Source organism: Rosa chinensis, chromosome 1, assembly GCF_002994745.2.
Source record: "Rosa chinensis cultivar Old Blush chromosome 1, RchiOBHm-V2, whole genome shotgun sequence".
NCBI lineage: Eukaryota > Viridiplantae > Streptophyta > Magnoliopsida > Rosales > Rosaceae > Rosa > Rosa chinensis.
Genome location: NC_037088.1, coordinates 50,970,576 through 51,022,962, shown reverse-complemented (window position 1 = coordinate 51,022,962; position 52,387 = coordinate 50,970,576). Strand labels below are relative to the sequence as shown.

At 38.4% G+C, this 52,387-nt stretch overlaps 5 protein-coding genes and 1 long non-coding RNA gene across 9 annotated transcripts in view; 1 reads left to right on the top strand and 5 right to left on the bottom strand.

Annotated features, from left to right (window-relative positions):
* Positions 1-20,316: 20,316 nt before the first annotated feature.
* Positions 20,317-22,427, bottom strand: LOC112182101 (hydroquinone glucosyltransferase). The gene has a single exon (XM_024320541.2). The coding sequence runs from the start codon at positions 21,826-21,828 to the stop codon at positions 20,404-20,406; it is 1,425 nt and encodes a 474-aa protein (XP_024176309.1). The 5' UTR covers positions 21,829-22,427; the 3' UTR covers positions 20,317-20,403.
* An 8,105-nt stretch (positions 22,428-30,532) lies between these two features.
* On the top strand, positions 30,533-32,171 carry LOC112181926. Its single transcript, XR_002929198.2, has 2 exons — positions 30,533-30,762; positions 31,876-32,171. It is a non-coding gene; the product is annotated as an uncharacterized LOC112181926 (long non-coding RNA).
* Positions 32,172-32,347: 176 nt separating this feature from the next.
* LOC112181925 (protein trichome birefringence-like 25) lies at positions 32,348-35,444 on the bottom strand. Its single transcript, XM_024320338.2, has 3 exons — positions 34,957-35,444; positions 34,190-34,467; positions 32,348-33,387 (listed from the first exon to the last, which is right to left on the bottom strand). Exons 1-3 carry the CDS (start codon positions 35,258-35,260, stop codon positions 32,602-32,604), a joined length of 1,368 nt encoding a protein of 455 aa, XP_024176106.1. The 5' UTR covers positions 35,261-35,444; the 3' UTR covers positions 32,348-32,601.
* A 1,747-nt stretch (positions 35,445-37,191) lies between these two features.
* Positions 37,192-42,344, bottom strand: LOC112181924 (protein ENHANCED DISEASE RESISTANCE 4). Its single transcript, XM_024320336.2, has 5 exons — positions 41,475-42,344; positions 38,675-40,985; positions 38,459-38,519; positions 38,136-38,359; positions 37,192-37,613 (listed from the first exon to the last, which is right to left on the bottom strand). Exons 1-5 carry the CDS (start codon positions 41,590-41,592, stop codon positions 37,559-37,561), a joined length of 2,769 nt encoding a protein of 922 aa, XP_024176104.1. The 5' UTR covers positions 41,593-42,344; the 3' UTR covers positions 37,192-37,558.
* Positions 42,345-47,581: 5,237 nt separating this feature from the next.
* Positions 47,582-48,090, bottom strand: LOC112175985. Its single transcript, XM_024313801.2, has one exon. The coding sequence runs from the start codon at positions 48,007-48,009 to the stop codon at positions 47,599-47,601; it is 411 nt and encodes a 136-aa protein (XP_024169569.1). The 5' UTR covers positions 48,010-48,090; the 3' UTR covers positions 47,582-47,598.
* Positions 48,091-51,322: 3,232 nt separating this feature from the next.
* LOC112181918 (jasmonoyl--L-amino acid synthetase JAR6) overlaps positions 51,323-52,387 on the bottom strand; it is a 4,732-nt gene continuing 3,667 nt past the window's right edge. For all 4 annotated transcript variants that reach the window (XM_024320331.2, XM_040517113.1, XM_024320333.2 and 1 more), the window contains one exon: positions 51,323-52,027. In XM_024320331.2, coding sequence (XP_024176099.1) covers positions 51,483-52,027 — 545 coding nt within the window. In that variant the 3' untranslated portion in view covers positions 51,323-51,482. The remainder of the gene's footprint in view (positions 52,028-52,387) is intronic.

Sequence of the window (52,387 nt, the reverse complement as noted above, 5' to 3'; positions counted from 1 at the left end):
ATAATAGGCATTTTAAAGCGGAATGAATGTCATGTCAGCAACTTAAACGAAATTTTGGACGGAGAGTAACGAAATGGACCTATGGGTCCAAAATTGAGAGTATAAAGACTAAACGTGTGAAATTAGAAGGTCAGGGACTGAAGTTTTTTTAAGGCTAAAGTTCAAGGACTAAACAGTATTTAATCCTTCATAAATCTAGACTCTCTATTTAATCTAATGGTTTTGACAATTGACACTGTAACGTCCCGAACCAGAATTTACTGATTTACTAATCATTAGGACGGTAAACGACATTTACTTTCACTTTTATTGTCATTTTAGCACTTTTAGTGGCCCTAAAAGTTGACTTTTTGTTCGGGTCAAAATTTGAGAAAATGTTCTTCATGGAAGTTGTAGAGGACGTTAAACCGAGCGCGTGGATATGTGGTACGTAAAAATCGGAGTTCGTATGCGAAAGTTATAAGCGAAATACTAAAGTTACTGTTCATGTGGTAAGTTTCTATAAATAGCCAAGTTACTGTGGTAAGTTTCCATTTTTGGAAACCTACCGGGCTTTCTCTCTCCTCTCCCCCGATCCTTTCTCCTCTTCGGCCGATTGCTTCTTCCTCCGATTTCTTCCTCCTCCGGCCACCCCACAATGGAATCCGGACATCAGCTGGCTCGCCTCTTCACCCTGGTCACGTCTGTGGTGGTGTTTTGCAGCGATTTGGTCGGAAGAACTCGATTTTGAGCTGTGAAGGTTATTGTAGCAGTTTGGAGTTTTCATCGATTTCCGGCGATTCTTGCTGTCTCCGGCCACCAAACCGGCGTCGAAGGTTTGGTTTTTGTCAATGTTCATTTCCCCTAAGGTCTTTCATTTCAATTTGCAGTGTGGAGGTCGAATTAACGATTTGCAATTTCTAGGGTTCTTGGTTTTTCTGGAAAAATTTCAGCGGCCAAATTGGAGCCCTTCAAGGTAAAATTGGAACTTGTTGTAGTTGTGAAAAATGTTGGGTCTGTTGTGTAGGTGGTGCTGCCAAAATTTGGTGGCCATCGGAGGTGGTGGCCGCTGGCGCGTGGGGCCCACTCGCTGCCACTGTTGGTGGTGCGTGGAGGTGTGTAGGGCAGTGTTTTAATTCCAGTTTTTAGCCCAATAAATTGTATAAATGTTGTAGTGCTTGTATGTGAAGTTTGGTGAATTTTGGAGGAGTTTGGAATTATTTGTGAATTTTCGAAGTTTGAAGTTTGTGATTGAATTGTTGGAAATCCGGCCGTCGGATATCCCTCGTTTTCGTTGTGGAATATGTTAATTGAGGAATTGGTGTTGTGGGAGAGATTTGGGTTGAATTTGAGAAGTATTGGAGATAGGGATTTTCAGGTTTCGTTTAGGTTTGTAATTATTTTATCGGATTGCCGTTTACGGAAATATAATTGTGTACAGGGCAATGCCGCGAGCTACAGTTAAATGAAGGAACTCGTTTGCGTGGTCGCCCAATAGAACTGTGAGTGGACTTTTATTTTAAATAATGATGCATGCGTTTATTTTCTTGAATTAATGCTTTATTTAATTAACATATTACTTTCCGAGCATATGAATTTGATTTCGATTTATCTCGTGAATTTGCTTTCAATATTGATTTTCATGAAGTATTTATGATTTATACCGGTTTTGAATTTCGGATATTAATTTGTTATGCTCGGATTCGAATTTATAATTGATGTTGAATTTCGACGAATTATTTTTTCGAGGTGATTTCCGGAATTAATTACATTTCTATTCGATGTTTTGAGATTTCTGGAAAGGTTTTCGAAATGGGATTTCGATGAAGTTATTTCTTATTTATCTATCGACTTTTGGTTTTGGCATTGGGAATGCCTTGATGATGATCTAATTATTCTTTTAGCGTGTGGGACACGCTGTCGATTTATGTGACTTTCTACGAGAATTTTTTGGTACGATTAGGAATTGTACCCGTGTTTTTGTTTTATTCGCGGGACTTATGGGGAAACCTTACTGATTTTCGATTTTCGTATGATTTTAAGTATGATTTTAACCCACCATACCTGGGTCATCATATTTATTGCTAGCTAGCCTATTAGTACTCCTCCCTGCTTACTATGTGTTCGTGGGTGAGTAAGAGCAAAGCATGGGATGCTCGAGAGTGTGGGACACTCCGACCCGAGCCTGGGAGGCTCCCTTCTTTCGTATGGTGAAACTTCTTCCCCATATTTTGTCGTTGCTTGACTAGCGGGGCTAGTCCGATTTTCACTATAGCCAGCGGGGCTGGTCTTATCTTCTTGAGAAACGAGATTTCGGTTTTACGATATAGTTTTCGAGTGTGGTGACTAGCGAGGCTAGTCGATTTATCGTTTTGAAATTCTTGGATTTAAAGCTAAATGTGTTTTTCTAATTGTTGCATGCATCGGTTTTTAATGAAATAAATGTGGGAAAGTATGAAATCCTTTTTCTTTTAAATTGTTTCTTTTTGTCCACTCACGTTAACGTTTTTCGTCTACTTTCCCCTGGGCCTTTCGGTTTCTAATGCCCAGTTTGCAGGCGAATTAGTGGAGGTCGGGCGTACATGACATGTGAGGCATAATTGTCACTACTTCCGCAGTGTAGGATCCCTTGATCCTTTACTCTTCTTTTTATATCCCTGTGTATAGTAGTATTGCTCTGATAACCTTTGGGATTAGTATTGTTGAGTTTTGTGTTTTGTGTTATGTGAAAGTAGAGTTGTTGGTAATTAGGAGCAGGGTGGCTCCAGGAGTATAAGGTTGGTTTGCTTGAAGTGTTTTTGTGTGTTTTACAGGGTTTTGGGTAGTCCATTTTAGAGGTGATTCTGCCGAATTTTTGGTAGAGTTATCCCTAAGGTGGGCCCCACAGGGCCACCTTGGATTTCAGGGTGAAATTCGGGGCGGGTCTTGTCAGACACATTACTATTTCAGCAATTTTTTATTTTTCATCTAAACTCTAGTTAACTTGCCGTTAACTATAGAAAAAAAATAATGAGCAGTGCTACAAACACCAAAAACTTGTACCAAAAATCAATACCAAATGACATGGCATCTGAGTTGGCGTCTTACGTGTCACAATATTCAATTTAATAATTTTCAGCAAATTTCATTGATGTTATCTAGAAAACTAATAATCAGCAAAAAAGAAGAACGTGATTCACCAAACAACCAAATCTGCTACCGCCCTTCCTCAAACAAAACAACCACATCTGTAGAATTAAAATTGCAAAGAAACCTAGAGAATAGCGCAAAGTAATTACATCAAATCTGGGAGACTGTATATATAATAGTACAACTATTTCTTTCTCCGTCTAACAATATGAGAATTCATATTAAATTCATTTGAAACCCATTAAAGATGGATCTGGCCATCAATTGAAAATCACCATTTCTCATTTACTTCATCACTTCATATCTCTATTTCCAGCAGGATGAAACCCACCACCACTAGCAGTATATAATAGATCATTATTCAATTGCCAATGAACTAACGAATTAAGCCATACACAACTTTGTATTCTATTTACTTTGATCTGTTTTGGTTGATGGTCTTTTCCTACATTTGCATGTTAAAGTCTCCATGATTCAATGGGTTGGTTTAGGGTTCTTCATTCCTTTTGTTGTTGTTTATCATATACATTTTTTTTTCTAATTAAACAACAATAACTTTTAATTATTGATCTTTCCATTTTGAAGAATAAAAATAAAATATAAGAATACATGCTAAAAATAGTTTGATGATATGGCACCTGCCACATCATTTGGTATTGATATTTGGTATAATTATTTGGAATCTCAAGCATTTTTGAAAAAAAAATTGGGGATTTCTCATCGTCAATGTTTCACACCCTCCTCGTGTGAATTAAATTCTAATCTAGACTCTCTGTTTAATCTAGTGGTCTTTACAATTGACACATCACTCTTCCACCAATTTTTAATTTTTCATCTAAACTCTAGTTAACTTGCTGTTAACTATAGAAAAAAAAAATTAGGAATTTCACATAGTCAGTGTTTCTCCTCTGCGTCAAGTTCCTTCTTTCTATTTCTCTTTGCTTTCATGGCTATGCACTAACCATGGAATGACTTTTCGCAATTGTTGTTGTTGTTTTTTTTTTTTTCCAACATTGAGAGCCCAAGTAGGGTGTGAAATAATATTTCAAATTAACTGCCTCTACAAAACAGTAAAACACACAGGTACTCTGTTGGTATTTTAAAAGATTTTAAAATCTTTAATTTAATTTAATTTGATTTTGTAACTTTTGCTTTTAATCCTATAATTATTTGGGGGTTATAGGAGTTTCATTTTGGGATTTAATTTTCTGATTTTATGGTGTGTTTTATGATGGAGGTTATGTGAGATAATTGGAGCCTATAAAAGGCAACAATGTTCCCCAAGTTGTTAACAACAAAAGGGTTATCTCTACTCCTCATTTGCATACTACCACTTTGATTACTACCCTCCATATTTTACTATTATTTTGGGCAACAGTTCTGTGATTTGGAGATTCTATCCGACTGTGAACGTGCTCATAGCGGACCTTTGGTAGCTTGTATTAGGGTCGTATCTTGAAGTCTTGTAGACCGCCAGCACCTGCATGTAGGGAGGCTACAAAGGCTTTAGGACAGCGTCTTTTGACGTGCTTCACCATGCTTGTTTTCTCACTTTGGTTTCACTATATATATATATATATATATTAGCCTATCTATTTTTATCTTAACTTTTCTTTCTTTTATTTTACCAAATTCATTTTCTATTTTAATCAAATTTTTTTTTGAAAGGGGTTTGGAACCCAGCCTGGCTGGGAGGCTCAGCCCCATGCCAGGTTCCACTTATTATATTAATAGGAAAATTTTGCAACCGGGGGGGGGGGGGGGGGGGGGGCATAAAACCTGAACCTCGTGCTACATCAGAATAATGACAATAATCCTCATAGAGTACATCCTGAATAATAGCAGGAGTCTCATCTAACCATACATCATCAAGTAAACCAACACTAGCAAGGTGTGCTAAGCGATCTGCTACACCATTTACTTCTCTATATATGTGTCGAATCCTGATAGACTGAAAAACCGTCATGTTTACAATCTTCCAAGACACGACCCACCTCAGACAAATCCTCCTCATCCCTACTCAGGGCAGTAATCAATAGGATAGAGTCACTTTCAATATCAACATCCGTCCAACCTTGGTGGATACCAAGTAAAAGACTTGCTCTACACGCTTCAAACTCCATATGCAAAGCAGAGTGAGCATGTAAAAGAGGCCTAGCTAAAGCTGCGGCTCCCACACCTGCATCATTTCTAACGACTATCCCAATACCTCCACAATTATTCGCAATACGAAATGCCCCATCAACATTAATTTTGAGCCTCCCACTTGGAGGGCATTCCCATTTTGTCTTCAGAAGCTTCTACTTCACACTAGGCTTGTAATGATATTTTTGGAAAACTTCCAAATATTGCCCAACCCACTGAGCCAAGTAAGCTGGATTAAGCACAGACCCTTTCCATAAGACCTTATTTCTTTCAGCTCAGACTGCCCATAAAGAAGTGCAAACAAGCCTTGCTCCTCAGTAGACAACATATCAATCATAGACCACATCCATTCACATAAATTTGGAGTAGGATGATTATGGGGAGCTAGCTTCAGTGGGCCCGCCAACCAAAAAGATTCAATGGCAGTACATTCTTTGAAAATATGTAGACTAGTTTCTGCCTCTAAATTACAAAATAGATAATTATAGTCTACAATATATACCTTGCGACGAAGTAGAGCAGTACGAGTTGGCAGAATGTCACACAACAACCGCCAGACAAAAACCTTGACTTTAGCCGGTACATGCATCTTCCAGACTGCAGCCCAATACCTACCCAACTGCCCACCAGTCGCAATGCTAGAAGAAGAGGCAGTTGACGAAGCTTCTCTAGCTTCCCTCCAGGCAAAGTACCCACTTTTAACATTGTAACAGCCCTTTTTGTCAAAATGCCAAACCAAGCGATCTTCTGTATGTCTCAAACTCAAAGGTATACTAGCAATAACATCTACCTCATGAGGTGTAAAACGTTCCTGCAGCAAATCCAGCTGCCAGGCTTTATCATCTGGATCGATCAAATCCGCAACCTTCAAATCTTCGAGTCCCTCCATTGGCAAAGAGAACGGTTTGAAATTATAAGGCACCGGAAGCCATTTATCATCCCAAACAAAAATATCATGCCCACTACCAACTTGGAACCTCATGCCTGTACACAAAATTCGCCTACCAGCCAATATACTTCTCCAAGTGTATGACGCCCCAGCCTCTAACCTTGCATCCATAAACCCTGTATTGGGGAAATATTTAGCTTTTAATAGCCGTGAGAGCAGAGTCTGGTCTTTTGATGATGCGCCAACCCTGTTTAGCTAATAAGGCTAAATTAAAATCATGCATATCCCTAAACCCTAACCCACCCTCCCTCTTTGAAACACAAAGTTTATCCCAAGATAACCAATGGATCTTCCCTTTACCCTCCACATCCCCCCACCAAAACTGAGCCATCAATCTATGCATCTCATTGCATAAATATTTCGGTAACTCGAAACAATTCATTACATAGGACGGGATAGCCTGTACCATAGCTTTGATCAAGATTTCCTTCCCTGCTACACTGAGAAATTTATCTCTCCATCCATGTGTCCGTTTAAGCATTATTTCTGTCAAGTACCCAAATGCCTCCTCTTTCGAATAACTTAACTAAACCGGTAACCCCAAATACTTATCATGTTTATCCACTCTTTGTACCCCTAACAAATCCGCCAACCTTAATCAATTTTACAAAGGAAAAAACACAAATTTTTACAACAATCTAAAGCCTCTGTATGTTAAGTTTCTTTTAACCGACTTTAATCAACTATCTACTTCACTTTAGACATTTTAAAATTGCTGTTACAATTTTACACTTAATTGGTTGTTTTGCTTTCTACAATCAAATTGACAATTCTTTAAGAATATAGTAATTATTGTGTCTGTTGCTTTCTGTTTGAGCCCAAGAGTATTTTTGGCAAGATCCCTTAGGGGATTAAGCATAGCGGGCCGATACCTGCGGCCCCAAAAAAAAAAAGCCTACTTAGATTTGGGTTACAGCTTCACCCATTCCGAGATCCATAAGGAAAACGAGCCCTTATTGGAATCAAGTAGTGGAGATTGAATAGGAAACTTCAATCAATAATCCTTCTATGGCAAGGAACAGTCGAAACCCTAAAGTATAAGTATCAGGTTTCAAGGACGAAAAAGGGACAACTCTTCAATCAATCAATCTCAACGATTATCAAAGCCTCTCCGGAGCAAACCTACCTGCAACCTAGCTGCGAATCAGCGAAGCAAGGGTAACGCCCTTGCAACCCAGTGAAGCTAAAGTCACACTTTAGCAAACCCTGTGCTTTCTCCCAACTTCCCAGTGATTGCTCTGCTTAGTCTACAAAACTAAGTATTGATTCGGTGAACGCAAGAGATCACAACCAAAGCCCTTATCCGTAAGGCAAGAAGTCCTTTTTCGAAAGGCAGAGAAAAGAACCTTGTGACGAGGTTGGTGCTCTCCTCGTCCACAACGCTCGAGAAGAAGTCAGGTCAAGGAATTCTCCGACGACTGCGCCCCACGGTGCTGACACGCCTGCACACACGCTCAAAAGAGACTGTTTGCAACCAGACTGGTTTTGGAGCTAAACACTTTCTATTATATATATGCAATCATTTACTATCATCTTTTATTGTTATCATTGTTATTGTTAGCTTGAATACATATATTTTCTATTAAATGTTTGGTACTTGATTCAAATTAGGAAATCTCAAATAGACTTGTATTTCAATTTTCAGAAATATTTGCATCTCTTTGATTGTTGGAATTAGAATGGATACTATAGAAACCAATAGTGTGAAACCTGGAAAATTTGATGACCAAAACGTTAGGAGATGGCAAAAACAAATGAGGTATTGGCTAACCGTCTTAGGGCTAGTTTCCGCCTTAGAAGATACAACTAGTGAGACTCCTTCAAAGAAAACCACACTTACAATTTCCACTCCCACTAGTGAAACACAAAACTCAAAATCCACCACTCTTAAGACGACAAAAGATGAAATACAATATCATTGTCACAATAGGATTCTTAGCGCCCTTTCTAATATAATGATCTCTACGATGTCTATCATGATACCACTAATGCAAAGAGCCTTTGGGAAGAGTTAGAAGCTGAGTATGGGTTAGATGATGTAGGCATAGATCGTTTTATTGTGTCAACCTTTAACAGCTACAAAATGGTTGAGGAGAAAACTGTGAGTGCAAATCCATGAGTTTAAACACCTCTTAAGAAAAGTAGAGTCAAAGGGAACCAAGTTTATCGAAGAATGCAAAGTGTCTTGCCTCATGGATAAACTACCCCCTAGTTGGTCAAACTTTGGCAAGAGTCTTAGGCACAAAAAAGGAGAGTTGACCTTAACCAAAGTGTTCAACAACCTTAGGGTAGAAGAGAAGCATAGGTTAGAGGAGCAGATTGAAGAAGGAAAATCTAAGGTGAATCTAGTGGAGAATTCAAAGAATAGGAATAGGTTCCAACGTAGAAAGAATTCCTTCAAGAGAACCAATAGAAACAATTCCTTCCACCAAAACCAAAATTCTTTTCGTCGCGACTTCAACCATAGGTTCCATTCCCACCCAAATAGGTCCCATAACAATTCCAATGACAAGAGAGAGCAAGCATGCTTTGTCTGTGGGAGGACCAATCACTTAGCAAGGGATTGCCATTTTAAGAAGACAGAAGTCTACAAGCCTAAACCCAAATGGAACAAAGGGCAAAAGGGTCTAAAAGCTTAAATAAAATATGCTTGTAGATCAAGATGATCAAAATGATCATATTTTGAGGTATAGTTCTAAGCCCTTTATTAATTTTACACACTCTAATAGTGATTGGTGGGTAGATTTTGGAGCAAATGTACAAGTGTGTTTTGACAAAAGGTTTTTTTAAAAAAAATTATCAGGACTCAAGTGGAGAAAGTGTAACCTTAGGAAATGACATTGTCGCACCAGTGCATGGAGTAGGAGACATAGAGTTGAAAATGACATCTGGGAAGACCTTAATTCTCAAGGGGGTGTGACGTGTTCCAGAAGTGAGGAGAAATCTTATTAGTGCATCATTTTAATGAAACAAGGTTTCAAAATTGTAATGGAATCCGACAGGATTGTTATTACAAAGAATAATGTTTTTATTGGAAAAGGGTACGTTTGTGAAGGTTTAATTAATTTGAATGTAGCACATGAAATGAATAAAATTTCTCCTCAAATTTTTAGTGTTGAATCTTGTGATTTGTGGCATGGAAGGTTAGGACATATGAGTTTGAACAAAGTCAAAAGATTGATGGACTTAGAGTTAATACCAAAGTCTAGTGTAGATTTTAGGCAAAAATGTGAAGTGTGTGTTCAAGCCAAACGACCCAAGTTATCCTATAACAAGCTTGTAGAAAGAGACACACAAGTTTTAGAACTCATACATAGTGATGTATGTGACTCAAATAGAACCCCTACCAGAGGTGGAAACAAATACTTTGTGACATTTATTGATGACTTCTCTAAATATTGTTATATCTTTCTTATCAAAACAAAAATGAGGTGTTTGATAAGTTCAAGGTATATTAGAGTGAAGTCGAAAACCAATTAGAGAAAAAGATCAAAAGACTTAGGTTTGATAGAGGTGGAGAGTATACCTCTAATGATTTTAATACCTTTTGAGAGGAACATGGAATCATACATGAAGTAACCGCTCCCCACTCACCCCAATCCAATGGTGTAGCAGAGAGGAAGAATAGGACATTAATGGATATGGTTAACTCCATGCTTCTTAGTAGTGGACTACCTGAAAATTTGTGGGGGGAAGCATTGATGACTGCTTGCATCATACTAAATAGAGTGACCTTGAAGTATGATGAGAAAACACCTTATGAATTATGGAAAGGAAGGTTACCTAATCTCAAAATCCTTAGAGTGTGGGGGTGTTTAACAAAAGTACTTATACCATATCCTAAGAGAAAGAAAATAGGTCCCAAGACCGTAGACACCATCTTTCTAGGTTATGCCAAAAATAGCAACGCCAATAGGTTCTTAATATTCAACTTTGATGTTAAGGAAGTTGCAAACAACACTGTCATAGAATCTAGAAGATGCTACTTTCTTTGAAGATATCTTTCCTTTCAAAATCCGAATTCCAAAGGAAGTACAAATTAAAGACAAACCTTCTAGCTCAACTACAATTGAAAATGCAGAACCTTTAGATCCTAGAAGGAGTAAAAGGGCTAGAGTAGAAAAGAAATTTGGAGATGATTTCTACACCTTTTCAATAGAAGTCAAATAAGATGAGATATAGAGAATGAATTTTCTGATATCTATTCTTCTCACATATGGAGGTATATAAAGAGGGATACAATAATACAATTGACTTACGTCCCTATTCTCCACCACACACAGACAGGTAAGTACTAACTGCAATACAATTACAATATATTCAATTCCTAATATCGTGCCATGACTCACGCTAACACTCCCCCTCAAGTTGGCGCATACACATCAACCATGCCCAACTTGCTTAGTGAGTCATAAAACGCCTTCCTGGAAACTCCCTTGGTAAGTATATCTGCAAGTTGCTCTTCAGTTGGAACGAAAGGAAAACTAATAATTTTGGCATCTATTTATAAAGTGAGGATCAGCCTCCACATACTTAGTACGATCATGCTGTACTGGATTCTGTGATATGTCAATAGCTGCCTTATTGTCACAATACAACTGCATGGTATTTTGAGTTTGAAACCCAGATCACGTAATAGATTTATCAACCACAGCAATTCACATACTCCGTGAGCCATACCTCTATACTCGGCCTCAGCACTAGAACGTGCCACAACCTTCTGTTTCTTACTCTTCCATGTAACCAGATTACCTCCCATAAAGGTAAAGTAACCTGATGTCGACCTCCTGTCTGTAATATTTCTAGCTCAATCGGCATCTGTGAAGCCACAAACCTCAAGAATGTTGTTGTATTTAGAAAACAGTACTCCCCTTCCTGGAGCAGACTTTAGGTACTTCAAAATTCTCATAACAGCATCCATGTGACTCTCACTTTGGTTATGCATGAAATGACTCACCACACTCACTACATATGCAGCATCTAGTCTAGTATGAGCCAAATAAATCAAGCTCCCAACCAACCTCTGATAGCGAGCTCGATTTGTAGGTACCTGATCTAGATACTCAGCTAAACAATGGTTCTGCTCAATAGGAGTATCAACAGGTCTGCAATCCAACAAACCTATCTCTGTCAGCAAGTCAAGAACGTACTTCCTCTGGCACATATAGATTCCTTCTCTCCCCCTGGCTACCTCAATTCCTAAGAAGTACTTAAGTTCACCCAAGTCCTTCATCTCAAATTCAGAGGCTAGCTGTCTTTGCAGTCTATCCATCTCAACAGTATCATTGCCAGTGATTACCATATCATCCACATAAATAATTAGAGCTGTTACCTTCCCTTGTTGATGCTTGAGGAACAAGGTATGGTCTGAGTTGCTCTGTCTGTAACCAACCTTCCACATGAACTGTGAAAATCTCTCAAACCAAGCACGAGGTGACTGTTTGAGACCATACAGAGACTTTCTCAATTTGCATACAAAATTACCAGGAGAAGCAACTACATACCCAGGTGGAAGGCTCATATACACTTCCTCAGCTAACTCTCCATGAAGAAATGCATTCTTGACATCAAACTGTCGGAGTGACCAGTTTAAACTAGTAGCGAACGAGTGTAGAACCCAAAAAGTGTTCATCTTGGCAACAGGAGCAAATGTTTCATCGTAGTCTATACCATACGTCTGAGTAAACCCCTTTGCTACAAGGCGTGCTTTGTATTGATTCACTGATCCATCTGCATTATGCTTCACGGTAAACACCCAACGACAACCTACAACCTTCTTGCCTTGTGGTGGAGGCATAAGATGCCAAGTATTGTTCTTCTGCAACGCCTCCATCTCTTCCTCCACTTTGGATCCCCCAACGCATCTGCACTTTGTTAGGTACTGATACAGCAGATATTTGATTCACAAATGATTCATATGACTTAGACAAGCTCCTAGTGGACATATAGTTGGCTACTGGGTATTTTGATTTGGCAGTAAGAGTAGGTTCATATCTTTTAACAGATTGACCTCAAGTGGTCCTATTTGGTAACACATATTGCCAAATATTAGACTCACTACTACTAGTACCAGTGGATGGACATACCTCAAATGAGTGATCTTTAGTACCATGAAGCTGTGGTTGAGGGGTAGAAGCGATGGCAGGAGGGGTAGTTGTATCTTCAACCTCATGTTCAGTGATTGAAACTGGTATCTGGATGTCTGGAGCTTCTGCCGCTGGAAGAGACGAGCTAATGGTCTCAACTGGATTCGTCAAAATACTCCTTGCCTGTGTGACTTCCACTCCTCCCTCTGATTCCTCCCCCTCTCCATGATACAGCTCTTCAGAATATGAATTCTCCCCCTGAAGAGCTGTATTCAAAGAGGAAAAAAAACTCATGTCCTCAAAGAAAGTAACATCTATAGTGACATAGTACTTTCTGGTAGGTGGATGATAACATTTTTACCCTTTCTGATAGCCTCCGTAACCAACAAATACACACTTAAGTGCTCGGGCATCCAACTTAGACCTTTGGTTCTTAGGGACATGGACAAAAGCAACACAACCAAAGACATGAGCTGGAAGATTATGAAATGAAGGTAAGGAGACATGAGATGCAAGAACCTCAAATGGAATTTTTCCCTGAAGGACACTGGATGGAAGGCGATTGATAAGATGGGAGGAAGCATGTACAACATCGCCCCAAAGATACTTAGGCATATGAGCACTAAAGAGAAGGGCACGAGCCATATCAAGTAAATGACGGTTTTTCCTTTCAGACACTCCATTTTGTTCTGGTGTTTGTGGACATGTAGTTTGGTGAACAATCCCATGGGTTTTGAAAAACTTGGAAAACATGATTAACATATTCTCCCCCATTGTCAGAACGAAGGACTTTAATGGTGCTATGGTATTGTGTTTGAACAAGAGTGCGAAAGGTTTGAAAAGCTGGAAATACTTCATCTTTGGTTTTAAGAAGAGCAACCCATGACAATCTCGTACAATCATCAATAAACAACACAAAGTATCTCATACCCGATACAGTGGGTTCTCTAGAAGGTCCCCAAACATTAGAATGAATCAACTCAAAAGGAGTAACACTTTTATTAGAAATACTAGGAGAATAAGTAGCACGATGACTCTTTGCCAAAACACATGTTTCACAATGTAAAATAGACTCATCCACACCAATGAATAAAGTAGGCATGGTTTTTCTCATAAGACTAAAAGAGGGATGCCCTAAATGGCGATGCCAAAACCAAATTTCACTTAGCTTATCAGAACTCGAAGTCAAATCGGCGCGGAACTGTGCTCCTGGTTTCTCTCTTGCGTATGTCTGATCCAGATGGAACAACCTGCCCCTTAAATACCCTCGACCAATTATCTCCCTGGTGAGAAGATCCTGAAAAATCACATACATAGGATAAAAGGTTACGGAGCATTTAGACTCAGTATTCAACTGGGGAATAGATATCAAATGGTGAGACAAGTCGGGCACATATAACACATTATGAAGTTCTAAGGTGGGAGTAATATGAACTGACCCTAACCCTAACACAGGAAAGGCCTCACCATTGGCATTGGTTACATAAGACACTGGTGGGGAAGACAATTCAGTAAAATGTGATTTGTCATAAGTCATATGATCAGAGGCACCAGAATCAATAATCCATGTATCAGAACCAACAAAGTTAGAAACCTTTAAAGCCATACCAATTTTACCTCGACCAGCTATAGAGGCTATAGGAGTAGCTCCACCTGCTGTATGATGATCTTGGCCAGCCACTCCATAGAAATCTGGTTCTTGGACTAACTGAACAGTAGCTGCTTTCGCCTTAGGACGATAACCTTGCTTTTTAGGTTTAAGGTGTGGGTTCAACTTCCAACAAGTCTCCCGAACATGTCCAAGGTCGTTGCAATAAGAACATTGAGGACGAGGGCGGTTGGTGAAGCCTTGTGGGAAACCTTGCTGATGAAGTGGGGCTGAACTCTGCTGCCGAAGGAAAGGTGCCGATTACTTGGCCTGAATGGCTAGGCTACATACTTCAACTTGTGCATGTTTGACACTTTCCTGCTGAGACTCATCATTACTGATGTATGTAAAATCTGTGTTCAAACTAGGAGGGTCTGTCATTCTAAGCAATTCTCCCTTGGCACTGCTATGCTTCTCATCAGGTCCTCTCACGAACACATGAACCCTTTCTAGCTCCTTCTCCTTCTGGTACCACACAAGATCTTCCTAATTCTTGATCTTGCAATGACGCTTCTGATCAATTTCAGCCCATACATTCTTCAGCTTGGTGAAATACACAGCTACTGGTTGCCCATTCTGTTGCATACTAGCAGCTTTACACATCAATTCATAAACCTGTATAAAATCATACTCGTTGGTATACAAATCCCCCAACATTTTCCATATTGTTTCAGCAGTCTCACACTCTTCCACCAACTGTAGCACATCTTCAGTCATGGCTTTGAATAAGAGAGCCATCATAGATCCATCATTGGTTATTCCAATCACATGCCCCATCTTGTGTATGCCCCGAAGATGGACATACATAATCTTCTTCCATATGCAAAAATTGGTACCGTTGAGTTTTGGACCCCCAAAAGAACCACCATCTGTACTTCGAACAGAAACATCAATCTTTTAGACCTCATTGATCTTAGAACTTTGACCTTCACTATCATCACCACCCATTGCAACAATATAGTAGCAGAATCACACACAAATATGCAGCGGAAAACAGACAGAAGACTTAAAAAGAATAATAATAGAGCGTGCAGATTTTTCTCTTCTTTTTTTTTTTTTGGAACCTGTTGCACGGGTCGAGTTGACTTGTTGCATGGGTCGCCTTGTAGCTTGGGTAGGGTCGCATTGACTACAGAAAACCGACGCCGATTTGGATAGAGAAAGTTAACGCCGGTCTGGTAATCAAGGGGGAAGAACGATTTTGGGTTGGTGACCAAGAATGACCCCAGGCTGGATCAAGAGAGGATGACTCCGATCTGGGTTGATGAGAGATAGCGGCGGCGGTCTCGAGCTAAAGACAAAGCCGATTGGGCAAGATGAGTGATGACGGTCTTGAGTTGAAGACGAGCGACTGGACTAGAGGAGCAACGAAGGATACGACGGATCTGATGCCGGGTCTGGGCGACGGGGAATGGACCACAATCTGGTCTGATGTCGGATCTGTTGCAGAGAAAAGGTGATTGAGTATGAACAAGGAAGACGACGGCGGTCTAGTCTGGAGACGAAGTCGGTCTGATCGATGGAGGTGGCTGGTCTGATGACGTTGAAGTCCAAGAAGAAGACGATCTGGTCGTTCTTCGATGAGAGATAACGACGGGAGAGTAACGCCATTTAAGGAAAAACAATAACCCTAACAATGAGGTTTTTGAATTAATTCCTCGAACTAAGAAAATTAGAAGTAGAAAATAAGAGACTAAGTCATCTCGGATCTTTGCTCTGATACCAAGTCAAATAAGACGAGATATAGAGAATGAATTTTCTGATATCTATTCTTCTCACATATGGAGGTATATAAAGAGGGATATAATAATACAATTGACTTACATCTCTATTCTCCACCACACACAGAACAGGTAAGTACTAACTACAATACAATTACAATATATTCAATTCCTAATATCGTGCCATGACTCACGCTAACAAGAAGAACCCACAACTTATCAGGAAGCCACTTCATCTATAGATGCACCTTTTTAGAAAGAGGCAATAAGTGATGAGTTTCAATCTATTATCCAAAACAACACTTGGATGTTAACAAATTTGCCTCCTAGAAGCAAAGCAATAGGTTGCAAATGGGTGTTTAAAAAGAAATTAAAACCTGATGGAAGTATAGACAAATACAAGGCTATGCTAGTGGCTAAGGGGTTTACACAAAAGAAGGACTTAGATTACTTTGACACTTATTCACCTGTCACTAGGAATACCACCATTAGGACTTTAATAGCCTTAACATCCGAACCTAATCTAGTCGTTCACCAAATGGACGTGAAGACCACATCTTTGAATGGAGATTTAGATGAAGAGATTTACATGTAGCAACCTGAGGGATTTATAGTTAAAGGCCAAGAGCACAAGGTGTGTAGGTTAGTTAAGTCTTTATATGGCCTTAAGCAAGCTCCTAAACAATGGCATAATAAGTTTGACAAAGTGATCCTAGATTATGATTTTAAGATCAATAGTCATGACAAATGTTTATACTCCAAAGTAGAAAATGGGGAACACGTGATTTTATTTTTATATGTTGATGATATATTGATCTTTGGGACAAATTTGGAGATTGTTAATAATGTAAAATCATATCTATCCAGGAACTTTGACATGAAAGACATGGGAAAAGCCCATGTGATTTTAGGAATGAAAATTGAGAGAACCTCTGAAGGTATATTTTTGAGTCAATCTGGCAACATTGAAAAGATGTTGAAGAAGTTCAATTATTTTGAGGTCAAACCCGTGTCGACACCTTATGACTGAAACGTCCACTTGAAGAAAAATCAAGGAGAACCTTTTTCACAATTGAAGTATTCTCAAATGATAGGTTCTTTACTTTACATTGCCAATAAGACTAGGCTAGATATTGCTTATGTAGTTGGGAGACTAAGTAAATATACACATAACCCTAGTAAGGAGCATTGTAATGCTTTGGAGAGAGTCTTTAAATACCTTAGAGGTACACTTAATTACTCATTGTGCTATAAGGGATTCCCTAATGTGGTAGAGGGTTATAGTGATGCAAATTGGATAACAGATAATGAGGATGTGAAGTCTACTAGTGGTTACATATTCTTATTAGGGGGAGGAGCAATTTCTTGGGGATCAAATAAGCAAACCATAATCACTAGAAGCACCACACAATCAGAACTTGTAGCTCTAGATGTCACTTGTACTGAGGCTGAGTGGATTAAGAGTTTGTTGACAGAAATACCTTTAGTGGAAAAACCCTTATCTGCTATACATGTACATTGTGATTGTAATGCAGTGATAGACTTGCTAAAGCAATCTCAGACGAACCAGAAGATGAACAAACATATACATGTGAGATATAAATCTATGAAGGGCCTAATTAGAAAGAGAATTGTCACTTTAGACTTTGTAAAGTCAAAGAATAATATTGCAGAACATTTGACTAAGGGTCTTTCTAGGAGCAGAGTCCTAGAATTGTCAAGGGGGATGGGCTTAAGCCCACAAGGGAGTCAACTAGAGAGGTAACCCAACTTCTATGATTGGAGATCCCATGAAGGAAGTTCAATGGGTAGAAACAATGCATACTGTGTGACTCATTAAGCACTATTTTATATGATGGAGATATCTATCCTAAATGAGATATTGAGATATTCTCCACTCATCCCTATGACATGAGTGCTATATAATGTGACGTTAGGAAATGACTCAAAGTATCCCTGAATGAGTTTCGAGGCGGGCAATCTCCCGCGGGGTGCAGGTCACATGCTCCCTTGGAGAGCTCACCTAGTAAGAGTTGTCATGAGGCCACGACCGTGAGAATTGGGCTGTTCTCTAAAAACTCTCATGAGAATCAAGATTGAGTGCATGGCCATAAATAGCGGTACCCCGCATCCAAGTCTTAACCAATACTATGTGTGTAATATGTTGAAGTTTGATCAAAGGGGCTCAGTTCAAGACTGTGTCACTCAGGTTTCCTCATATAGTCATATGGAAACTATTATCACTAAGTGTAGGTTCAAGCCCGGAAGACACCTACACCTACTGCATATACTATTATGTTGCCCCTATGCATATATATATATATATATATATATATATATATATATTATTTTCTTTGCTTTTAAAGATTTTAAAACCTTTTGTGGGGGATTTTTGGTATTTTAAAAGATTTTAAAATCTTTAATTTAATTTAATTTGATTTTTAATTTTCAATTTGTAACTTATGCTTTTAATCTTATAATTACTTGGGGGTTATAGGAGTTTCATTTTGGGATTTAATTTTCTGATTTTATGGTGTGCGTTATGATGGAGGTTACATGAGATAATTGGAGCCTAAAAAAGGCAACAATGTTCCCCAAGTTGTTAACAACAAATTGGTTATCTCTACTCCTCATTTGCATACTGCCACTTCGATTACTACCTTTCATATTTTACTATTATTTTGGGCAACAGTTCTGTGACTTGGAGATTCTATCTGACTGTGAACGTGCTCATAGCGGACCTTTGGTTGCCTGTATTGGGGTCGTATCTTGGAGTCTTATAGACCGTCAGAACCTGTACGTAGGGAGGCTACAAAGGCTTTAGGGCAGCGTCTTTTGACGTGCTTCACTATACCAGGCTTGTTTTCTCACTTTGGTTTCACTATATAAATATATATATATATATATTATCTATTAGCCTATCTATTTTTATCTGAACTTTTCTCTCTTTTATTTTACCAAATTCATTTTCTATTTTAATCAATTTTACAAAGGAAAAAACACAAATTTTTACAACATACTCATGATCTCAGATTTCAACTCCAACGAAGTATAATTCATCACAAGGACGAAGAGATCCCATGGCCAAACAATTTAAGGTAGAATATTAAATAGAGAGGATGAAGCAAGCAGATTCCAAATAAATAAAGGACTGAAGTCATTGACCAAAACGCATAGCCAATGTAGCAATAACAAAAAATCTTGCAAGACCAAACATGACTAAAAGCAAACAAAAGGATGAGATCGACACGAAAAGAACAATGTAACATTAGTTTGTTTATTAGTGTGGTTTTAAAAAACTTAAGGAACTCCATATTTTTTGTTCAGAAAAAAGAAGAAGGAACTCCAGATTACATTAATTTATTTTCAAATTTGATTGGTTATTTTAATTAATGAATATGTGATTGATGATGGGGCTGGAAAGAATCGGACTGCAAAAAATTTACTGAAGTCATTCTTTGGTTAGTGCGCAGCCATGAACGCAATAAGAAATAAAAAGAAAGTAAAACGAAAGAACCTGAAGCAGAGGAGAAACACTGATGATGAGAAATTTCCAATTATTCTTTTCTAAACATTACAACAAATTAACAAGGATTTAGATGAAAAACAAAAAATTAGTGAAAGAGTGATGTGTCTGTTGTTAAGACAATTAAATTAGATAGAGTCCAGATTTTATGAAATTAAAGTAAATTCATACTCTCCTCATAGCCAAATCCAACACGATGCTGAATCTTTTTTTGCATCTTGTGGTTATAAGAGCATCTTTAGCAATGCTAGCCATTTTTGAGTCAAATTTTAGCTAAAATAACTTTTTATTTTTGAGTCAAATTTTAGCTAAAATAACTAAAAAGTTATTTTAGCTAGCAACTTTAGAATTACGTCTACATCAATGCTCTCTATTTTAGCTAGTTTTGAATTTATATTATTTTTTAAATTAAGATTAAATAGTTTAAATGTATTTATAAATTACATAAAATAACTTAAAATGAATATTTTAAATTATAAAGAGCCTCGTCTCGCTCTCTATATTTAGAAGCGAGATAACTAAAAGTTATAATAGAGAGCCACTTAAGAGTCTGGTGCAGCTGCTAAAATAGATAAAAAGCTAAACATGCTCTCCAAAATAGCTAAGGAGTAAAAATAGAGAGTCTGCTAATTAAAGATGCTCTAAGTCATCAAAGTAGACATCATGCCTTCTCTGTTTTATGTGATTCTAAAATGGTATGTATGCAAATAGCTTCACTAGATCAGCAAACTGAAGATACAAAGGGACAGTCTAGGCACCTTTGTACATCTAGTTTTTGCATTTAGTCTGGTCTTGTCAACTTAATTCTCAGTGGATCTAGTTGTACACCAATTGAGGTCTCTAGGCAACTAGGTTTATTAATTAAGAGTTAGGTTGGGAGGGCAGGATCTTTCTAGCGCCTCCGGCGTAGTACCAAAGGGAGATTCCTGCTATGTCTACGTATTGATTGTATAATGAGTGGGTCTATTTCTATGTACCATTGTGGGTACTACCACTATCTATTTATCTGTCTATAAATGGCAGCGGAATGATATGTAACAGCCTATTCTGGCTTTTGATGAATACATATTCGCCCTACTGGCTCGATTATCAAAAATAAAATAAAAAATGAACAGATAAGGAATGACAAGATATTGGCTAATTGGTTGAAGTACTTGTGTAGAATATATTCAACATCTCATAGAGAGAGAAACAACAGGAAACTGATCATAACCCTAATTCTATTTATGCTTCTTCAACTTCATCGCCAACTCAGACAATGCCTTTCTGGAAGAACCCTCTACACTCAATGCCTTATTAGCAGCTTCCTTCCATCCATTCATCCTCTGTCGAACCCTAAATCCTTCTTCCCCTTCCATTAGTTCCTTCACAACTCTACCGATCTCATCACATCCCACTATGCCATTTTCATTCGCTTTAGGTCTCAGAGCCACCTTCCAAGCTTCGCACAACACATTTGCATTCATCTTTTGCTCTGCATATAAAGGCCAAGCAATGAGAGGGACACCGTTGACAATGCTCTCGAGGATTGAATTCCATCCACAGTGACTCAAGAACCCACCTATCGAACCATGGCTAAGTACCTCACTTTGTGGCGCCCATGATGGCACCAAAAGACCTCGACCTAATTTGGTCCTCTCCCTAAACCCCTTTGGTAAAAACCCTAGAGGATCTGTTTGGCTTTGGACACTGAAAAACGATGCATCAGAAGCTTTGTTATCTGGACTTCTCACAACCCACAAAAACTTTGTTCCACTCATTTCAAGCCCTAATGCTAGTTCATTAAGCTGTTCAAACGAGAGAGTTCCACCACTCCCAAATGACACAAACAGAACAGAACCCCTTGGTTGTTCATCCAACCATTTCAAACACTCATGCCCATCAGGCCCATAAGATGGACCGGTCTGGACAATCGGCCCAATTGGATAAATTGGTGGCCCACGAAGCCCAATTTCATCTTGCAAGGCTTTTATAGCATCTGGCTCCAGTTCCATGAAGCTATTCACTAGAACACCCTTAGCTAAATCAAACCTTTTGCCATATTGAAGAAACCATTTGTATGCTTCACTCTTTCTGTCTTGAAATGGTTCTGGAAATTCAGCTCCGGAAATTGGAATGCACCCTGGTAATTTCACAGGCTCAGCTAAGTCTTTGTATTCACAAGCAACCATTTTGTCAAGCTTAGGCAAATGAAGCAACAAAATCAAACCAATAGCCATGGTGGACCAGAACAAATATGATGGGACATTGAAATCCTTGGCAACATAAAATGCATCAGTACCAAACATATCAACCACTAACCCAACTAGACTGGAACTTGCAGCCAAGGATTTGAAAACGTTGCGTATTTCGGAAAGGGAGCGAGTGACAGAAAGGGTTATTTTAGTTTGGGTTTTGGTTTCTGGGGGGAGGTCATGGAAATCAATAGGAAGGAGAAAGAAGTAGTTTATGGAATTTGGGAGGGTTTGGAGGAGGGTTTTCTCCGGTTTTGGGGGAGGTCCAATGGTGGGAATAATGAGAGTGATGGTGAAGTTATGGTGGTGGACTAGAAGCTTTGCAAGCTCTACAAGTGGGATAAGGTGACCCATGCCTGGACTGGGTATCATAACTATGTGGGGTGATGATGCTTTGTGGTTGTTTTCCATTGTGGCAAGTTTTGAAAATGGTTATGAAAAAAGATGGAGGAGTTGAAAGAATTATATATGAAAGTAGTCTATGAAGTAAGTTGGTTCGAGAGAACTTGTAGCAATTTCTGGAATTACAATGTCCCAAGGATTCCAGAAACATTGACAACTGTGCTATCGGTGGAGTGTATACGTTGCTAAAGGAACATACAAGAGTACAAGACTTTAATTTCTGGGAGGTTTCTGGATTGTCTAGAGTCTAGACTGTAGGGCCTCAAGGCTACACATGTATAACTGTATAAATGTACTCGTGCCTATCATCAGTCTAGAGCCTGCTCAAGGTCTCTGGATTGATGGGTACATTCTTTTCCTTTTCCCCAAACAATTATATGGTTCTGTTGTTTGATCACCTGATGAAAAGCTAACACATGGTTGCCTACATAGTACCCGAGTCTATCATCAGTCTAGAGTCTACACTCTAGAGCCTCAAGGCTACACATGTATAGCAGTATAAATGTACTCGTGTCTATCATCAGTCTAGAGCCTGCTCATGGTTTCTGGATTGATCGGTACATTCTTTTCCTTTTTCCCCAAACAATTATATATAGGTTCTGTTGTTTGATCATTTGATGAAAAGCTAACATATGGTTGCCTACATAGTTTCGTGTCTTCATTTTGTCCTTATTTCTTTCTCATGAACAATTTGTTAGCAACACCTTTCAATAAAATTAAATAAATAGAGAAAGATTTATCGGTAAAAATTTTCCGTAAAAAATTAAAATGAAAAGAAACACACATTTATCTATAAATAAATCATCAATAAAAGTTTATTATAAAAAATAAAAGGGAGCTTCTATTCATACCTTCAAAATTGTTATTTAGACCTCCTCACTTAATAGACCTCCAATTTACTTTTACAAATAATCAATTTGTTATCTACCCCTCACTAATTTTCCTATAATGCCAATCGTCCAATAAAATCAATAAAAGACCTTTTTTCTTTTTTTAGATTCTATTATTTGAAAAAAAAGATGGAGGTCAAAATAACAATTTTAGAGGTATGAATAGAAGCTCCCTTTCAACAATCAATAGTTGGATCTCCTTCAATTTTTGAAGATTTGGAATTGCAACAATTTTTTATTTTTTATGGAAGTTCATCCTCCATATACGAGTAATAGAGGTGCTAGCATTTTTTCAATGAATTGTCGTCTCTTGGTTAGCGTAGGCAACAATATCATGTTTGCTCATCATCTCGTATAAACATGTTTTCCAAGTATTATTTTCATTCCATTTAAGTGTCATTGTCCGTAAACTGATTATCTCCTACTTGTTTCCATAGCATCTTGAAATGAACATGCATGATCTTTTTGTTTTAGATATGTATGAAATTACAATAATCAACCATGAGTTTAGTGCATTCTCCATAGATTTATATCAAATGGTCGAATTTTTCATCATATCTATAGAATAGTTTCACATAAAATTGCTCTGCATTGACGATGTGCAGGAAGATCTTGTGGACAACTACCCATTGTTGCGTTTGTCATATAAACGTGTTGGAGTAGTGCTTTTTGTCACCGCTCGTTCACATGTTTGATTGCATTTAGAATGAGTAGGGCTTCATCAACTGAGGTGTCTTTGTATTTCCCATTTTCTCTCTTTTTTATTATTATTTTTTTTTTATATCTCAGTGATAGATCTTATAATTAAATTGTCAGCTATGTGAGCAAGGAAGTCTATCACTTTACGTAGACAAAGTAATTCATAAAATTTTGACTTCAACGTTAAATAACATTTGGCGATATATATTTTAGGGTTTACATTGGAGGAGAAAATTTTTCCCAAGTTGAAAACTATTACTGTTCGTAGGGATAAGAAGAGCTTTTTTTTTTCTTTTTCTTATTTGTGTCTTTATTGGTAATTTGACATGAGTTGACAAAGTCAACTATTACTTGGAAAAAGTGAGAGGTCTAAATACCAATTTTAGAAGTATGAATAGAAGCTCCCAAAATAAAAATAAAAAACAAGACTAAAAAACTAAAACTAACCTCATACTTGTGCAATGCACATGTTATTGGTGAAAGACTGAAAAGAGAAATAACGTGAAGTTTCTTCTTATTTATTGGTTTTTGCTTTTTTTTTTTACCATAATAATATTTTCAAATGATTCTTTCATGAGTTTTTATAGTTATTTCATAATTTGGTGAAGTTTTTGGCACAAAATTTTAAATTTTTAGTTGCTTGGAATAAGCTTGCGGTCAAGTCTATAATGGATCCCCAAAAGAATAATATTGTATCTCAAAAATTTTGAACATGTCTTCTCGCCTCCTCTCTTTGGCAGTGGGTCTTCTTGCCCCAACCCTTCCATCTTCTCCTGATAACTACGGTGGACTCTGTGATGGCGGCTTCGACTAGTCTCAATCATTTGGGTGGCCTTGGTTACCCTTTCTTCCTCAATCTCTTCCGATGGTTTCTAGGCGTTTGGTTGCAGGGCAGTAAGATTGGGACTTTCAAGTTAGCCTCTTGCCATCTCTGATGGTGGTGGATTTTGTGCAGTGGCAGAAGGACATGGTAGGCTATATGGGCTCAAGCCTAGGCAACATTTTGGGCTAAAAACCCTTAAGTGTGTGTGTGTGTGTGTGTATATATATATATATACACCTCCAGCCATACCAGCCCAAAGAAAAAAAAAATTATATGTAGAAGTCCCGTGTATTCCCAGCTCCCACAGCAGCTCACAGTCACAGCCTCACACAGTCACACTACTCTAGTGTTTCGATGGAGGTTATGGACTTATCAATTGAAACAAGGTATGAAGCTCTATCGATCTCCTATGTTCTTCACTTATCACTTCTTCTTCCTGCTCTGTTTTTCCCAATGGGGTTTCCTCAAAGAAATCCCAAATCTCCTTTTGCTGAATGTCGATTCTGTTTGCTACCACTGGTTGTGAGTTGGGCTTTCCTTTTCTGTATGAGTTGAGGTTTGGAGGGGGGGGAGAGAGAGAGAGAGAGAGAGAGAGAGAGAGATTCCATGTTAGCTGAGGATCTTGATTCTTGATCATGGATTCATGGTCGGTGAGTTGGTCACTCGGTGGATAGCCGCCTCATAGGCTAATCCGCTAATAGGCTATGATGAATTGATGATTCATGAATGTATTTTTAGTTAGAATTACCGACTGATGTAGTGATGTCTTTGTTGATCATGGTCTGATGGTCGGTCGATAGGTGAGGCTATGAATCTATGATGATTCATGATTGTATAAATTACTGGCTAAAAAAAAAAAAATTATTGTGCCCTTCTAATTAGCCTAGACAGGAATTGGATCCTGGTTCCGCCACTGATTTTGTAGGTTCCGATCCATGTTTGTCATCTTCCTTTCTTGGGGGCAAGGGGCAGTTTGGATAGTGGTATGTTGATAGGGTCGTTGTCTTTGGTGAAGGCGGCATGGATCAAGGCATGTGGGTCTAGTGACATGATGTTGCGTCCGAGACCGCTTTGTTAGGGTTGGCGGTGTAAATTGTGGTAGAGAATTCTCAAGTGTTGATCGTGGTATAGACTCTGGTACGGTTCTCGACTTCGAGATGGTGATGGTGCGGAGAATCAACATGGTGGCTAATGACAGTTTTCGCGGCAAAGTAGCTGAAGGTACGACCAACAGAGACGGCGGCTGCGTCTTAGTTGTAGGAGTTGTAGCTCATACGGGGTTTTAACACGATGCTTGTGTTTTTGGGCTGGCAGGGTTTTCTTATGGGTTTAGGGCTTTGTGCTAGGCTTTGGCCCTGTATTTTTTTTATTTTTTTTTCTTGATTGACACGGGATGCCCCTCTGCATAGGGAGGTCTTGGGGAGCATGAATAGATTGGGATTAGGGTTTGAATTGCCCGGAGCCAACCTTAGTAGCGTCAGGTTACTAATTTCAGAGCTTTCTATTTAGGGTAGCTTTATTTAGGTAGCTTTAGAGTTATCTAGACAATGATAAAATTATGTCATGCCATCTTAGGGGTAGTCATTGTGTACGGTTACATACTTTTACGTTTAATGGATTGTCACCCAATTTTCCATCAAAAAAAAAATTTCACTGAAGAGAAACAAATCATTTGCCGACACTGTTTAGTGGCGAGCAAATGTCACAAACAGTTTCCAAAATTCGGGTCATTCGACACTTTAGTTTCCAACATTTTAAAACGATCACATTGATACATCAAAATTAATCCCTGACATATTTTTAGTACCCTCCGAAAATAACACTGTTAACTCCTCTTTTTTGTCAAGATATTTTCGCCTTGCCCTCTTTCTCTCCCCCGGTCACAAAACTCATTAATCGAGAAAATTAGTCACTCAGTACTAATTAAAAGTAAGAAAAAAACAAAGCATAAGTTGACAGGACCCGCCTCGGATTTCACCCTGAAATCCAAAGCGACCCTGCGGGGCTCACCTTAGAAGAAATTCTACCAAAAATTTGGTGGAATTTCCCCTAAAATGGGCAACCCAAACCTATAGAAAACATTTACACTCCTCAAACAATTCATCCTTATGCTCCTGGAGCCACCCTGCTCCCTAAATCAACATCAGTCTCCAATTCGCAAAACACACATCTCAACTCTAAAAGCATAAATCTCATAGGAAATCAGAGCAATTCTAACAGAAAGGTATAAGAGGAAAACCTAATTCAACGACAGATGCGGAAGCCATGCTGTTGACTATGCCTCAACTCCGTGTACGCCCGACCTCAACCAATTCGCCTGCAAACTGGGCATTTGAAACCGAAGGGCCCAGGGGAAAGTACATAAAATACGTTAGCGTGAGTGGACCAAGTGGATTTTATACTTTCCCACATTTATTTCCTTAAAAACCCTCGATGCATGTAATGATTTAGAAAACAAATCACGAGAAGCTCCACTCAAGAAAAACCGACTAGACCGAGAGGAAAGATCGAAACTCAGATACTCAACAGGATAAGACCAGCCCCGCAGGTTACACGGAAATCAGACTAGGCCCCGCTAGTCGAGAAATGATAGGATATGGGGAAGAGATATCACCATGCGGGCAATGGAGCCTCCAGGCTCTACCTACCCTCGACTGCCACTCACACATAGATTGTGCGAGGAGGAGAACTAATAACCTCAACTTCCACTCACACATAGATTGTGCGAGGAGGAGACCAAATAACCTCGACTGCCACCCACGTGAGGAGGAGAATAAATCACCTCTACTGCCACTCACCAACACAAAGTAGGTGAGGAGGAGAACAAGCTACCTCAACTGCCACTCACAAACACAAAGTCAGTGAGGAGGAGACCTAACAACATAACCCGCGTATGGTGAGGAAACATCATCGAAAACCAGTAAATCCATGTAGCTTCCCCACATTTCTCACGAGATAGAAACCATGTATTCAACGACGTGACCCCGCACGCCAAGATTACTCTCAATCTCAAAATGGATAAGTGAGAAATGGAAATAAATCGACGGCGTGTCCCACACGCCCAGATATTCTCAAATCCGTAACCAAAACCGGAAATTAGTATAGGTAAATCCCATTTCCAAAAATCTCTCAAAATCTCCAAAAAGCCAACCAAATCCAAAATCCTTAATTAGGCATTCCCGATGCCAAAATTGAAAGTCAATAAACAATTGAGAATATCCAACTCCATTGAAACTCATCTTAAAATCTTCCAGGAGCTTAACTCGGTGATTAGGGATATGCTTAATTCCAGAAATTTATCTCGGAAATAAGGAATTCATCAAATAATATAATAAAACATAACCAACCTTTGAAGCTCATTATTGAAAGCAAATCCATGATATAATTCGAAATCAATTTCCGAAAATTAATTCATTTCCTCAAAAAGTAATATGAATAATCACTAGAGCATTATTTAAGAAAATAAATGCATGCATCGCTATTTAAAACAAAAGTCCACTCACAGTACTATTCCGACGATCACGCATTCGTGTTCCGTCATCGAGCAATAGCTCGGTACATCGTCCTGTACACAATTATATTCCGTAAACGGCAATCCGATAAAATAATTACGAACTTAAACGAAATCCGAAAATCCCTATCTCCAATACTTCTCAAATTCAACCCAAATCTCTTCCACAATTCTAATTCCTCAATTTACATATTCCATAATGAAAACGAGGGAAATCCGACGGCCGGATTTCCCATAATTCCACCACAAAACTCCAAACTTCGAAAATTCACAAACAATTCCAAACTCCTCCAAAATTCACCAAACTTCATATATAAGCTCTATGATAATTATAGAATTTAACTAGCTAAAAATTGAAATTTATAAACTACCCTAGCCGCCGCTACCGCCGCCCACAGTGGCGGCGCCGCCGCCACCATCTCCGATGGCCACCAAAATTTGGCAGTAGCACCTTCTCAACACACTGATTCAACTTCTCAACTACAACATTCCCAAATAACAATTAAAAATGGCCGAAATCGATTCAATGAACAAAAACCCAGAAATCCTCAAGAACCCTAGAATTTCAATTCGTCGATTCAGCATCTACATAACAAATCGTGATATAAGGCCATAGGGGAAATGATCAGTGATGAAAACCGAACCTTCGACGGCGAGATGGGGACCGGAGGTGGCCGGAATCGCCGGAAATCGGCAAAAGCTTCAAACTGCAGCCGGAGGAGTTTTTCCTTCGATCCGTGGTTTTCCGGCCAAATCGTGGAAAACCAAGGTTGCTAGGGTGCTCGGAGGGAGGAGGCGCTCCTCTGGTGACCGGTGGCACGCCGGTTGGTGGCCGGAATCGCCGAAAATCGGAGGGAGAGGGAAAATGGTCGAACCGGAGAAGAGAGAGGTCGGGGGAGAGGAGAGAGAAAGAGCTGGGGTGGGTTTCCGGAAATGGAAACCTACCCGGGGTAAATTTCTATTTTAATCAAAAATTACCATGAACAGTAACTTCACATTTTTGGCCATAACTCTCGCATACGAAGTCCGATTTTTACATACCACATATGCACGCGCTCGGTTTAACGTCCTCTACAACTTCCATGAAGAATATTTTCTCAAATTTTGACCCGAACAAAAAGTCAACTTTTAGGGCCACTAAAAGTACTAAACCGAAAGTAAAAGTGAAAGTAAAGGTCGTTTACCGTCTCAATGACTAGTAAACCGGTGAATTTAGGTTCGGGATGTTACATAAGTAGTACTAGTATATGCAAAATGAGAAGTAATTGGGATAACTACTAATTAACTAATAGGGAAAATTTTAGAAACAGTACATGAAATTAGGTCCATTATGAATTTCTATACATAAAGTTACAAATTCTAAACTTTAGTACACGAACTTATAAACCCGACCAACTTTTTATTCACGACATCAATAACACCGTTAGTACGTATGCCATTATCCAAAAAATGAAGGGTAGAATAGAGTTTTTACATAGAAAAGATAAACCCCAACCCAGACCCAGAAAACTCTTGCCCAGAAAAGATGAACTCGATCACGTCCTCCCAGCAGTCAAACTCCGATCACCATAAACCAAATTATATTGACACAGCAACCCCGATTTACAACCCTTGTTTTCCCTGAATCAGATGCCTAAATTCCCAACATCAATCTCCTTACCTAAATCCCAATTCGAAATGCTTAGATTCTAGATTAAAAAAAAACCCCCAATTTTTCGAGCCCCTAGAATTTTCGATTCGATCCTCAAGTTCTGGGTTTTTCTCTAATGATCAATGATTTCGAATCCAAGTCTGATCTACTACGCCTGCATTGCCCAGAAGATCGGCAAGATTGCGAAAAATCCCGAAATCGGAGCCCTAGCTCATAAATGCATCGAGAAATCCCCACCGCACCATTCCTTGTACACCCATACCGTCAGAAAGCGAACCTATATCTTCTCAATGGCTGACCCTTTTGTGATCTTCGGCATTTTCGATCAAGATCTCAATCAATCTGAGGCGCTTTTGTTCTTGAATAGATTGAGATGCGACGTCGAGAGGATTAATGGAACTGGGTAGGTCTCAGATGGTGGAGATTTCCCCTCCCATTGCTTCCAAGCTGAGTTTGATTCGATTATGAGGGAAGTAATGGCGTCGGATTTGGATTTGCCCACTTTGCCGCTGGCAAGTCGGAATCTGAGCATGGATTCGAGTAGCGGTAAAGGGAAGCGATTGGTTTTGGATTTGACAAAACTCGTTCTTCAGGTGCAGGGGAGAGAGAGAGAGAGAGAGAGAGAGAGAGATGGGTGCCCAGAGTAAGGGAGAGAAAGAGAGCTAGGTGTAAGGGAGAGGGAGAGAAAGAGCGCTAGGTGCCCAGAGTACAAATGTAAAGAGACCAAATTACCCCTCAAATTATGCTAGGTGGCACATTGACTAACGGTGTTAATCATGGCATGTACAAATAGTTGGTCGGGGTTAGAAGTTCATGTACTAAAGTTTATAATTCGTAACTTTGTGTACAGAAATGCATAGTCGCCTTAAAGTTGATGTACCCTTCTCAAAATTTTCCCCAACTAATATGGGACATGGAAAGACAAAATTGCTCTTGTCAAAAAGGTGGAGTTAATGGTGTTATTAACAGATGGTACTAAAAGTATTAATTTTGAGGTACCAATGTAGTAATTTTAGAATCTGGATAACCAAAATGTCGAATGACCCAAATTTTGGGAAATGTCTGTGATAAAAACTCTTTCGTGGCATAGAAATCTGGGAAAGCAAGATGGGCTTGGCTGTAGGAGGCCTAACCTGAGCCCAAAACACAGAGTCACCTTCCCACATACCATACTACCAGTACTAAAATTAACAAAAAGCCAAAACGCACCAGAAATCTGAGACTCAGCGTGAGAGAAGAACAAGAAGAAGAAGAAGAAAGAAAGAAGAAGATGATATACAGGAAATGGAGTCTGCTGACTGGGCCCGTAGCTGTATTGGGAGGCATAGTCGGCACGGTCGTAGTCGCCCACTTCGTCTTCGTCGGTAACGTAAGTTCGTCTCCCCTTGATTTCTATTCATTTAGCATATCATCCAAACCAGATGAAAGCTTTACAATTTCGACTTCTGGGGTTTCAGTGAATCAGTTTTTTTATTGAAGTTTTAGGATTTAGGACGATCGGTTTGTACTTGGGTTCTGTGAATAAGATTGGCTGGTATGAAAATTTTTATGGTGAGATCAACTCAGCAGATTCAGTTTCGGGTTACAATTTGTTAATGGGGTATGGTTATTATGGCTTTTCTGGAGTGTATGGTGAGATTAGATTCTGGGTTACAAGGTGTGGAAATGTAGTTCGGGAAATACAAGAGAAAGTTGATTGCTTTTCGGATGTCATGGTTTCGGAAAACTTGTTAGCAATGTTCAGATTGGTGTGAATTCGGGTGGGATGTTCGTTGTTGATTTGAGAAATTTAGGTGTAAAGCAGGCTTGGGTTTGTCATGAAAGCCAAGTGTGCTCCGAGGTAGTTGTGGGCTCTGAGAAGGGCAGTCAAGTTGGATCAGATGACAGGCACCTTAGGATGAATGTAATGGGGAGAATGATAGGGGAGATTCCAGGATAACGAACATGACTTGTGGAGGTACCAGGAAGGACCAGCAATACGTTGAGGTTTGACAGAATTGAGCTAGAGGATTTTGATTCTAAACGCTTAGTTGCAATGGGTAAATGGGAATGATATTGCTGAGAGAAAACCAGTCAATTGTTTTGTTATCTAGTGTCTTAGCTAGCTTGATTTGTTTATAACTGATGTTGTAGCTTAGCAATGATGATGCTAGGGTTCGTTTGTTTCACTTTCTTAATTCAAGATTTTGGACTCTAGTTTGAGCATTCTTCTGGTTTCGTATGTCAACTTGCATACAAATTAGGTTGGATCACTATCTTAGATTGCCCAATTGAAGGCTTAGGCTTATTGTAATTTACATATTTGCTGTTTCATACAGGTTCTGAGTAAAAGATTTAGGGGATGTATGTATTGTATGTATGTAACAGCTACCATTTGCTTAAAATAGAACAAGTTTTTGGGAAAGAGTTGGGTCATGTAGGAACATTTCTAAATTGGTTAGTGACAAACATTGTAAATCACGTTTGTTAAACTTTGGTGCAGGATCGATTTCTTAAGACAGATCCAAGGAAGGCAGAAGCCGCCACTTCAAGAAAATAAGATGAGAAGGATGAAGAGTTGCATTCTAATGTGACTTTTTTTTATCTGCTGAATATGTTGAACAAAATTGTGGTGGTGTTAAGAGTCTCAGACATGACTTGTTAGTTAATAATCCAGAATTGCAATTTGGGTTATGATTTAAGGTTGTGAAGTCAGTTTCATGAATATGGATTCTGTGTTACAATGACATGGCTTGATTTCAAGCTAATAAATGACCAAATTCCATTGCTTTTGTTATATATTCACCATAAAGTTGAGGCCTGAGCTTGATTTCATTGTTGACCCTTGATTCTTGATTCTTGATCAAAATGCATTTTATTTCATGCTTCATGCTTGTGGTAGTTGGACATTGGACCATGTATACAACTTAGTTCAATTGCTCAACTTGATCATAAAGTTGCAAGGTGAAATCATGTATCCAATCCACCATCCATTAATATCTCCAAAATAGGAAGAATGATTCATCTCGAAATTCCCAAACTCATATTTTGTCAATTATAGATCCAAGTTTTTTGCATGCACTTTGGTTTAAACATTTTCAACTTCAGTTCTTCTTGGTGAGGCTTCCGCAGGAAACATCCATTCCTTGCCAATCCTAATACCAAAACTTAACTGAGGCCAAGAATTTTGAGAGCTGAATGATAACCCAAGGTTCAAAATATGGTTTGATCATTTATATTTTTCGCCGTTAATCAACATTTCCATCACCAAATCATTCCAGGAGTCTATAGGCCCAGGCAAGCACCAATGTAGGCAGTCAGTCTGAACTTTGGCATTTTGGTCCTTCGCAAATGGCTGGAACTGCCTGTAAGGACCTGGATGCCCATCGGGTCTCAACAATGAAAGGTGTGTTGTATCCAATAGCTTTAAACGCACTCCCTCTTCAGCTCCTTTGTCCGAAGCCTTCTCGAATTCTTCCAACTCAATGTTACGCATTACGGTGTCTGCATCTTTCAAATCAACCTTGCCTTCTTTGAATGGCACTGTTCTGTTGCAATACCCTCCACTAAACCACTCTCCATTCTCAAAGTGGTCAGGCGTCGTGGTTCTGAATAATACAGATGCTTTATGATCCGAGCCCTTGATGAAGTTGAAAACCAGGCGGAGAGCATTGCGGTAGGCGTGTTCAAATCCTAGCTCGGTTAAGTTCTTTCCGGGGCAGTAATGGCAGCCACTGACTGTGTCGTTTTCATAGTATATCGCAGTTTTAAGGAACCATTTCCCACCGGAAATGACCAGGTAATCCAAGCTGGTGTATTGATCAGTCCATGTCTTATCGAGTTTGTCAAGATAAAGCTGGATCTCTGAAGTGGAAACTCCATTCATGTCTTCAAAAGTAGCTGCTTTGACAAGGAAAGGAGTCCAGATGACTGAAAGTGTGAAGTTGTGAGAAGGGAAGAGCCATCTCTTAGACCTGTACTCTTTGTCATGGTATACCTCAACAGCTTGTTCCACCTGTGGGACATAACCACTGAAATTTGATCAACCCCTTATTTTGGACCAAATGACCAAAATCCAACAAGGAATATATGTAATGCTACAGAACAGGGTATAAATAGAATACATGTAGGTCCTCCTGTTTCTAGCTCCCAAATTCGGGTAGTCATTTAGTGACAATTCATAACCTTATCTCTTGGTCTCAAAAAGAGGTCCTTAATTCAAATTCCATCTTCTCCAATTGTTATAAACGATCAAAACAGAAGAACATAGACACTGCTTAGGTAGGAAGTAACAGTCTTTGTTGCTAAATAATTACATAGGTCTATGTATACATCGATCATTATTAATGTCCCACAAACGAGGTTGACACTAAAACTACAATTATGACCCATATTCATGGTAGGTAAACCAGCTAGAGAAAAAGACTATGTAACCAACTTGAAAAGAAGTGGTCTAAATGCATATAGGTGTAGCTGTAGTCCACAACTAACCTCAACATTTCTGTTGGATTTGAAGTAGGATTACTAATCATTCATAGATCTAGGATTACTAATCATTCATAGATCAAGGATTAAGACACAGACTTGCCACAGAAGCAAGAGAAGAGAATTACATGCAGTAATTAAAGTAGCACCCTTTGCCCCCATGATTAGTACAAATGCATCACTAATGTACACAGAAACTAATTCCCAAATAGAAAAAGAGGCTAAAGTTTCAAACATTGAAAGTTAAACTCGGTCGAAGTATAGTTACGCAAACAGGTCCACACTGATGATAAGTAATAGACTAATAGTTTGTGAAATGGTTTAAAATGTACCTGACAGAGAAGGCAAAGCAATGACTGGACATGGTTACGAGAAATTGAATCCCCGATAAATGCCCATGACTTGTTCCTCATAAGAGCAAGAAATCTCTGTGCATTGAATTTGGGAAGCTCACAGTCTCTTGGATTCCACCTCCAGTAAAAGTAGGCCGAATCGGGGCGACCATTCTTCATACAATTCTGATGAGACTCAATCACAGGGCAGCTCTCGTTGGTGTATCTTGGCCCTGATGGGTCTGGTACCCATTCTCCAGTGAAAATGTCACATTTTACTGCAGGTACATCAGGTAAAATAAATCAACTTCCCCAAAGTGACAGAGGTTTTTAACTATTTTTAGTACTCATTGCTCTACTTTAAGCATCAAAGGATTTTCACACTTGAACTAAAAAACTATGTAGATGAACTAGCTCGATTACAAGGTTCAAGAAACATCAAACTTGAAAACAAAAGCAACCAAAGAAACAGAAGTAAGATTACTAAAATCAAGTCAGGAAGCCAGATGAGAGAGTTTGGTTACTTCAAAAAAATTTAAATGAAGAATTTTCAAATTCTTGCATGTATATATGCAATAAGAAAGGAGATTTATAAAAGGGAGAAAAAGAAAAATCAATCACAAAAGGAGCACTTCTCAAGCCTATAACCGAAACATTGAAACATGCATCCTACCTAAATACCAGAAAGTTTCTCTCTTTATTTTCTCTGATATTCATTTCCACATTCATGCATGGATCAATGAAACAAAGAAGGAAATATTGCTTACCATTCTCAGAGTTCTGGGTAATATTAGTTGCAGGTGAATCTATAGTTGGAGGAGAAGTGGGCGTTTGAGAAAGGAAAGAAGAAACATTGGACTCTGTTTCCTCTGTTTCTTGCTCTGTTTCAATTGAAGGTGGCAGTGGCTGTAGTACTGAGATTAATCGAATCGAATCGGAGAAGCGAAAAGCCAAACCCACTAAGAGGAAACAAACCGCAAACTTCAGAAAGACATGATTATGTTTGAGGAACGATGATGGTGATGAAAATGGGTTTGATGATGAGGACTCAAACTTCATCTCCTTCACCATTTGGTGTTGGAGAGAGGCCAAGTAAGACCTCTGACGCAGAGAGAGGATAGAAGCCTGGAATGTTTAAATGAGAAGCTGTTTTTTTGGCAACAAATTCATAGCCTTGGTTTTATTTTTGAGGTGGCTAAACTACAGAGACTTGTTGTCTGTACACTGACGTGAGAGCAAAGAGAGGAGCTTTTGTGATATGTTACTGCCCTGTTTGGTTATATTCTCGCTTCCCGTTTGTCATTTTATTATGGCTCACAAATTATGTGTAACCAAATGATGAAAACATTTACTATCAAAACCGTTATGACAAGTTGAAAATATATAGAAATATTCCTCTCTTTTTTCTAAATAAATAGTATACTTATTTTTTGTAAATAAGATGTCCGGAAGTCGATATTGTCCTCACCTAACCAATATTTATATAATCAGAATGCAATTTGGAAAGTTTAGCGTTTTCTAAGAGGGGGTATAGAAAATGAGGCTCTTTTAGAAGAAAAGGTGGTTGCCATGTGTAACATCTGCACTGTAGAAAACAGCAAAGCATGAGAATGAGTGTCATTTTACTTGGATTATTAGATTTTAAGGTCTAAATGCACATGCTCTACTTCTTCACTAGTGAATCCTTACAACTTTGATATGATCAAGATGTGGGGACCCAAGATATGAACTTTGTTCACTAGGTAGTGGTTAGATTATTAGATTAGCTAAAAACAGCTGGTTGAACAGCTTTAATGGCTAATTTACATCCTAAGAAGCACCTTTCTAACTTTGTGTTTGTCTTTGAGAAGGAAAGAAGACATTAATTTACACATGGTCCCAAGAACTAGAATTTGTGCATTATTCACAGAGATTAGACTCTTTATCCTTGGATTGTAGAAAATAAATGTTCCATAATAAACATAAATTTGTGGGTTTGAAAGTGTGTCGTCTACTTATAGTCGTGATGAAGAAAAATAAATTTTTAGAGTTTATTAGGGACTTATAAGGGTTTGAGATTCTCCGCGTTTTGTTTTAAGTTAGATGTCTAGATTCTTTCTTAAAGATATTAGAGTCGGTTACTTCACACAAGAAAGTCTGTAAGAATGTGGAATATGTCTTAAATTATAAATTTTGTATTTGTAAGAATTCGCATATCTTCACCTATTGTCAATTAATTCTAATCTCAAAATATAATTTGACAAATATAAATGAGTTGGCTGAATTTAAAATACTTTTAATTTGTACCAGAAATAGATTTTATATTAATCTGATCAAGGTAGTCAAATTTTCTGGAAGCTTTGATTGGTCTCTTGTGCATTGATAGGTGGTTGTTGGAAAATAGAAAATTTATTGAAGTAGATATACAATATATCTATTTTGTTTCTAGATTAAACAATAATTTCGAGGTTAGACATGCCATGGATGTAATAACACCTCGTGATGCAAAGTATAGATTAAAAGTCTGTCTGTTATCATTTGTTTGATTTTCCTTGTATCTGTATCTAAAGTCTAAACTGCATAGCATGGATCCTTCTCCGAAAATAGCAATATCTTTGCAAATTGCAAAGCATGAAGGCTTATAGGGGGGACCAAATGGGAAAGTGAAAGCTTTAAAGAGCTTTCATTTCACAATCACATTCTATGTCAATTTCTATGCACTGGCTTTAAGCCATTCATCATATACAAGTCTGGACCAGTTTTTTTTTTTTTTTTTGGTTCTCTTGCAATTGCAACTAGAAAAGAGCCCACACTATCCACAAAATTGACAAAATTTCTTTTAGTTTAGAGATGAATTTGTAAAACTAGCATTTGAACAAGATGAATTTCCTGCTTTGGATTATAATAGAAAGAAAAGAGAAACCAAACTGTTTTCTAGTAGCAATTGCAAGAGAACAGAAAAAAAGAAGATACGAAAATTGAAAACTTCTGTATAGTTTAGAGATGAATTTGTAAAACCAGCATTTGAACAAGATGAATTCCCAACCTTGTATTATAATATAAAGAAACGAGAAACCAAAACATATACAGGAAAAATTGGAAGTCAGCAGAAAGAGAAACCAATCTACATAGCAGAATCATTATAGGGCACAGGATCATTTTGATATGCCGAAACATAACTAGACTACTTCAGGAAATGCACAAGACTCAAGAACAAACCAACCTACTAACCATCCTAAGCAGCTTATCATTCATTTTTGGTAATCTGCAATATTGTGCAGGACCTGTTCTTGCTTTTCTTCTTCTTTTCATGATTCTACTTTCCAGCTCAGGATGGAAAACTCGAGATTCTACCCAATGTCAGAAGTGATTAATGATTTCTAAAGTTGATCATGTAGGTACTTTTGGAGGCTTCATGCCAAATCCTCGTTTCACCTTCTGAACCCTGTAGGAAGTGTCAAAGTAAACAACATTAGAAAATCTGCAAAGACACTCAGGGAAGTGATACTACACGGGTGACACTATGATGACAAAATAAACTAGAAGGCTAGAGGTGACATGAGAGCAGGGTGTAACTAAATCATAGAATAGCAATCAGTAAAACTTGAAAAAGTTGTTAACTCCCAAACCCCCAGCCATGGGCATCAGTTTACAACATTAAAAGGCTGATCAATTTGCATACATGATGCTGATACCAAAGGAGCTGAAATATGCACCAGATGAGACACAGTACAATATGTAAATAAACGCTCGCATCATTTTTTGTTCATGATTTCATGATCTCTTCCGAGATCATGTATGCACAAAATGGTCAATGTGTCTTCATTTCTACCCTAAAAGGAACAGCATTTACATCATGAATGACATAAGATGATTTGGATGTATCTATCTACTGCCAGTGATCATAGAAACATGTTACTCTCAAAGTAATTAACTAGGAAGTGATCGTATTATCATTTGTGCTTACGTTGGGGCAAGCTTGCCAAGGCTATCAAGTTCTTCACCAGTGTCCTCATCTAGGACTCTCCCTGAGATCTCAACGATGTAAGATCTATCTCTGGCAGTGGGAAGTCCTCTACTGGCCAACAAATCCAAATCCCTTTCATGAAGCTCTCTTCCATTTACAAAAATACCAGTATTTCCACCAGCACAGTTCTCAGGCATCGGGTAATTGAACTCTTCAATAAATGGCTGCACAATAAAAAGAATTCTTCATCAATATTATAAGCAGCTAACAACTATAATTAATAGCTAATGCAATGATAGTAGTGTGTAATCCATTTTTCTTACAGGAATTATGCCCTGACCAGGCCCACCCATGATACCCCAGAATCCTGCTCGGAAATCATACCTGTTTGGCCAATTGAAGAAAACAAAGGCATTAATTACCAATGGAAGAAAACAAAAACATAAGATTTTAGGATGTGGTCCAACATTTATCTTATACTCTAACAAAGCATTGATCAACAGCACGCTTAGAAATGCACTTAGGGAGTGTAAACTTACCAATATTGTCCAGGATGGACTGTTCCAGCAATCTTTTCAGCCTTCTTCACCACACGGTCTGGTATGGGGTGCCCATTAATTGACACACTGCTCCTGCCATGCTCGTTTGTCTGATTCGACTTGGAAAGATCTCTAAAGCTCTTCTTAATAAAGTTTGCAATGAATGAATCACCCCCTTTGTTGACTTTAGGCGGATCCTCCTCTTTGCTAGCATCCCACGAATCTTGGGAAACCCCAGTATTAGAGTACTCATTGAATGATACCTCCATTTCAGTAGCCAATGATGTCTCTTTTAAGGAATTTTGTCTCGATGTAATCTTATTTGGCTTCACCTTCTCTTGATCTGAGCGACTACTTCGGTTTCCCTTCCCAAGGCGGTTTGCCACGTTATTACCTGAGTAATCAAAATGATCCTGCAGAGGTGAACCAGGAGGTGGTGGCGAAAAAGTGGCTATGATAGGCTGCTGAACAGAATTTGTGACATCTCTTGAAGCAATTGGAACTTCTGGTGGGTTGCAGTCATCCTCAGAGGTACTGGGAGACGAAGAATGAAAGCTTTGCATCTCATGAGGCTTGCTTGCTGTTGAACTTGGTACTGGAAATGGTAAAGCAGGTTCTCTATCTATAGACTGAAAATCATAACCAGAATTATCATAATCTTCAGAAGAGAAATGAGCATAGATCCGGGAAACATGACCATGAGAATGTGAAGAACCGTCTCTAACCACCTCGTTCAAGCCATTATCGACTTCTGAATGATTTTGTTTCATTTCAGCATGATGAGAAAGAACAATTTTCCTATTAGAAACTGCAAAATCAACTACAGTAGAACAAGCGCCACATCGTATTTTCTGTTGACTCTTTTCCATAAGCAATACTTGTTTGGGCAGCTGCAGAATTTCAAAGCAATTGTTGCATGTGACAAACGGAGCACCACCAGAAAATGGACGACATCGCCGACCAACACTGGCCAGCTCCGTCCTTGGAGGACGGGAATGAGCAAAACTGCCCGTGTAGGAGTTGAAGTCACTTGGCCATCTTGTATGGGGCTGTGGAACTTGAAAGGGTGGGGGAACTGCAGTCCTATGTCTGTAGTGATCATTAGGACCAATCAACCCAGGGTTTTCAGGATGGGCCAATATGGGATTGCTTGGGAAGTCAGGGAAGCTTTTATTTTGAAAAGCAGTGGGTGGAACTGGTGCTGATGACCGCCTGTGTTTGTCATAACAATAGTAACAAGGGCAAGAAGGTTGGTGAAGCATTGCATTATGTGGATGCAGCTCATATGGATCAGGATGATTTTCAGCATACTGTCCAGAAAAGTATGGATGAGATGGCTGTTGGTATTGCCTAGGAAATGGATGTGGAGCTCCACTGAGCATTTGGGGTCCATAAGGATCTCCATAACCCGGAAAACTGTTTGAGTTATGCATGGAAGGAGTGAAGCTAGGCATAGCAGTTTCATGGCCATTGGTATAGGGAAAATGCTCAGGATATTGATTAAAATGAGGGTGTCCTGAAAGATGTTTATCAGGTCCAAAATACTGCATAGAAGGTCTACTTGGTCCTGAGGAAGCACCTGGATATGAAGTGTCAGAACTACCATAAGGATCTGGAGGAACCATTCTCCCATCAAGAGGAGCTTTCTCTTTCGACTTATCAGCCATATCACAAGACCGACTAAGTTGATCCCTCAACTCATCCAGCTTCCTCAGCAGCTCAGCTCGGTCTTGTTCAAGGGACAGAACTCTTGTTGCCCCATCTTGGTCATTAGATTTCCTCAACGCTTCCCCAATCCTGTGAGAAGAACCCATCTGGTAATTTGATGGACCCTCTTCAGGATAATTGGAAGTTGAAGACCTCATACCTTCCACATCAATTCTTGGATTTCTTCGAAACCCCTCTTTTGCACCATTCTCCTCAGCTTGCCAAGCTGCCATCCATGCTGATCTTCGGCTTAAGCTCGTGGAACCAGATTCAGAACTCAAATCTCCATGTCCTCTTCCCATTGCATTTCTAGCTGCATTCCCCGGTTCATCTTTTTTCATGCTCATATCAAGGCCATTATCTACAGCCCACTTATCAGTTGCAGCTTTGGTTGGTTTCCTACATATCTCAGCATCTTCCTTCTCTAAAACCCTTTGATCAGAAACCAAAGAGCCTTCACTTGACTTAACATCTGTATCAGAAACATCACTTAAAACTAACACTCCTTTATCATCTGAACTAGCCAATTTAGCAAAAACTCCTCCCACCGTTTCTTCATCCGACTTCTCTGACAAAGTATCCCCATCTTGCCTTTTCTTTTTTGCTGTAAATGAAAGAAACCCAAAATTTGATCCTCTATTCTAAAAAGAACGCCCCGAAAAGAGCAAACTTCTTTCAAAACTAAACAAAAACTTGCTTTATTTCGGTGGCAGAAAACACTACAGGAAATGGAATGCTGTTGAGTTAAGAACTTTGCAAGTTGCATTCTTTTTCAGCTATAAAAAACTCAGCCCCACAAATCCAAATGATTAGTCCTTTTTGTGTTGGTGTGTGTTTTTGGGGTTTATACCATACCAAATCTCAAGGCCAAAAACCCTGATCTCATTTGGGTTCCTAAGTTTCTCATAAATCAAACACAAATTTCTACAGGAATCACAACTATCACCGTCATAAAGACTTAAAATTAAACTCCCCAATTTGGTAATTGTAAGATTTTCCACATAAAAAATCCCATCTTTCTCTAAAGTTCCTCACAGACAAAAACAGAAAGCCAAAAAAAAAAAATGGAATCAAAGAGAAAAAGAAAGCATACCTCTAAGAACAGCACCACAACCACCACACTGATACACAGAGTAATCAGCTAGCTCAGGAAGAAGATTCTCACACTTTGGGCACCGAACCAACCTCACTTTTCCACCAGAATCCCCCATTGCTCATAACCAAAGCTACCCAACAAAACCCAGAAACCCAAAACAAAACCCCCACTGTTCACAGTCAAAGTTCAACACCAGACAAAACCCAAAACGAAAACTCAGCCTCCGAAAAAAATGAAACAAGGGGTTGGTGCTTTTGGTCCAAGGACTCTAAGCTGAGCTGGGTCTGGGTTTTAAGGAGGTGCTATAGAATACTCAAAAGAGCTGGAATATTTTTTGTGAGTGAGTGAAAGACAGGAAAGACAGGAACTCTCTTTTTCTTTTTAACTTCCCTTCTTTATCAGCTTTCTGTGGGAATCAAAATCAAGCTGCAGTTAAAGTGAGAGAAGGTTTTGTGGGGACAAATCAGTACTGCTGCCCAGAAAACCATGAGGAGCAGTTTGAATTGAACAAGCCCAGAATTTATGTAACTCAACTCACCACATTTTCTGTCTTTTTTTTTTTTTGAAGAGTTTCTGTGTTTTTTCTCAGAAACAAACATGTAAAGAGAGACAGAACACAAAGTATGAGTCTTGAAAAAAGAAACAGGGGGAGCTTTGGTTCAGGAATCAACAGGGGCCCGTTTTCCAAGGTGCCACGCCGTTTTGGGTGTGAAAGGATGCCGTTTCGCGCGCGCTAGTGGGGTGTGCACCTTCGAGGGAATCGCCGATTGGGAGGAGAAAGTAAATCGGGGACTTTTTGGTTGGACTAGGACTGGTCACAAGGGTGACCCTTCCTAGTTTGAGACTGTTTGGGACAGGACTCGTTGAAATAGTGGGAAGCAACAAGAAATTGTTGGATTTGATTCGAATTTGGTTTGTTTTTAACTCGTTTTGAAACTGAAAACTCTACTTGTAAGGCAGAATAAGTTAAATCCACTCAAAATAAAATAAATTAATCTTTAACTGTGAATTATATTGTACACCGTATCGGCATGCCGTGATCAAGAAAGTAATATCAATCGACAAATTTTATAAATTAGCTTTACCTCAACAATAGTGCAATCTCTCTCTAATTTCTCATTAAATGTTAAAAGTTAAACAAAATCTTTGAATTCCAAAGAACCTCTAATATTTCTCAAACATATGCTCCTGATTCCATATATAAGTTTTTACGAATATTGAAAATTATTCAATATAAAAACATATTTTTGACACATACTAACTAGGCTAATCCTAAAGAAAACAAATCAAATTTCATATCTTATAAATGCATTAAGCAGCTTATAATTTGTCGTCATTGTTCGAAACAGCTCGATTCCGGCTTATATTCATTCTACTTGTAAATAAAATAAGCCAAAAATCTAAAAGACTACTAGTCAAGCTTGTGCTCTAAACAATCCCACTCCAATCTATCTTTATCTTTTCCTCTTTAGCTTTAACTTTATCCACTATGAGGTTCCCTTTAAATTTCTTCTTTGGGAATTTTTTTCTCTTCCAATTTCCAACTTTGGTCTTTGGTTGGTCGCGACCGGTGAGAGAAAAGCACTGTTTTGGCCGACGTGAAAGTGAGAAGAAGAAGAACTACAAAAAAGCAAAAAACAGAAGAGAGAGACTGAGAGCTTTCGCTTCCCACTGACAAAGTCCAAAACGGACGGTTGTGATTCACTGCTACTCAGACCACTCTGACCGGAGATAATAATCGGATTCTTCTCTACCCCACACCGTAGGGGACCCTGACCCCAGTGATTGTGGCATTGTCCAATCAGTACCTGTTATTGGCATGCACATCTCTTTCACTGCCAGATTTTGACTTTTGGGCAAAAGATGAACTCAAATGATACGCAGGGAGGAAATCTGGAACAAGAAGATGAAGTTAATAGAGTACTAGTGGTGAATTTGGTAATGAATGTTTTTACTTTGTCGGATAAAAAAGAGTGAATGTTTTACTTTGGAATCAGGACTTGCGAGATTTTTGGAATTTTCTACCACGTGAATAACTAGGGCACCGTAGGGCCGTACTTGGAGGTAAAACCGTGGAGTTTTGATCGAAACCGTCCACCGGACTACAGCCTGATGGTTTATATGAGTTTCATGAAGTGTTGGTTAACCTACTGCGATGAAGTTGAACCATTGTTGAAAATGTATGGAGTTTGAATCATTGACGAGTACAGTGCCAGTAAAGACCTATCGAAACTACATCGTTTCAGGACACCATAACCAGTGGCGGAACTAGAATTGGCAAAATTGGGGAGGCCATTAATATAGTTTACATGATTTGGAGGGGCCAATCATCAATTTTGTAACAATTTATATATAAAAAATGGAAATTTTTAGTCAATTATATACAACCATGTGGAAGCTTGGAGGGGCCATGGCCATCTCAAGCAACAATGAGGCTCCGCCATTGACCATAACTATTGTCCAGATTTATTTGGATTTTGTCATTTTACTTGATTTTAATATCTGTTGACGTGCAACTAAAATTAGAGTTTTTGGAATCTCACATTAGAAAAGTGAAGAGTCATTTATTGCATTATAAAAAATGCTACCATGTCTATATGCGCCAATGTCAAGACATTTTGTATCAAAACCTCAAATGATTTCCACCCGGTGGCTAAAGTAGAGAAAATATTGCATATTAATATGTGTGTGATCTCATTCGTTACTTCCACACAATGTTGTAGCTCAAACCAACTACCAAACCACGTCCAATCATAGTGTGAAGACTAGTGTGAACCACGTCCAACCTTAGTGTGAAGTGTGAAATGTGAAATGTGAACTACACCAATCTTCAATATACAAACAGCTGTTCGATGTGATTTTCGGGTTTGGTTGAAATTGATCTCAAATTGATGTTGCTAGTTGGAATTTTAATGGCTCTACCCAAGCAAAGGGACATAATATTAAGATAAAGTTGCTAAACGCTAGGTCATGCTAACATGGTACTGATATTGTTGGTATCAGAACAAGTTATGAAAGGGTCCATATATATAACAAGTCGGTTGGATACCTTGGAATTGAGGCATGGGACAGGTAAGAGCTCTTTGCTTTAAAGTGACAGGACTTCTCTTTTGCACAATATTCCTTGTTTGAGTTGAGTGGTGGGATAGCACTATGACCAATGGCAAGCTAATAATTAGTGTTTGTAAGTAATTTTATGACTTTTTACCGAATAGTATTTGCCACCCAAGTTTCTAAAGAAATTTTATTGCATTTGTTGATGCTAGTCCTTTGCTTTTTCAACGTAGGAAATTTCGTTTGTTATCGAACCCAATTAAACAGATATTATAATGCAAACCTATTTGATAAACTATCACTTGGAAAATTAACTTCGAAGTTAATATTTTAAAGACAAGTTGTACTTACAACTGTAAATTGTAAGTAATACGTTCTAAGTTTGATTTAAAGGAGACAAGTTGTTTGTATTATCATTAGAACGTAAAACTGACTTTGGATCTTATTTGTGTAGTGCTATAGATTAGTAGGCGAACAAGGATTTGTACTAAATATCTCATGTCATTTGCTATAATTAAGAAAAACGTACAGCTATTATCTTCCATTATTACTAGTATTACTATATATTAACAACCCATGCCAAGAGATGGACAAATGTTACAGCACACTCATTGCTTAAACAAACATGCTTAGCTTAGCCGCAAATGGTCGTGCTCTTTGAAATTATATACCATACTGATTACAGTACGTAAGAACTTAAGCAGAACCATCTCCCTTCTTGTAACACAAGTTTCAGGCCCTCATGATCAATAATATTTTCAGATTGCTTCCTAACCCAGCCCTCCTCTTCTTTCTGAGATCTTACCGGGTAATTCCTTAACCTTCTAATAACAGATTGCTTAGTTGACTCGTTATCCACAAAGCGTGGAATATCATCATCTTGAACATAAATGAAGGAAACAATTACTTCCGTAGAATTGCAAGTAATCAAGAATGACGACATATTGTCTGTGACGATCGAGCCAAAAACCCGAGTTCTTGAGGGAACGCTAGCCTCCGTTGAACGAAGATTTCTTAAACAGTATCTTTTACAAGTCAGATCAGTGGAATAGATGCTGCGAGTTTGACGTTGTTTTTAATTTTGAAAATAGTTGCCTACTTGAGAATGAAGGCAAATGATGTGCAATAGCTTCAGAGAGAGCAAATCCAAAACAGTTGTATATAGTTGGTGGCGCATATATAAACCACAAAGCAGCAAGACTCCTGCAGATATGGGCTTTTCAACTAACAAGGTCTATGCTTTTAATACTTTGATATCAAGCATAGGGTTTATATGAATATGATCCTCAGTCAACTCAGCTGGTTGTGGAATCCTTAAAACTTAGAATGGATGGTAAGCATGACTAATCATCACTTTAATATTGAAATTAATACAAGTGGTTGGCAATTGAGTTTTCTTGAATTGATAGTTTTATAGTAGGACCCCTGTTGATTGTTTCAAAGGTGAGAAACTAATGAAGGTGGGGATGAGGTTTTAGAAATGTGTGTCTTGTTCGGTGGGAGGTCCCTAGTCTTTTTTTGACTGGTTGATGTTGGGCTACAAGATTTCCTGGTTTCTGATCTCCTAGACTCACCAACCAAGCCCATAATGGATGGGCTGGTTCGAGATATCTATATATAACAATCTCAGCCCAGCAAAAGGAGAAGAGACCCAATTCGGTCAAAAAACCGAATACCGGCCCAAAATAATCCTCAATTTCGGTGAACCGGGTAGACACGATCGGTTGTTGATCTTGGTTCCATGGCGTACCTTAGTAACAGGGTGGGTTTGGTTTTTTCATTCTGGGTTCAAAGCCGAACCAAAGCAACTTATGTCCACCCATAAGATCAATGCGATCCCGTAACTTGAAATGTTCATTTTAGTTCTCCTTTAAGGATTGTTCTTGCAAAACTCAAATGGATCAAAAATCATTTAATTAGATTATAATAATGATCATTTCAATATCTATTACGAAACAAAATGCTGTGTTCATGTAGTTCTTTAGTCGCGACTAGATCATTAAATGATATTCGATTTAACCATTATGATACCATGAATGTCGGCCGTTGACTAGTGAGTGCTTCCTGATTGAAAGGTCACCCGACAAGTGCAAAATGATTTCCAAGTATCAACGAGTCAATTCAACAAGTTGTAATGTGAGCTCACTCAAACCATGGAAAGGCTATAGTGATAGTGATGTTGCACTCATTTCATAGTAATTTGAAATGTTCATTTTTATTATCCTTTGAGAACCGTTTTTGCAAAACCCAAATAGATCAAATATCATTTAATTGGATTATGATTACGATCATTTCAATAATTATTACGAAATTTATTGTGTTCGTCATTTCGTCTAATTATTTACTCGTAATTAGATTATTAAACAAGTTTCAATTTAATTATTATGATGCCGTGAAACCCACTAATTAAACGTCACTCCGTAAACTAGTGAGTGCTACCTGATCGGTAAGTCACCCGACAAGTGCAAAATGATTTCCAAGTAGCAGCAAATCAGTTCAACGAGTTGTGATGTGAGCTCACTCAATCCATAGAAAGGTGATGGTGACGGTGATGCTAGCTGCACTATAATCTGCGGTAACTAATTATAAATTTCATTGACCCTCCTATGTTCAAGTTAGTTAGACTGCTGCTCCACCAAGTTCTAGTCCCTTCTGGTGATGAAGACAGCCACTTTCTCTCATCCCTACCACTAAAGAAAAAAGAAAATTCAAACCCTAATTAGACTGTAGAATGCACACTATGGAATTAAGCTACAGTGAAACGATTTTTAAAATTATATAGAAGAATGGTTGGAGTATGAAATGTGTGAAGTGCATCTGAAAGTACAGACAAGGAAATATATATGATTTACAGATCTAGATACTACTAATTAATGGGATCCAATGCATACATAAGATTTCATTTCATTCAAATTGGTTCATAAATCAGAAATAAGCTTGAATAACACCCAAAATCATATATATATATATATATATATATATATCTGTGCTTTTCTATCTTCATTATTAACATTGCAAATATATATATAGAAAGTACTAAAAATGAGTGAAATTACTGAACTTGATATCACCTGCATTCCTTCTTCCTCCAGAGACCAAACCTACTGTAAAAGCCAGAAAATCCAGTAGTCTTCATTTTCTTGGTCTTTTCTTTCGTTGCTCCAAACAAACCCTTCCTCTTCCACATCTTCTTGATCCCCAAGATCTTGCTCAAGTTTTCCTCCATTGAATCAGACCCTTTTGCCTCTTTCATTGTAGTACTAGTAGTGGAGGTCGTCTTCGATGAAGAAGAATGAGAGAACTTGGCTATGAACCGCTTCGATGATCCTCCAAGAGATGGGAATGCCATCAGATGGCGCTCGATTAGATGACTAACCGATGCCAGTTCATACGAGTCATACAAGGGGCTGCCACAGTCCCATATAGCCAATGCCGCTTCATGATCTCCTTTTCCTTCCACTGTTTCCTGCATTTGCATTTGAAATTATCGAAGATCATAGACTAACTGATACCAATAAGATGAATTGTTTCAAGTGATGAACTTATAATAAACGTTTCTGATTTGGGATGACAAGTGACAATCATGCATATTCTGTTTAGGTTGGCATACCACACCATTCATGTTTTTGGTGGACGCACCACCCTGCGTGATTAGGACAAGTATTATATCTTAAACTGACTATAGTGCCCCCTTAATAGGAAGATTATTTTCCATTTTTGATGTATATAATGGGAAATTCAATGTATACATGATTGTCTTTCTGAAGGAACATGACAGATCCGACGACTCATTACTTAAATTAGTTTATAATCAGATTTGTGTAGGGAGGAGTATCTAATTAGCATATAAACATTTATGCATGAGCTTTGTTTGTATCTGACTTCTGACCTAGGAACACCGATTTCTTTCTTAATTAATTAGCTATATATGGATGAATTAATCACACTGCATAAGCACAATTCTGCAGTCTAAGATACTAAGAATGTGTAAGTTTTGACAGCAATTGACAAAAAGAAAGAAAGAAATTAAGAATAGAAGTGTTTCTTCTTAGCTAAACTACTATATATGAGATCTTTGTTTTCATAGGTCTTGGATTCATTAGAAATCATAGGCATAATCGCCAAATTACTCTTTCATTTTGCCACAAATTGTCGATGTCTACATCGATTTATGGATTTTATGGATTTTTTTGATATACAAGTGATGTAGTTTATATCAAAATTCATAGATTAACATGTTTCTTGTATTGAGGTGGAGATGATGAGTGTTCCAAGTAATGTTTGATCTTGATCAACAGAATCATAGGCTTAATCGCCAGATTATTCTTTCGTTTTGCCACAAATTGACGATGTCTACATCGATTTATGGAATTTTTTGATATACAAGTGATGTAGTTTATCATCAAAAAATTCATAGATGAACATGTTTCTTGTATTGAGGTGGAGATGATGAGTGTTCCAAGTAATGTTTGATCTTGATCAACAAAGTCGTTTTAGGTTACATCACTCCATAAAAAAATAGCTGTAGGAGGCATAGTTTATATCAACTTGTAAGATTTGAGGAATCTAATTGTAGATTAATTGTATAGGTGTATGAACCTAGCTAAGAATATTATTATCTTATTATTATTGTTTAGGATAATGTTGTTTGTATTTCTTAGTTTTTGACTCTACATTTGTCCTTTTATAATTCTATATGCCGGAAAGTAAAAGCGTACTCGAAGCCATAATATACTAATAAAATCAGCTTTTCGGTATGTCACCACCTTTGTAAAGCGAATAGAGTAGCCAGAAGTGCACTCTTCGCTAATTGGTGCATGTCAGAATACATACTTTGTGTTGAGACTTTTGTTATTATCTCAAGATATTCTTTCTATGCTTATTGTAAGTTGGGGTTCAGGTGTTATGTCCCCCCCATGTATTCTGAAGTTTCATTAATGATCAAGGCTTAAGGGCAGCCGTACTGGCCCTCTTTCAAAAACAAAAACAAAAAAATAATTCTATATGCAAATGATGTAACATGGGAGAAGTTAAATGGTAGATAACCCTCCCTTCTATTAGATGCTCTATCGTCAATTTATTCTAATTTTTCATACAATTGTAAAATGACCCACAGACAATAATAACGCATTCAATTTCACCATAACTCTTCTCATTTATGCCAACTTCTCCCCATGACCCCTTAACTTATCTTTCAATATTATTATCAATTTTGTTTTTGATTACATTGGAGAGGAATTGAACCTTTGACTTAACCTATTCTTAACCCAATTTCCGACCTCCACTCACCACTTAGGATAACCACATGAGCTTGCTTGTTTTCTTATGAGGAATGGCAATGCGCGTGCCTGATATGGATATTGATCGAATGCAACTACGGTTTTGGGATGGCAGTTACGGCTTTTGGTGGAGTTGAGACCTATCGATGGACGATGGTTGTGGCATGCTATTTGAGGGTGGTGGGGTACGTTTGCTCTTGGGTTGTAGGAGTGTGGATCCCTTATCAGAATTGACCCGACTTGGGTCTTTCTATGTTATCCTCAATTGTTGTTTTGGTTATTATGATTTATCCTTTTAGGTCAGGTCACTTTCATGATAATTTAGTCTAAATTTTATGGATCACGTACCTTGACCACAGTACCTTAAGCACAGTATAGGTATTTTCACATACATCATTTTTCTTTTTCTTTTTTGGTTAAACTCCGATGAAGCTAGGATAATTTATTAAAAAAGGAAAAGAAGTACAGTAAAGTAGGAGGAGCCTATATCATAGCCCACCGGAAACAAAAAACAAACCTATAACTTGCAACTAACTAAGAAAACTAACAGAACCGAAAGTTGGGAAGCCCCAACCAATCGCTATTACAAAAAGAGATAACAGAATCAAGTGGCAAGTCCCACCATGTCAAACCTGATGAATTTATCCCTTCATTTGCCAAACCATCTGCAACTCGATTACCTTCACGAAAAATATGAGAAGAGCGAAACTCCATCTGCGAAATCATGTACAAGCAGTTCCTCCACTCTACTCTTAGTTGCCAAGGCACTAAGGTAGTAGAGCGAAGCGAAGGATGTTTTCACATACATCCTTACTTTTGTAGTGCACTTTTCAATTTGAAACAAAATTGATCGTCTTTGATTTAGTTTTTCAAATCCTAAATCTAGTAGGAGACTATAGCCCTATAGGTCATTAACTCGATCGATCATTTTATTTCAACTAGTCTTAATAAAAAATAAATTTACTTAGATAACGACTCTTTTCTATCGTGCGTCACGAAAACATGTCATAGTTTAACTCATTTATATATAAATTGACCTCCTCTTTTGAAAAAATAAAATATCTATTAACATAAAAAGAAATTGACTAGTTTTTTTGTAGGAATGCATTGTCGTACACCAACCTAAAAATTAGGGTTAGTTTTTGTCTGATATGAAGAGTGTGTGATCTACATTCATGTGGTCCTGTCCAATTGTCCATTAAACAAAATGGGAATGGCACTACACTCAAGTATGTGGCACATATTGGGAATACCCAATACCGACATCACATGTGAAGGCAGCTTCAATTGTCAAAATCTTTGTGCTCATTGAGAGACATATACTTTCATAACCTTAACAACCTCCCCCTTGTAACCTCGTTCTTCAAGAGATTGAAAGGACATGTATTCATTAGTTTGCTTAGAACATGATGATGTTCATCCCCTTCATTTAGAGTAATCAATCATCATTAGCAAATATATGAACTGACTAGTCTAATCCAACCCAAAAGATAGGGAAGACATACGAGAGAATTGAGCTTGAAACATCATTCTATTTAAGTTTAGATATGTAACAATCTACTCGAAAGAAAGTCGACTGAAAGAGAGACGAGAGAAGCTAGTCACTTAAGAAAGCTAAAAACATATTGGATTCATATGGAAAATTAACCAACAACGTCCAATCTATATCGACTTATATATCATAAGCAGTACTAGTGAAGCTCCTAACTACATTGCCACATAGGATTTGCAAAACCTTGCTGTTGTTGACCCCTACACATCTTGGGGTCTTGAACTGGTTAACAGCAGATCCTTGTGCAAGGTAATGGTTGAGAACCTTTTGGAAAGTTCCCTTCCGAAGAATTCGGAGCTCGAGTGGACCTATTCCGTTGACTTTCCTTGAGCTCCTGTAGCCTGCATCCACAAAAGACTTGTCCAAACAGTTGCAGCATTCATTGAGAACCTCTTGGGATGCTTCACCACTAAGTTCCCAGAAGATCACATAGTGACCAGGGTTTGTGGACAAGTCTACATGGCTTGAAAAATCAACAACTTCTAATTTTTCTGCAGCTAAAAGCTTGGCTGCTTCTTCAACAGATATCTGCAAATCTTTCTCGGTGTTCTTGTCAATGTTGATGGTGAGCAGTAGATTGCTACGGCAGAGGAATTTGAGCTCAGGTGTCGAGTTATGGAACCCCATCACCTTCACTACATCTCCTAGTCTATATCGGTACAAGCCTGCAAATAAATTAGATGAGGAAATCAAACCAACAGAAAACTAAGCAATTAATAACCAGATGTGACAACTTGCAGATTCAATATTGTTTGGCTACCAACTAAAATACAAAGTCTACCTCCCTAGAATTATTTAAAACTGTATCCTATCACAAGAATTGTCTCTATATCCTTTTGAGCGTTTAATGCAATGACTCAGACACAAGTTTTGAAGAATTCTGATGTGTAGTACATGTGGGGCATCAAAAGATGCCAACCATACCAACAAGGATTATATGCTTAGATCTTATTAGAGGGTATCTATCTCACTGCAGAACAATCAATTATATAATAATGGATTTTTCACTATTTCTTTTATTCTGT

Bases quoted from the DNA above. Each gene is read 5' to 3' on its own strand.
- LOC112182101 (XM_024320541.2), bottom strand. From the start codon at position 21,828: ATGGAAAACAACCACAAAGCATCATCACCCCACATAGTTATGATACCC.
- LOC112181925 (XM_024320338.2), bottom strand. From the start codon at position 35,260: ATGGTGAAGGAGATGAAGTTTGAGTCCTCATCATCAAACCCATTTTCA. The intron at 34,468-34,956 runs GTAAGCAATATT...ATGTACCTGCAG, and splicing joins TACCCAGAACTCTGAGAATG to TAAAATGTGACATTTTCACT. The intron at 33,388-34,189 runs GTACATTTTAAA...TATGTCCCACAG, and splicing joins TGCTTTGCCTTCTCTGTCAG to GTGGAACAAGCTGTTGAGGT.
- LOC112181924 (XM_024320336.2), bottom strand. From the start codon at position 41,592: ATGGGGGATTCTGGTGGAAAAGTGAGGTTGGTTCGGTGCCCAAAGTGT. The intron at 38,520-38,674 runs GTAAGTTTACAC...TTGGCCAAACAG, and splicing joins GTCCATCCTGGACAATATTG to GTATGATTTCCGAGCAGGAT. The intron at 38,360-38,458 runs GTAAGAAAAATG...TTTATTGTGCAG, and splicing joins CTGGTCAGGGCATAATTCCT to CCATTTATTGAAGAGTTCAA.
- LOC112175985 (XM_024313801.2), bottom strand. From the start codon at position 48,009: ATGCAAATGCAGGAAACAGTGGAAGGAAAAGGAGATCATGAAGCGGCA.